Source organism: Sorex fumeus, unplaced genomic scaffold (assembly GCF_029834395.1).
Source record: "Sorex fumeus unplaced genomic scaffold, SorFum_2.1 ptg000050l, whole genome shotgun sequence".
In the NCBI taxonomy this organism is placed as follows: Eukaryota; Metazoa; Chordata; class Mammalia; order Eulipotyphla; family Soricidae; genus Sorex; species Sorex fumeus.
This window is the reverse complement of record NW_026606107.1, coordinates 1,452,391-1,524,479: the sequence shown is the minus strand read 5'-3', so window position 1 is coordinate 1,524,479 and position 72,089 is coordinate 1,452,391. Positions and strand designations below refer to the sequence as shown.

General features: G+C 40.3%; 2 protein-coding genes and 1 pseudogene across 8 annotated transcripts; 2 read left to right on the top strand and 1 right to left on the bottom strand.

Moving 5' to 3' along the window:
- Positions 1 to 26,062: 26,062 nt before the first annotated feature.
- On the top strand, positions 26,063 to 32,736 carry LOC130032578 (protein ARMCX6-like; annotated as a pseudogene).
- A 17,123-nt stretch (positions 32,737 to 49,859) lies between these two features.
- On the bottom strand, positions 49,860 to 58,765 carry ARMCX6 (armadillo repeat containing X-linked 6). 3 transcript variants are annotated; one of them, XM_056124167.1, is made up of 4 exons: positions 58,632 to 58,765; positions 52,238 to 52,321; positions 51,798 to 51,913; positions 49,860 to 51,500 (listed from the first exon to the last, which is right to left on the bottom strand). In XM_056124167.1, exon 4 carries the CDS (start codon positions 51,353 to 51,355, stop codon positions 50,450 to 50,452), a length of 906 nt encoding a protein of 301 aa, XP_055980142.1. In that variant the 5' UTR covers positions 51,356 to 51,500; positions 51,798 to 51,913; positions 52,238 to 52,321; positions 58,632 to 58,765; the 3' UTR covers positions 49,860 to 50,449. The 3 variants fall into 3 exon arrangements, with proteins under 3 accessions (XP_055980142.1, XP_055980141.1, XP_055980143.1); XM_056124166.1 differs by lacking the exon at positions 58,632 to 58,765 and adding an exon at positions 52,623 to 52,689; XM_056124168.1 differs by lacking the exon at positions 58,632 to 58,765 and having other exon boundaries at positions 51,798 to 51,868; positions 52,238 to 52,255.
- ARMCX3 (armadillo repeat containing X-linked 3) lies at positions 58,125 to 62,739 on the top strand. Of its 5 annotated transcripts, none has more exons than XM_056124162.1 (5): positions 58,125 to 58,256; positions 58,803 to 58,873; positions 59,167 to 59,231; positions 59,472 to 59,549; positions 59,784 to 62,739. In XM_056124162.1, the coding sequence occupies exon 5, from the start codon at positions 59,943 to 59,945 to the stop codon at positions 61,080 to 61,082; it is 1,140 nt and encodes a 379-aa protein (XP_055980137.1). In that variant the 5' UTR covers positions 58,125 to 58,256; positions 58,803 to 58,873; positions 59,167 to 59,231; positions 59,472 to 59,549; positions 59,784 to 59,942; the 3' UTR covers positions 61,083 to 62,739. The 5 variants fall into 5 exon arrangements, with proteins under 5 accessions (XP_055980137.1, XP_055980140.1, XP_055980138.1 ...); XM_056124163.1 differs by having other exon boundaries at positions 58,134 to 58,256; positions 58,762 to 58,873; XM_056124165.1 differs by lacking the exon at positions 59,472 to 59,549 and having other exon boundaries at positions 59,167 to 59,227.
- Positions 62,740 to 72,089: the final 9,350 nt, after the last annotated feature.

The window sequence follows — 72,089 nt, the reverse complement described above, 5'->3', positions numbered from 1 at the left end:
GCACTGCCAGGAGCAATTCCTGAGCGCAGAGCCAGGAGTAACCCCTGTGCATTGCCGGGTGTGACCCAAAAAGCAAAAAAATTAAGGATTTGTTACTTGTAAAGAACTTTATTATTAACTTGCATAAAACCTGAGCAAATAGTTTCAAGCCCTTCCTGTGCTGTAAACAGACATATATGTGTATGCATCATGTCATCTGCCAATATAACACCTGGGTCTGGCATTCTGCTGAATGTCAGTGTTTCTGAATATTGATGGTAATCAAGTTTTGCTTTAGAAGCATCAGGAAAGTTTTCTACTACATCCAAATCAGTACCAGTTATGGTTTTGTTTTTAATTTTTAAAATAGAATCATTGTGAATTGCACCAATTCAATTGAATTCCAACCAATCCCTTCAACAGTGCCCACATCCTTCCACCCATGCCCCTAGTTCCCCTCCCACCCCCCAGCCTGCCTTTTTGATGGGATTTTTTTTGCTCTTCTCCCACCACTGTCTTTTAGGCACTGTGCCTTACATTACTGTTACTGATAGAATGCCTTGCATGTCACTTTACCTCCTTTCAGAGCACAGCCCTCAACTGGTTACCTCTATCGTTGTTACAGTGTTCCCTTTCCTGACCTATTCTATCTTCCCCCACCCCTGTCCACCACAGTAAGCTTCCTATTAAGAAACAGCTTTCCTGCTTTTTGTTTCTATTGCCTTTGGGCTTTAATATTTACCCTCCTGTGTTTCTTTATGTCCCACATACGAGGGAGATCATTTTCTTTCTGATCACCTCCCTTTGATTCATTCATTTCACTCAACATGATACTCTCCAGATCCATCCATGTATCAGCAAATTGTATGACTTTATCTTTTCTTATGACCTAGTAGTATTCAATTGTGTATTAGTGCCATAGCTTGTTTTTAAAAACTTTATTTAAATGTCATACTTTACAAACTTGTTCATAATATAGTTGATACAAGCTTATACCAATCCCACGTTTGAGTCATCTTCCCTCCACCATTGTACCTCTTTTCCCAACCACCCACCCTTATGCCTGCCTCCGTAGCAGACACAAAATAATTTGTTTTATATTGCTTGTTACAACCAAATGGATAAAGGAATTATCAAAAATACTTCAGTAAAGGAAAATTTGTGAAAGTTGTTATATCTTACCAGAGGGTGTTAAGACTTTGAGGATTTATAATGCTGTTCTTTGCTAGTTGAGCCTTCTGTGTTACTGATTTTGTTTGTTGAATTTAGTTGATTTTTATGTAACTTTCTCATCTGATTTGGTGTTCTACTGGATTTTCAGTACATGACTGCACAGTTCAGAACCTTCATAATCTGTAGTACTGGAATGAGACTGCAGAGATTCTTAGTGAAGCCGTGGACTTAGGCCAGGCTATTGGCATGGTGGCAGCAGTGGGGTGTAGGCGCAGTTGCCAGGGCTTCAACAAGGCACGGATTCAGCCTGCTCCCCTCCCAAGGGTACCCCAGATTTTTCAGTTGGAAGGGACAAGCATGCCCATAAATTTCAGCTGTTTGGAATGCATCTAGTTGGAGATTTAGCTCACAAATCTAAAGAGCAGGGCTGATGGGTGAGTCGACATGATAGCAGCTATGGGAAGTGGGCCAGAGCTTTTTTATCCAGTCATCTGTTCTTGAGCACTTGAGATGTTTCCAAATTTTGGCTATTGTCAATAGTGCTGCAATGAGCATAGGAGTTCAGATGTCTTTTCTGCATTGTATTTTGGGTCCCTTGGGATATATATCCTTAAGAGTGGAATTGCTGAGTCATATGAAAGCTCAATTCTAGTTTTTTGAGGAATGTTTATATTGTATTTAAGAAAGGCTGGACCAGTCAACATTCCTATCAGCAGTGGAGGAGAGTCCCTTTGCCCCCGCATCCACACCAGTACTGTTTGCTATAGTTCTTTTTGTTGAACGCCAATCTCTGTGGTGTTAGATGATTCACTGTTGTATTGATTTGCATTTCCGAGATGAATAGTGACTGTCATTGTCACTGTCTTGTTCATTGATTTGCTCTAGCTGGCCCAGTAACGTCTCCATTGTGACAATTGTTACTGTGTTTGGCATATAGAATACGTCACAGGTAGCTTTCCAGGCTTTGCCGCCTGGGTGAGATACTCTTGGTAGCTTGCCAGGCTCTCTGAGAGGGGTGGAGGAATCAAACTCGGGTCGGCCATGTTGGCCGCTTGCAAGGCAAATGCCCTACCCACTGTATTTTTTCATATGCCTTTTGGACATTTTGATTTTTCTTTGGGGAAGTTTCTGTTCATCTCTTCTCCCCATTTTTTTAAAAAAAGTTCTACTAGTGCTTTGTATATCTTGGATATTAGCCCTTTATTGGATGAGTGGTGGGTAAAGAAGTTCTCTCAGTCCATAGAATATCTTTGTATTCTTTTCTTATTTCTTTTGAGATGCATGAGATTCTTAATTTAATGTAGTTCCATTTGTTTATTTTTGCTTCTGCTTGTCTGGTCAGTGGTGTTTCATCCTTAACCATGCCTCTTGCTTCAGTGTCATGGAGAATTTTGCCAATGTTTTCCTTTATGAATTTTATATATTCAGGTTTGATATAGAAACCTTTAATCCATTTAAATTTTACTTTTGTGCTTAGCTTTAGAACAAGGGTCTGAGTTCATTTTTTTGCATGTGGCTGACTAGTTTCCTAGCACCACTTGCTGAAGAGGTTTTCTTTCTTGCTCAACTTCATGGATTTTTCCTACTTTACCAAATATCGACTGACTGTATACTTGAAGGCCTGTCTTTGAATTTTCAGTTCTAGTTCAGTGACCTGAAGATCTGTCTTTTTTTCAGTACCATGCTGTTTTAATCACTACTGCTTTTTAGTACAGTTTAAAGTTGAGGAGAGTGATACCTTCTATCTTCTTTTTCCAGAGGATTTATTTGGCTATTTGGGAAGGTTTACTGTTCCATATGAACTTCAGGAATGTTTTATCTATTTATTGAAAAACATTATGATATCCTTATATAAATTGCATTGAATTTTTATAAGGTTTGGGGATATCAATATTTCCCTTTCCTCTTGTTCTCTTATATTTGTTTGAATAGTCCGGTTACTGTAAAGCCTTGAATAAAACATTCATGAAACTGAATATGGTTGAATCTACTTCTTTTGTATGGGTGTAACACCTGATTATGCTTAGGGGTCACTCCTGGCTCTGCACTCAGGGATGACTCCTGGCAATGTTTGAGATTCATTTGGGATGTTGGGGATAAAATCTAGGTCAGTCACATGCAAAGAAATTGCCCTACCCACTGTACTATCTCTCCCTGAATCTTCTTTTTTTTATGTTTTTGAAACTGGTCGGTTAGCATTGGCTTTTGCTACTTTTGTTTATTCTAAATATCTAAACACCTAAACTTACAGAAAAGAGAAAATAGGAAGAAATTTTGATGTGATAAGTACTGTGGCTAAGTTTTCTCTCGAGTTCAGTTTATTTTTTGAAGGTATATTTTACTTTTAAAGATTTTGCAAGGAAAATATTTGTACAGCCACAAGCTTCTTGAAATTCTCAACATACCAATGGTGCTTACTAAAGAATAATGAAGCAATTAAAATTTTTCATTACTGTCCTTTAGGCTATATTATCCTTATAATATATCAATGCTTATAATTTAGATATTAAAGTGATTGCAGCTCATTACCACCAAAGTGTCCAAGATCCTCCACCATTGTCCTTATGTTTTATTTAGTCTACCTCTTCATTTCCCCATACTCTCCCAACTTGTTTGGTAATCTCTCTCTCTCTTTTTTTTGCTTTTTTGGGTCACATCCGGCGATGCACAGGGGTAACTCTTGGCTCTTCACTCAGGAATTACTCCTGGCGTTGCTCGGGGGACCATATGGGATGCTGGCAATTGAACCCAGGTCGGCCGCGTGCAAGGCAAACGCCCTACCCGCTGTGCTATCGCTCCAGTCCCAGGTAATCTCTCTTTTATAGTCTAAGACAAAGTGTTTTTCAGCCCACCAAACTATGTCTCCTGTCCCCAAATGACATTTTTTATGTTAAGTTGATAACTTTACAGAAATCCACACTGCAGGGAGTTGAGGGAAAAATAAAGTCTTAGTAGTTGGCAACATGTGAGCTTAGACCAGAAAGGCTTAAACTTACAATTGTCTTACTGCTTCTATGAATAGGAAAGGATTCACAGTTTGGGTGTGGTGTAAGGAATAACATTTATATTGATGTTGAACTTGTGGTAACTTTCATACTTGTGGGGAAGATAAGATTAACTTGAGTAATAAAAAAATCACATGCAGCAGAGACTTGTGCCTTGCAGTCTCCTCACCTCCCCACCTTCCTTGCCATTCTGTTCCCCTTTCTTCCCTCCAATTTACCCAGATATTTATTCCTTCTAAAAGATAATTGAAGATGTTCTCTTGGTGTTTCTATCTTTTGGGATGACCTTTTAATTTCCATGACTCCAGGTCATGCAGTAGTGGACATTTAATACAGAATAGTAAATCATTGCCATGGTGATACATGGGCCCAGGTTGAGGTTGGATGACAAGATTTAGGAACCCCAACAGAATAGAGACTAAGAAGAAATTAGACTTAGTAAGACAAAGTCCTATATGTGCTCTGCAAGTATCATTGTTGTGCCTGACCTGGTGTTGTTGAGTCAAATTATCTGAACTATTGGAAGTGCTTGCAAGGCAGAGGTTTGATTGCTGGGTTCAGACAGGCCTGATGACCAAACCAGGCAGTTGCTGATTTCCTGAGGTTGTTCCACATATGAAGTGCCACTCTCAATAATTTGGGGCAAGATCAAAGTTCTAGGACCATGGCCATCTTTGTGGCAACTCATCACAATAGTGGGATAGTGCTCCCTCTATATAGAGGATTGCAGCTACTAGGAAACAGAGGAAATTTGAAAACCAGAAGCTTCTGCCATTTTTCTCTCCTCTCCTCTAAAGGTCGCTCTCCTCAGATGTGTTCAGAGGTGATTTTATGAAGGAGTGCAATTCTCATAAATTGTCACTGAAAGCATGCTATTTCAAGGCTTAGGAAACTAGTTTTCTTTTTCAATTAAAAAAATTACTTGCCTTGTTTCAAAAGAGAATCTAAGTGTAGGTTTAGAAAATTGATGTGGTTCAGGCAAATTTTGTGTTTTGTCTCTGGTTAATTTCTCTGCCAAGTTCCCTTGCAAATGGCATTTCCAAGAACGATTATGACTATTTTCAATGCTTCACTCTTGCTTTAATTTTATATCACTACTCAGACTAAATGGTTGTTCTGGGTTCTATTTAACCTCTGACTCTTCCTTGCTTTTCAGCTCTAACTGTCTTTCTGGCATTCATCTGGGTACACAAAAAGCTATAATAATGACCACTACCCTGAGGGTGTGGTATTAGCAGGCTAATGAATATTTACTTTTCTGAGTGGTATAGCTTCTCCATTGGATTTTGCCCTTCTCCATTGGGTCCTTCTCAATTTTTGTGTTATGGCTGAAGTAATTTGAGTGCTTGGCAGAGAGAAAGGAGGAAGGAGTAGGAAGCCTTATGGGAGAATAACTCTATCTTGACAGGTTCATGCAAGTGTAATTAATCAGCTCACTATTGAGAATGGGCTAGGTCTATGCAACTCACTGGTCCTGTTGACCATTCTCAGTTTAAATAGAGATATAGAGAGGACACATTCAGCATTTTTATTTAGGCATAGAATCTCCTGTTTACTGAATATTTTAAGGTCATAGGTGATATAGCACCACTTAGGAGAAATTTTCTGTGTAAAAATAAGAAGTCAGAATGATAATTTATGTTGCTGTAAGAAATGTAATTACCAAGTACATCAATCATATTCATAGTGTTTGCTGCTCAGTACATTCTTGCTTCACATTATCGTTGATCAGAAACCAAATTATCATGTTTGGTTCGTTCTTTGGGATCAGGACAAACTGACCTAGTTAGATGTTTGTGCAATCAACATAAGTGTATGCCTATTTTAGCATTCCTTATGGTTTCCACCTTTGTTGATGATCATTCATAGGTGATCAAACTAATGGTTTTCCTTCCCCGAATTTTAGGCTTTTGCTCATACTGAGAAATTTTCTTTCTCTTGATTTAAAATTTAGACTCATATTCTCACAATAATACATTTTACTGTTCTTTTTAAATTTTTCTCTTTGTGTGTTCTGTACATTGTGAAACAGAGGTCTATTTTCAGCACATACTATTCCTACTGACAGCATACTTTGTGGAAAACATTTTACATTCTATTTATCTATGTTACTTTAAAAGATATTCTTTTTATCCTTAAAATATTATCTTTTCTGATTTTGAGGAATGGTGAATATCCTTGTTATTAATAATGTACTATAGAACTCATTTTATTATAAACATAATTTATAGTTTAGGTGATTTTTTTCAGGTCAGGAATTAAAAAACAGAGCTTAAAGCAAAATTTATATTGTGGCACTTTATTGTTATATGCAACAAAATGAAAATAATGTCAGAAGGAAAAGATATTAAAGCAGTAAAAGCATGTACAATAATATGTTGTCCGTCTGAACTTAACTATATTGCATCGTGTGCTTTGTAAGAGTGTATAAAGATTACTGCATCTAAGAACATTCTAAGTGGAAGGAATGGAAAATAATTTGTCAGCTCTCTTGAGTAATCACTCTCCACTGATTGAAGAGTAACCCATGAGGCCTTCACCATATTAACATTTATTTATTTGGCCAAATTTGCAGTTGAAGTAGTCGCTTGTAAGGTGACACTAAGTTTATTCTTTAACGTGAGACTTGGGCAGCAGTGTCAGTGTCATGGAAGAAAAATTAATTTATTGTATTGATTTATTGCTTGCTTCCTTTGTCTAAGAAGTAAGGAATTTAACAAGGCCAGGATGGACGGGGGGCTCATACATGCAAGTATGCTCTCAGCCCATTAATCTGTCCCTCTGGACAAGCACCATTACTATTTCCCCTTCCTCCCTCCCTCAAACTCTCCGTCCCTCCCTCCCTCCTTCCCTCCCTCTTTCCTTCTGTGTTTTACAATGCTTCTAACAATGGTTTCTCATGCACATAATTCCAATGCTACAACCCATCTCCAGCGTAACCCTCCCTATTTCAAGGACCCTAATACCCCAACCTCCCATACCCCCCAATTGAATTGTGTGGGTCAATTCTCACCTTATCTTGCTTTAAGACCTTTGTTGCTACTTTGCTGTGCATATTTATGAGATCATTCTGTATCTATCCCTTTCCTTCTGACTTCACTCAGCTTTATATTCTCTAGTTGAATCCATGTAGTTGCACATTGCATAATTTTCTTATTTCTTATGGTTGCATAATATCCCGTTGTGAATATATGCCACAACTTCTTGATCCTGTCATATGTTGCCAGACTTTTGAATTGTTTCCATATATTGGTTATAATAGTAAGTCAGCATTATTTCTTAAGAAGTCTGTTCTTCTTATGACTGGTTAAAGAAACTTTGGTACATCTACTCAATGGAGTACTATGTAGCTGTTAGAAAAGATGAAGTCATGAAATTTACATACAAGTGATACTACATGGATATCATGCTAAGCGAAATGAGTCAGAAAGAGAGGGATAGACATAGAAAGATTGCATTCATCTGGGGAACATAACGAAACAAACAAAATAGGAGACTAACACCCAAGAATAGCCGAGATTAGTACCACGAGGTTTACTCCATGGCTTGGTGGCCAGTCACACATGCTAGGGGAAAAGGCAGCTCAGATAGAGAAGGGAGCACCAAATAAAGGGTGTTGGGAGGATCCTCCAAGGATGGGAGAAGCATGCTGAAAGTAGACTATAGACCGAACATGATTGCCAATGAATGCCTCTTTTGCAAACCACAACGCCCAAAAGGAGAGAGAGAACAAAAGGGAATGCCCTGTCACAGAGGCAGGGTGGGATGGGGGGGATGGGGGTGGGAGGGATACTGGGATTGGTGGTGGTGGGAAATGGGCACTGGTGGAGGGATGGGTTTTTGATCATTGTATAATCGAAACCCAAGCACAGAAATTTGTAAGTCTACAACTGTACCTCATGGTGTTTCACTAATAAAAATTAAAAAAAGAAGTCTGTTCTTTCTCTACTACACTGTATTGTCACCTTTGTGTTAAATTATGTTTTCATATGTTTCTGGATATATCACTGGGTTGTATGTTTTATATATTTGTCTATTTGTTTATCTTTTAACCAATGTCCTTGAACTATACAGAGGGTTCAATTATAAAAACTACATATTTTTTTAAGTTTTATAATATTTGATATTTGGTAGTGTAAATTTTATGTTCTTTTCAAGGTTGCCTTGGTTATTCTTGGCCCTTGGATTTCCATATACATTTTTAAAATAGGCATGCCAATTTTCATATGAATAAACACATATCACAAGTGACCTGATGGAATTTATCTGGAATTGTATTAAGTCCTGAATTTTAATTTCAGACCTGCACATAATTTGTTAGAATGATACCTAGGATTTGGTATTTTTTCAATGCTAGTCTGAAAAGACTTTTAATTTAAATTTTTTATTGGTTAACATTGATTTACTATATTATATAATTTCAAGAGCTCAGTTTCATCCCTCTCTGTGTCTATGATTCAGAATTCCTCTACCAAAAAGTCGTCTTTACCCACTCCTCCCACTCCTCCCTTTTCCTCTTATAGCCTTAGTTTTCACCCAGTCTAGGGGTGAGTTTTATGATATTTTTGGCAGTTTGTTTGCTTTAGCTATTCATATTCTACCAATAAATGAAACCACTGATGATTATCTTCTCACTTTTTTACTTATTTCACTTAACATAATCAAATAAAAATCCATATATTTAGAACCAAAGGGAAATATTTCTTTCTCTTTTTGCTTTTTGGGTCACACCTGGCAATGTTCGGGGGTTACTCCTGGCTCTGCACTCAGGAATTATTCCTGGCGGTGCTCAGGGGACCATATGGGATGCTGGGAATCAAACCTGGGTAGACCACGTGCAAGACAAACGCCCTACCTGCTGTGCTATTGCCCCAGCCACAAGGAAATATTTCTTTTTTAATGGCAGAGTAGTATTCCACTGAGTATATATACTACAGCTTTTTTTTTATCCAGTCATACGTTGATGAACATTTAGGTTTATTTCCTTTTTTATTGTTGTGAGCAATACTAGTACTAACATCGTGATGCAAATATACTTTTGAACTAGTGGTTCATATCCTCTGCATAAAGGCCTGAGAATGGTGTTGCTGAATCATACATGATTTCAATTCTTTTTTTAATTTCTTTAGGGTATGACACCTAGTTGATCTAGAGTCCTTCCCAGTTGAGTGCTTGGAGTCCACATTCAGAAATGGCTGGGGACCATGGAGGCCCATCTCATTCCAATGGGACCAGCCCTTGGAGCTGTCTCCCATACCTTCCATTTTAATTTTATAAGGACAGTGTCATACTGTTTCTAATAAGGGCTGCACTAACTTACAATACCAACAACAGTGGTTTTTCTCCACATCTATTTGATATATATGATTTCTACCAGAAATAGATATGTGACTGTGTTTTTTTTTAACTTTTTATTGAATATTTGTGAGGCAGACCATTACAAAGCCATTCATGACTGGATTTCAGTCATACAATGAATCAACACTCATTCCTCCACCAGTGTACATTCCCCACACCAATGTCCCCATTTCCCTCCCACCATCCCCCAACACACACACATACACACCACCCCTCCCCCCACACACACAGCCTGCCCCTATGGCAGGCACTTTTCTTTCTCTCTCTCCTTTTGTGTGTTATGATTTACAGTAAAGGTACTATGAAGTCATCTTGTTTGTTCAGGGTGTTAAGTATTTTTATCAGGAAGGTAAGGCTGGAGTAGCTTTTTGAAGTGGGTGGGAGCTTTGGGGTGTGGACATGACTGCCGAGGTTTCCAGAGGTCTAGGGAAAAGAGGGAAAGTAACCCCGAGAGAACCTGGATATTTCAGTCATAAAACCAACATACCCAAATTTTCAGCAGATTATATCTCAGTGAGGTCCGTTCCAAGACAGTGGAGTTTGGCTGGGGACATGGCAGTGATTTTGGATTGTGGAAGCAAGCGGCTGCCAGGAGTTCTGCTTGGGTGGACACCCATTCGATTTACCTCAGCCTTGCATGGTCCAAGATTAACTGTGACTTTTGATTTCTTTTGAAATTTATTTATGGGTCGTTGAAACAAGGCTGGTAGAAGAGCTTACGTGGTAGCACTGGAGTCGTTGCGTGGGACTGACTGCCATTGCTCAAAGAGTATAGGGAAGTGGGGAGTGGTAGCCTACTCCGACTCCAAGAAAGCCTGGAGACTTCAATCACAAGACCCCGATACCCAAAATTTTAACAAGTTATCTCGGTGAGGTCCATCCTGAGACAGTGGAGTCTGGCCAAGGGCATGGCAACGACTTTAGAATGTGGGAGCAAATGGCTACCAGGGGCTGACCTCTCCCCTCGGATTTAGCCTGGTCTTTTCAGCCTTATAAGGGGCAGATTTTAATCTGTTTTGAGATTTTTATGTGGGTCCTGAAGCAAGGCCAGAAAATGAGCTTGTATAGCTGAGCCATAGGTGGTTGTGGGTGTGGCCCCCACAAACTTAACTTTTGGCTGTTTTATTTCTTGGGAAACTTAGTCCCAAATTGTTGGGATTCAGCTATAGGCACAGTGTGGATTTTGGGGTATCAGGAAGCCTGAAGACACCATCAGTTTGTTGATTCACTTGCCCAGTGGATACAGGTTGATCTGCTGGCAGCACCACACCCAGTGTCATTATGGTTTTGATTTTCATGTACCTAATAGTAAATGACAAGGAAATTTCTTTATATCTCTGTGGTCCATTTATATGCGTTCTTTGTAGAAGAGTCTTGTCAAACTTTTTGTCCACTTTTTAGAAAACGGTTTTATTGATTGAGGTTTTGTGTTTTATAATACTGTTAATGATGGTTTCCCATGAACATAATTTCAACACTACACCCCTAACCAGTTACCCACCTTCTGCAACAAGAACTCCAACACCCCACTTTTTACACCCAGCCCCCTTAACCAATTAAATTTTGAGAATCAGTATTCTTGTTGTTTTGCTTTCAACCCTTTGGTGCTAGCTTGTTGTGATTTTTAAGTTCCACATATGAGACATATCATCCTTAACCAATTTAATTTTGTGGATCAGTTCTCCTGATGTTTGATTTTATCCCATTGTTGCTAGCTTGCAAGCAAGCAAGCAAGCCTGGTTCCGAAAAGGATTCAGCACCATCGACCATATCCATACAATAACCAAGCTTAATGAAGTTTCTCGGGAGTTCAAGATGCCTCTCTGTCTAACATTCATTGATTTAAAGAAGGCCTTTGATTCTGTTGAGATGGAAGTGGTCATTGAAGCCCTAGCCAATCAGGGCATTCAAACTCAATACATCAGGATCCTCCATGAGCTGTATTACGGATTCACTACCAGGATCTCGACATTCTACAAAGAAGTAATCATCAATGTCAAGAGAGGGTTTTGCCAAGAGCTGGTTCTTTGAGAAAATTAACAAGATCGATAAGCCTCTAGCAAAACTCACAAAGAAAGGGAGAGAGAAAACCCTAATAAACCGAATCAGAAATGAAAAGGGGGTCATTACAACAGAAACCACAGAAATTCAGAGGATCCTCAGGGAGTACTTTGAGAAGCTTTATGCCACGGAACATCAAAACCTCGAGGAAATGGATAAATTCCTAGACTCCTACAGACTCCCAAGGCTGAACCAAGAAGACCTGGAATACCTGAACAGACCTATCACCATCAAGGAAATTGAAATGGTAATAAAAAGTCTCCCCAAGCACAAAAGTCCTGGCCCGGATGGATTCACTAGTGAATTCTTCCAAATCTTTAAAGAGGACTTACTCCCAATACTCTTTAAGCTTTTCCACGAAATTGAAATATCAAAAACACTTCCAAACAGTTTCTACGAAGCAAATATCACACTGATACCAAAAGCAGACAGAGATACCACAAAGAAAGAGAATTACAGGCCGATATCCCTGATGAACACAGATGCAAAGATCCTCAACAAACTACTAGCAAATAGAATCCAACTACTCATCCAAAAGATCATACAGCATGACCAAGTAGGATTCATCCCAGGGATGCAAGGATGGTTCAACATTCGGAAATCAATCAACATAATCCACCATATCAACAAAAGAAAAGATAAAAAGCATATGATCATATCAATAGATGCAGAGAAAGCATTTGATAAGATCCAGCACCCCTTTATGATGAAAACCCTAGCCAAAATGGGTATAGAGGGGACCTTCCTCAACATAATTAAAGCCATCTACCACAAGCCTACAGCAAGCATCATCCTCAATGGGGAAAAACTGAGAGCCTTCCCTCTAAGATCAGGGACGAGACAGGGATGCCCACTCTCTCCACTGCTGTTCAATATAGTACTGGAAGTACTTGCAATAGCGATTAGGCAGGAAAAAGATATTAAGGGCATTCAGGTAGGAAAGGAAGAAATCAAGCTCTCACTATTCGCAGATGATATGATACTCTACTTAGAGAACCCAATAACTTCCACCAAAAAACTCTTAGAAACAATAGACTCGTATAGTAAAGTTGCAGGTTATAAAATCAATACGCAAAAGTCCATGGCTTTCCTATACGCAAACAGTGAGAGAGAAGAAAGCAACATGAAAAAAACAATCCCATTCACAATTGTGCCCCAGAAAATCAAGTACCTAGGAATCAGCTTAACTAAGGAAGTAAAGGACCTGTACAAAGAAAACTACAAAACGCTACTTCAGGAAATAAAAGAGGACATGAGGAAATGGAAAGATATCCCCTGCTCATGGGTCGGGAGACTTAACATTGTCAAAATGGCAATACTACCGAAAGCATTGTATAAATTCAATGCAATCCCTATAAGGATACCCATGACATTCTTCAAAGAAATGGAGCAAACACTCTTGAAATTTATATGGAACAATAAGCCCCCACGAATAGCTAAAGCAATTCTTGGGAAAAAGAAAATGGGAGGAATCAACCTCCCGAACTTCAAACTGTACTACAAAGCAGTAATAATTAAAACAGCATGGTACTGGAACAAAGGCAGAACTGCAGACCAATGGAACAGGGTTGAATACACTGACATCTCTCCTCAATCATATGCTCATCTAATCTTTGATAAAGGTGCAAGTAATGTGAAGTGGAGTAAGGAAAGCCTCTTTAATAAATTGTGTTGGCATCACTGGACGGCTACATGCAAAAAAATAGGCTCAGAACTCTGCCTAACACCATGTACAAAAGTAAGATCAAAATGGATTAAAGACCTCAACATCAGACCAGAAACCATAAGGTACATTGAAGATAAAGTTGGCAAAACCCTCCATGACATTGAAGCTAATGGTATCTTCAAAGATGCCACGCCACTGGCCGAGCAAGTGAAAACAGAGATAGATAAATGGGACTATCTTAAACTAAGAAGCTTCTGCACCTCCAAAGAAACAGTGTCCAAAATACAAAGACAGTCTACAGAATGGGAAAGGATATTCACCGAATACACATCTGACAAGGGGTTGATATCCAGGATATACAAAATACTGGTTAAACTCCACAAGAAGAAAACATCCAACCCCATCCAAAAATGGGGCAATGAAATGAACAGAAACTTTCTCAAAGAAGAAATCCGAATGGCAAAAAAGCACATGAGAAAATGCTCTACATCATTAATCATCAGGGAGATGCAGATCAAAACCACAATGAGATACCATCTCACACCTCAGAGACTGGCCCACATTCAAAAGAACAAAAGCAACCGATGCTGGCGTGGATGTGGCGAGAAAGGGACACTCCTTCACTGTTGGTGGGAATGTCCACTGGTTCAGCCCTTCTGGAAAACAGTATGGACGATTCTCAAAAAATTAGAAATTGAGCTCCCATTTGACCCAGCAATACCACTCCTGGGAATATATCCCAGAGAGGCAAAAATGTATAGTCGAAGTGACATCTGCACTTGTTTGTTCATTGCAGCCCTCTTTACAATAGCCAGAAACTGGAAGAAACCTGAATGCCCAAGAACAGATGACTGGTTAAAGAAACTTTGGTACATCTACACAATGGAGTACTATGTAGCTCTTAGAAAAGATGAAGTCATGAAATTTACATACAAGTGGTACAATATGGAAAGTATCATGCTAAGCGAAATGAGTCAGAAAGAGAGGGATAGACATAGAAAGATTGCATTCATCTGGGGGATATAAAGTAACAAAGTATGAGATTAATACCCAAGAATAGCTGAGATCAGCACCAGGAGCATTACTCCATAACTTAGAGGCCAGCCGGGTATCCTAGAGGAAAGGGCTATTCAGATAGAGAAGGGAGCACCAAATAAAGGATGTTTGGAGGATCCTCCCAGGAGGGGAGATGTATGTCGAAAGTAGACTATGGACTGAACATGTTTGCCACTCAATGCCTCTTTTGCAGACCACAACACCCAAAAGGAGAGAGAGAACACAGGGGATTGCCCTGCCACAGAGACGGGGGGATGGGGGGATGGGGGTGGGAGTGATACTATCCATGGTGGTGGAAAATGGGCACTGGTGGAGGGATGGGTATCTGATCATTGTATAATTGAAACCAAAGCACAAAAAATTGTAAATCTACAACTTTAAAAAAAATAAAATAAAATAAAGGGGGAAAAAAAAAAAAAAAAAAAAAAGAGAGGGTTTTGGCAGGGTGATACCATTTCACCAAAACACTTCAGTGCCACCCTCGAGAACATCATACGATGACTGGAATAGGAAGGAATGGGAGTGAAGATAGATGGTTGGCAACTACACCACCTTCGTTTTGCTGATGACACTGTTCTAATAACACCAAACATTAGCCAAGTGGCACAAATGCTGGCCGACTTTGACCCTGAGTGTGGAAAGGTCAGACTACAGCTGAATCTTACGAAGACAATATTTATGAGAAATGGTCTCGTCCCTGATGCCCCATTCGTTCTCAATGGAACAACCATCTCCGAATGCAAAAGTTATGTGTACCTAGGTCAAGAAGTCAACATGATGAATGACCTGGCACCTGAGTTGCGCAGGAGGAAGAGTGAGGCTTGGAACACCTTCAAGAGCGTCAAAGAAATATCTAAGAGGATGAAGAACCTCCAGCTCCGGGCACATTTCTTTGATTCCACTGTTTTTCTGCATTAACATACTCCTCAGAGACCTGGCCCTATGCAAACAGGATGAGAATGCTATTCAGGTATCCCAAAGAGGAATCAAAAGAGCTATGCTTGGAGTATCACGTTTAACTCAAATGAGAGAAAGAATTTGGAGTTCCGACCTCCGTAGACAATCAAGAATCAGGGACGCTGTCTCATTTGCCAAGGCATCAAAAATAAGATGGGCTGGACATGTAATGAGATTTGGAGACGACCGCTGGACTAGAGCTGTTACTGACTGGATTCCACGGGATATCAAAAGACCACATGGCCACCCACCTACCAGATGGTCAGATTTCTTCATCAAGATCCTGAACGATCAGTTTGAGGCTCTTCGTGTTCCTAGAACGAACAGACGCCATTGGGCTACACTAGCACACGACAGGGACAAATGGAGATGTTACTGGCGCCCACTTGAGCAAATCAACGATTAAACAGAAGTCAAGTGATCAAGTGATCAAGTTACTAGCTTGATGTGATTCTTTAATTTTGACATATGAGACAAATCATTCTGTATATCTCCCTTTCCTTTTGATTTATATCTATCAGCTTGATGTTTTCTAGCTCTATCCATGGTTGCCGTAAGTTACACAATTTTGTTCTTTCTTAGAGCTGCAGCATATGACATTGTGTGTATACACTAAAAATTCTTGATTCATTCATTTGTAGTTGGACACTTTGGTTGTTTCCATATATTGGTCATTGTGCTGTGATGATGAACATACATGTGTGTAAAAAACTATGCACGGAGAAGGTTGTGTGTTTGCAGGCTCTCAGGACAGCTCTATCTCACCGCCCACGTTCGGTGCCCTTGAGCCACTCTGTGTGGTCTGGATCGGAACGGCTGTTGGCCAAGGGCAGACGAAGGAAGAGACGAGGGCCAGGCCGGTTGATCTTAGTGGCAGTTTATTACAAGGAAGTTTATCCCATAGAAGAACTTATGTTATGGAGGGCCTAGGTTCTCTCAAGCACATGTTCCCCTTGCTAGTCTCTCGGTAGTTCATCTTTCAGCCCTGCTCTCTCCTTCTCCAGCTCCCTTCTAATCTGGGCTGACACTCCACCCAGTCAGGTAGCCAAATCAACATAAGAAAGCCCTTCCTGACTGCTCAAGGGCAAGATAGCTCTTAAGGTGTTTTTCTCTTTTCCTCAGTCCAATAAACTATCAACTATTCCTGAGGTTATGCAGGAAGGACAGAACAGTGTTATCCTACACAAGTGGATGTATATTTTTAATTAATATATTTATATCTTGGGAATAGATGCCAAGAGTGGTTTTGCTAGGTCATATTACTAGGTTCTATTTCTATTTTGGATAGATTTCCATATTGCGTTCCATAGAGGCTGAACCAGATGGCATTTCCACCAACAGTGAAACAGCAGATGGGTCTACTTTCTCACCACAATCTTGTCAACAATGGCGGTTTCCAGATTTTGTGATATGTGTCATTCAGGGTCGAAGAGATATTGCAGCAAGTAGAATGCTTACTTTACTTGATTCCTGAGTACAGTAAAGGTAAAGGTAAAGGTAAAGGCCCTCCCGTTGATCGTCGATTTGCTCGAGCGGGCCCAGTAACGTCTCCATTGGAGACTTTGTTGTTACTGTGTCTGGCATATCCAATACTCTCGGTAGCTTGCCGGGCTCTCCGAGAGGGGCGGAGGAATCGAACTCGGGTCGGCCATGTTGGCCGCGTGTAAGGCGAACGCCCTACCCGCTGTGCTATCGCTCCAGCTACTAGGAGTAACTCCTGAACATCACCAGGAGTGACTCCCCGCCAAAAAAAAAAATAGATATGTGCTATTCTCACTGGTGTGAAATGATATCTCAATGTTGTTTTGATTTGCATTTCCCTAATTAGTGTCGATAAGCACTTTAATATGCCTATTGGCTGTATGTCTTTTTTGGGAATCTGTTCATCCGCCCATTTATGGATGCAGTCGTTGACTTTTCTCTGTTGGATTTTTTTGTCAGCCCTTTATCTGATACATTGTGTGCAAATATTTTCTCCCATACAGGTGTCTTTTATTATAGCTTTATTTTCTGTTAGCACAGCGGTAGGGTGTTTGCCTTGAGCGCAGCCAGCCTGGCAGAGCCAGGTTCGATTCCTCCACCCCTCTCCGAGAGAGCCCGGCAAGCTACCGAGAGTATCTCGCTCAAAGCCTGGCAAGCTACCCGTGACGTATTCAATATGTCAAACACAGTAACAAGTCTCAAAAAATGGAGACGTTACTGGGCCCGCTTGAGCAAATCAATGAACAAGGGGAGGACAGTCTTTGTTTGACAGTGTTTTATTTTCTGTTGCTGTGAAGTAGCTCTTAAAATTTGATATAGTTCAATTTGTTTATTTTTGTTTTTGTTATCTATGCCACTGTGGCCTTCTCATTGAAGACATCTCTGTGATCAATTACCTAGAGAGTTTTTCCGATGAATTTTATAGGTTCTGAATTAATTTAACGAATTAATAAATTAATTCATTAATGAATTTAATGAAATTTATAGGTTCTGATCTACTCTGTAGATATTTAATCTACTTTAACATTTTTTTTGCTGAATGATGTGAGGTATGGTTCTAGTTTTACTTTTTTACATGTGATTTTCAGTTTTCAGTTACATGTGACATTCAGTTTTCCCATCACCATTTGTTGAAGAGATTTTCTTTGTTCTACTTCATATACTTGACTCCTTTGTCATAGATTAATTCTGACCCACTTCTACAGGAGCTTAATCCATCAAATTCTGGCTGTATCCAGGTATCCCTTAATCCTTAACCAAGAAAATGCTGAAAGTTGTACTCAGTTTTGTGTTGTTTAGAAGATTCTTTTGTAGACTTTCCACCCACATTGATAATGAATTCACAAATGTCTAAAGTAGATAATTGTCAAATCAGTTTCACTTCATCACTTCTTTGGTTTTTTTCTCTAGGATTTTAGTACCTCTAATTTTGGCAGTTTTAGTAGCTTTTCAATGGTTTTACATAATTTAACTTGTACCACTTTCCTGTTTTTCTTATCTTTCTTGTGAGAGAATTATTCTTTTATTAGTCTTTATACAAAAAACATTTTCTAGACAATTTTGTGTGTTTAGACAAAACACACAATTTTGATATGTAATATTTTATTTTATTTTAGTTAGTTTAAGTAAGATAGTTACAATACAGGTAAAGTTTATGCTATTGATGTATAAAATGATTGTACTCCAATACCACCAAAGTGCCTTTGACCCTCTAGCATTGTTCCTATGCACCTCTAGTTCAATATCTATTCTCCCCTGTCCCTCCTTTCTCTGCTTAAAAGGTTTTATAATTTAGGATCAAAAGCTTGTTATTGTTGATATTGTCTATTCTCTTGTCTCTGTATATTTTATAGGTGAGTGAAATTGTCCAGCATTTGACCTTCTCCTCTGACTTATTTTGCTTAACATAATAGCCTCCATATCCATATATCTTGCAACAAATGGCATGATTCCATCTTTTCTTACCACTTCATAGTATTCTCTTATATGTGTATCTATTTGTGTGTATATATGTATATATACATTACAAGTTCTATATTGTTTGTTTATACTCTATTTGTTGGGTGTATAGTCAGCTCTACTCAGGTCTCACTTATGGCTCTGTGCTCAATTATCACACCTGGTGATGCACAGAGGACTATATATCATGCCAGAGTTCAAACGAGGATTAAATGCATGCAAGGTGAGCATCTTACTTGGTGTAGTATCACTCTACAATTTTATCCGCGAATCTGTCATTGGACATTTAGTGATATTCAGTCTATTGTATTATTTTCTGCAATGGACAGAGGTGCATATGACATAATATTTTCATTACCATATCTTGCAAAATGTTTTCTAATTTTAATTATTATTCTTTGATTCTGGCAAGCTCCATGCGGCGTATTTTATATGCCAAAATTAGTAACACCCGGAGGTGGCGTTCATATTCTAAAACATGGGTACAGATTTGCAGGCATGGAGGAGCGTTTTTTACAGAATGATTTCCCCAGGTAATTCATTCATTCCATCACAAACCATTAAAGCTGATGAGCAGACAAGAAATGGTTTTCTAATAAACTGATCCATGCGGCTACATGCAAAAAAATGGGCTCAGATCTCTGCCTAAAACCATATACAGAGATCCAGCCCCTAGAAAGCCGGTTTTTAACCCCTGATCTGCGTGGGACGGGCACAGAGGCCCAGCTCTGGGCAACAAAGCTGAACGGCTCCAATTCCAAACAGGTACAGCCCGCCCCCAAGGGACTGGGACCCTCTCTGGGCATGCGCAGCTAGATCCAGCCCCTAGAAAGCCGGTTTTCAATCCCTGATCTGCATGGGACGGGCACAGAGGCCCAGCTCTGGGCAACAAAGCTGAACGGTTCCAATTCCAAACAGGAGGCGTTCCCTACTCCTCGCCCAGTGCCAGGGACTCTTTCCGGAGCCGCGGCCGCTGATGCGGCCGCGAAATATTTTCCCACTACATATGCCATAGGAACGATAAGCTACCTTCTTAGATGGAAACTTCTCTATTTTAGCTCAGCCACTAGAAACACAGTAGACAATAACTCATAAGCCTATCTTAACTCACACTGCATATCAAGCAGAATAGTAACAGTGAACGTGAAGGACTAAACCACACCTCTCACAAATGGTAAAGCAACGCAAAAGCCCACCAAACTTTCATATTGAAGAGTCTAGCCCAGATGACACCAACAGTACTGTAGTGTTAGACAACCTCTCTGACAAGGAATTCAGAAGGGATCTACTTAGGATGCTTAGGGAATTAAAAGAAACAATGGAAAGCAATGCCAATAGAAGACAAGAGGATCTGAAGGAAGAAATGAGGAAAATGCAATCAGAAATGTCAGACCTGAAAAATCTCCTAGGCAAATTGAAAAGCTCAGTGGAAGGCCTCAGCAGCAGAGTAACAGCTGCTGAGAACAGAATCAGTGAGCTCAAAGATGAAGTTCAGAGACTCTCCAGAAAAGAGCAGAAAATGGAAAAGAGACTCAGAATTTGGGAACAGATGGCAAGAGAAGATCGTGATGAAGCCAAGAGGGGTAACATAAGAATTATTGGAGTCCCAGAGGGACAGGAAGAAAACCTTGATGAAGAAGAAACTGTCAAAGACATCATTGCTACAACGTTTCCAGAGCTGAAGAAAACTTGTGACCACATTCAGGAGGCCCGAAGGGTACCAGCTAGAAGAAATCAGAATAAAAATACCCCAAGACACATTCTGATCAAAATGACCAAAACCTTAGACAGAGACAAAATTCTGAAAGCAGAAAGATCGAAGAAAGAAATCTCTTACAAAGGAGCATCCTTAAAATTCACAGCTGATTTTTCTGATGAAACCCTCATGGCCTGAAAACAGTGGTGGGACATAGTGAAAAAACTCAATGAAATAAATGCCTCCCCAAAAATACTTTTGCCAGCAAGACTCTCATTCATAATAGAAGGAACAACACACAGTTTCACAGACAAACAACAGCTCAGGAACTTCATAGACTCAAAACCATGGTTACAAGAACAACTAAATGGGCTACTTTAAGGCAAGAAAGGCCCCTCAAATACACCAAATTTTAACAGAACAATGGGACAAAATCCCATAACAATAATCTCTCTCAATGTCAATGGGCTAAACGCACCAATTAAAAGACATAGAGTGGCAGGATGGATTAGAAAATTGAACCCAACATTCTGCTGCCTGCAGGAAACGCATCTCAATAGTCAAAGCAAACACAGACTCAGAGTCAAAGGCTGGAAAACAATCCTACAGGCAAACAGCTCCCATAAAAAGCTGGGGTAGCCATCCTTATATCAGACCACATCGATTTCAGAGTGAGGAAGGTCATAAGAGACAGTGAAGGCCATTTCTTATTGATCAAAGGATCTGTACAACAGGAAGAACTTACAATAATAAATGTATATGCACCTAATGAGAGACCAGCAAAGTACTTAAAACAACTACTCATAGATTTGGAAAAAGACATCAATAGCAACACAATACTAGTGGGAGACTTCAACACTGCTTTGTCACCTCTTGATAGATCAACCAGACTCAAGCTTAGCAAGGACATACTTCATTTGAGGGAAACAATGGAAGAAAGGGACTTAGTAGATATATACAGGACACTTCATCCACAAAAAGCTGAATACACATTCTTCTCAAGCGTACATGGAACATTCTCCAAGATAGACCACATGCTGAGCCACAAAACATGCCTCCATAAAATTAAGAAGGTAGAGATTGTATCAACAATCTTCTCAGACCATAATGCGCTGAAATTAGAAGTAAATCACACACAAAAACAGAAAACTAAATCAAACACCTGGAAATTAAACAGTGCACTATTGAACAACGAGTGGATTAGACAGGAAATCAAAGAGGAAATCAAAAGATTCCTAGAAATGAATGAAAATGAGAACACGAGTTACCAAAACTTATGGACACAGCAAAGGCTGTGTTAAGAGGAAAGTTTATAGCTCTACAAGCATTCCTCAGGAAGGAGGAGAGAGCACACATAAGTAACCTAACCTCACAGCTTAAGAGCTTGGAGAAGGACCAAAAAAGGAGCACAACCCGAACAGGAGAAAGGAAATAATAAAACTCAGAGCAGAGATTAACGAGATGGAAACCCAAAAAAACAATCCGAAAGATCAATGAAACCAAAAGCTGGTTCTTTGAGAAAATTAACAAGATCGATAAGTCTCTAGCAAAACTCACAAAGAAAGGGAGAGAGAAAACCCTAATAAACCGAATCAGAAATGAAAAGGGGGTCATTACAACAGAAACCACAGAAATTCAGAGGATCCTCAGGGAATACTTTGAGAAGCTTTATGCCACGGAACATCAAAAGCTCGAGGAAATGGATAAATTCCTAGACTCCTACAGACTCCCAAGGCTGAACCAAGAAGACCTGGAATACCTGAACAGACCTATCACCATCAAGGAAATTGAAATGGTAATAAAAAGTCTCCCCAAGCACAAAAGTCCTGGCCCGGATGGATTCACTAGTGAATTCTTCCAAATCTTTAAAGAGGACTTACTCCCAATGCTCTTTAAGCTTTTCCACGAAATTGAAATATCAAAAACACTTCCGAACAGTTTCTACGAAGCAAATATCACACTGATACCAAAAGCAGACAGAGATACCACAAAGAAAGAGAATTACAGGCCTATATCCCTGATGAACACAGATGCAAAGATCCTCAACAAACTACTAGCAAATAGAATCCAACTACTCATCAAAAAGATCATATACCATGACCAAGTAGGATTCATCCCAGGGATGCAAGGATGGTTTAACATTCGGAAATCAATCAACATAATCCACCATATCAACAAAAGAAAAGATAAAAAGCATATGATCATATCAATAGATGCAGAGAAAGCATTTGATAAGATCCAGCACCCCTTTATGATGAAAACCCTAGCCAAAATGGGTATAGAGGGGACCTTCCTCAACATAATTAAAGCCATCTACCACAAGCCTACAGCAAGCATCATCCTCAATGGGGAAAAACTGAGAGCCTTCCCTCTAAGATCAGGGACGAGACAGGGATGCCCACTCTCTCCACTGCTGTTCAATATAGTACTGGAAGTACTTGCAATAGCGATTAGGCAGGAAAAAGATATTAAGGGCATTCAGGTAGGAAAGGAAGAAATCAAGCTCTCACTATTCGCAGATGATATGATACTCTACTTAGAGAACCCAATAACCTCCACCAAAAAACTCCTAGAAACAATAGACTCGTATAGTAAAGTTGCAGGTTATAAAATCAATACCCAAAAGTCCATGGCTTTCCTATACGCAAACAGTGAGAGAGAAGAAAGCAACATGAAAAAAACAATCCCGTTCACAATTGTGCCCCAGAAAATCAAGTACCTAGGAATCAGCTTAACTAAGGAATAAAGGACCTGTACAAAGAAAACTACAAAACGCTACTTCAGGAAATAAAAGAGGACATGAGGAAATGGAAAGATATCCCCTGCTCATGGGTCGGGAGACTTAACATTGTCAAAATGGCAATACTACCGAAAGCATTGTATAAATTCAATGCAATCCCTATAAGGATACCCATGACATTCTTCAAAGAAATGGAGCAAACACTCCTGAAATTTATATGGAACAATAAGCCCCCACGAATAGCTAAAGCAATTCTTGGGAAAAAGAAAATGGGAGGAATCAACCTCCCGAACTTCAAACTGTACTACAAAGCAGTAATAATTAAAACAGCATGGTACTGGAACAAAGGCAGAACTGCAGACCAATGGAACAGGGTTGAATACACTGACATCTCCCCTCAATCATATGCTCATCTAATCTTTGATAAAGGTGCAAGTAATGTGAAGTGGAGTAAGGAAAGCCTCTTTAATAAATTGTGTTGGCTTCACTGGATGGCTAAATGTAAAAAAATAGGCTCAGAACTCTGCCTAACACCATGTACAAAAGTAAGATCAAAATGGATTAAAGATCTCAACATCAGACCAGAAACCATAAGGTACATTGAAGATAAAGTTTGCAAAACCCTCCATGACATTGAAACTAATGGTATCTTCAAAGATGCCACGCCACTGGCTGAGCAAGTGAAAACAGAGATAGATAAATGGGACTATCTTAAACTAAGAAGCTTCTGCACCTCCAAAGAAACAGTGACCAAAATACAAAGACAGTCTACAGAATGGGAAAGGATATTCACCGAATACACATCTGACAAGGGGTTGATATCCAGGATATACAAAATACTGATTAAACTCCACAAGAAGAAAACATCCAACCCCATCCAAAAATGGGGCAATGAAATGAACAGAAACTTTCTCAAAGAAGAAATCCGAATGGCAAAAAAGCACATGAGAAAATGCTCTACATCATTAATCATCAGGGAGATGCAGATCAAAACCACAATGAGATACCTTCTCACACCTCAGAGACTGGCCCACATTCAAAAGAACAAAAGCAACCGATGCTGGCGTGGATGTGGCGAGAAAGGGACACTCCTTCACTGTTGGTGGGAATGTCCACTGGTTCAGCCCTTCTGGAAAACAGTATGGACGATTCTCAAAAAATTAGAATTTGAGCTCCCATTTGACCCAGCAATACCACTCCTGGGAATATATCCCAGAGAGGCAAAAATGTATAGTCGAAGTGACATCTGCACTTGTTTGTTCATTGCAGCACTCTTTAGAATAGCCAGAAACTGGAAGAAACCTGAATGCCCACGAACAGATGACTGGTTAAAGAAACTTTGGTACATCTACACAATGGAGTACTATGTAGCTGTTAGAAAAGATGAAGTCATGAAATTTACATACAAGTGGTACAATATGGAAAGTATCATGCTAAGCGAAATGAGTCAGAAAGAGAGGGATAGACATAGAAAGATTGCATTCATCTGGGGGATATAAAGTAACAAAGTATGAGATTAATACCCAAGAATAGCTGAGATCAGCACCAGGAGGATTACTCCATAACTTAGAGGCCAGCCGGGTATCCTAGAGGAAAGGGCAATTCAGATAGAGAAGGGAGCACCAAATAAAGGATGTTTGGAGGATCCTCCCAGGAGGGGAGATGCATGTCGAAAGTAGACTATGGACTGAACATGTTTGCCACTCAATGCCTCTTTTGCAGACCACAACACCCAAAAGGAGAGAGAGAACACAGGGGATTGCCCTGCCACAGAGTCAGGGGGGATGGGGGGATGGGGGTGGGAGGGATATTATCCATGGTGGGTGAAAATGGGCACTGGTGGAGGGATGGGTATCTGATCATTGTATAATTGAAACCAAAGCACAAAAAATTGTAAATCTACAACTGTAAAAAAAAATAAAATAAAATAAAGGGGAAAAACAAAAACAAAAAAAACCATATACAAAAGTAAGATCAAAATGGATTAAGGACCTCAACATCAGACCGGAATCCATAAGGTACATTGAAGACAAAGTTGGCAAAACCCTCCATGACATTGAAGCTAATGGTATCTTCAATGATGTCACACCACTGGCCAAGCAAGTGAAAACAGAGATAGACAAATGGGACTATCTTAAACTAAGAAGGTTCTGCACCTCCAAAGAAACAGTGACCAAAATACAAAAACAGTCTACAGAATGGGAAAGGATATTCGCCCAATACACACCGACAAGGGGTAAATATCAAGGATATACAAAGTACTGGTTGAACTCCACAAGAAGAAAACATCCAACCCCATCAAAAAATGAGGCGACGAAATGAAAAGAGAATTTCTCAAAGAAGAAATCCGAATGGCAAAAAGGCACATGAGAAAATGCTCTACATCATTAATCATCAGGGAGATGCAGACCAAAACAACAATGAGATATAATTTCACACCACAGAGACTGGCCCACATCCAAAAGAACAAAAGCAACTCTTGCTGGCAAGGATGTGAGGAGAAAGGGACCCTCATTCACTGCTGGTGGGAATGCCGACTGCTTCAGACTTTTGGAAAACAGTATGGGCGATTCTCAAAAAATTAGAAATTGAGCTCCTATTTGACCCAGAAATACCACTCCTGGGAATATATCCCAGAGAGGCAAAAAAGTACAGTCGAAGTGAAATCTGCACTTTCAGGTTTTTGGGTCTGACCTTGTCTGGACCAGGTGCTGTACACTTATTTACCATATAAACATAATATATATGTCTGTGTATCTATAAAAATATTTTTCTGTAAAATTGGTTGCCTTTAAACCACATCACTGTGGTGTAGTACTGTTGGAGTTTGGGTGGTGTGAGGTATGAGTTGCATTCGAGGCTGCGTGGTGCAAAAATCCGTTCACTTCTAGCTGAAGCTCGGCTGGAGCATGTGGATAGCAGCCGTGAGCATGGTGGTGGTTGTGTACTGGAAATTTTCAGCTGTTCGGGCTGGGTCCCTTGAGGTGGGGAGGGGTCTCACCTGCCCCCTCCAGGTCGCCCCGAATGAAATAGCCTGGCATGGTGTCCAACAGCATGGTTATGGCATGTGTTGTGTTACGCTCCCTTCTGGGAGAGAAGAACAATGCCTAATATGACATGTTTCAATTCATATTTTATTATTAATTTTGAGTTGATTGCAGCATGGTTAAAGAACATTCTGTATAGGATTTGAATATTTTGAAAATTGTTTAAAATGGCTTTATGGATCAGGATATGATTCAGTTTTACTATGTCTCATCATTGTCACTGTCACTGTCCTCCCATTGTTCATCGATTTGCTCAAGCGGGCCCAGTAACATTATGAGACTTGTTACTGTGTTTGGCATATCGAATACATCACGGGTAGCTTGCCAGGCTTTGCCATGAGGGCGAGATACTCTTGGTAGCTTGCCAGTCTCGTAGTTTTTTTTTTCTTTTTGGGTCACACCCAGCGATGCTCAGGGGTTACTCCTTGTTCTGCACTCAGGAATTACTCCTGGTGGTGCTCAGGAGTCCATATGGGATGCTGGGACTCGAACCCGGGTTGGCTGCATGCAAGGAAATGCCCTACTCGCTGTGCTATTGCTCCAGCCCCTGTCTCATAGGTTTTTCAAAAGAATTTATCTTTTGTATTTGGACTGCAGTGTTATACCAATCAAGCATTTATATAATTAGGTCAGGTTCACTAATCATGTTAAAACATTGTACTCAATACCTCTATTGCAGACCACAATACCCAAAAGGATAGAACAAAAGGGAATGCTCTGCCACAGAGGTGGGGTGGGGCAAGGGGGATGGGGTGGGGTGAGGGGGATGGGGTGGGGGTGGAGGGATAATTGGAACATTGGTAGTGGAGAATGGGCACTGGTGGAGGGATAGGTACTCGAGCATTGTATGACTGACACACAAGCACAAAAGTTTGTGAGTCTGTAACTTACCTCACGGTGATTCACCAATAAAAAATTAAACAAAAAATATTCTACTTAGTTATGAAGAGTCATGTTCAAATATCCCGTTATGAATTGGGGTGTGATTACTATTTTTATTGTTCTATTTATTTTTATTTTATATATTTTGAAGCTATATATTTAAGATGCAAACAGTCTTGGAACTGTTAAATGTCTCTCCAGTGAATGACATTTATTTGTTTTTCATAGAGTAGCACCAACCCACAGCCTCCCCACCTTGTTTTGACCACATCTGATGATGCTCAGAGCTTACTCTTCGCTCTGCACTCAGGGATCACTCATGGCATTGCTCAGGGGGGCATATGTGGTTCCAGGCATAAAACCCAGGTTGGCTACATGCAAGGGAGCACCTTATCAGGGGTCCTATCTCTCTGGCCTCTTATTGGAGTATCTCTTAACTCTAGCAATACTTTTTAACTTAAAGTCCATTTATTGATGTTAATATATTTGATAATGTTAATATATCTTCACAAACTTTCTTTTGATTAGTATTTTCCAATACATCTTCTATCTTCATAACTTCAAAAATATTGACAGTTCAAGTTTTATAGGTATTTTTTAAAAAATTTTTTATCAGTGAAACACCATGAGGTACAGTTGTAGACCTACAAATTTTTGTGCTTGGCTTTCAATTATACAATGATCAAGCACCCATCCCTCCACCAGTGCCCATTTTCCACCACCAATGGTCCCAGTTTCCCTCCCACCCCCCATCCCCCCATCCCCCCTGCCTCTGTGGCAGGGAATTCCCTTTACTTCTCTCTCCTTTTGAGTGTTGTGGTTTGCAAAAGAGGCATTTAGTGGCAATCATGTTTGGTCTATAGTCTACTTTCAGCATTATAGGTATTGTTTTTGATCAGCGATAGCACAGTGGTAGGGCATTTGCCTTGCACGCAGCCAGCCTGGCCGAGCAGGGTTCGATTCCTCTGCCCCTCTCGGAGAGCCCGGCAAGCTACCGAGAGTATCTCACCCACGTGGCAAAGCCTGTCATGCTACCTGTGATGTATTCGATATGCCAAACAGAGTAACAACAAATCTCAAAATGGAGACATTACTGGGCCTGCTCTAGCAAATCGATGATCAATGGGAGGACAGTGTTTTTTGTTTGTTTTTGATCAGCATTAGCTGGACTTTTCTACATTTATTCAATTTTGTAATCTTTATCTTTGCATTGGAAAGTCTTTTTTTGTCCAATATCATTTCTGATAACTTAGGGTGTAATCTCAGGGTTCAGGGGTCACTCTCAGTGATATTTGGTCTGAGCATGAGGACCCTCTGATTGTAAGGCATTTGCTCTAAACTTTTGAGCTAACATATTGACTCCTATAGTTTATTTCCTTCTGTTATTAAAAACCTTTTAAAAAACTTATGTTTTTGCGATTTTTGTACATTTTATTTTTATAAAATAGTTCACAATTGTTCATTACAGATAATATTCAAACACCCACCAAACCTGCAAGCATCTTTCCACCCCAATAAGAGGGAAGTGTGTAAAGGTTGTTTTTATTCTGGGGCTCTTTAAGCCTGTATATAAGAGAATACAAGCGAGTATGTTAAAACCAAACACAACTGTGCTGCTTTAGGTACATTAGTGGGCTACAGTATAAAACATTGCGTGGACGCGAATGCAGCTGCACACTCCATGAAAAACTGCATTGCTTGCTTCTTGGAGCTTTGTTTTACAGTCTCTGATCTTGGCCGTTGGTGAGATTACATGGTGCCAGGGGCAGTTTGTGGGTGTGACTGCCGAGCTACTGGAAAACTGGGGATCTGGGTGGAAGAGGCCCAGTCCCAATCGGAGCAGACTTGGAGATCTCAGGCACGGGTCCTGCATACCTGGGTTCCTCTGTCGGTTCCTTCATGGGTGAGGCTCGTCTGAGTGTGTGGAGAGTGGCCTTGAGCATGGCTGTGGCTAGGTTCTGGAGGTTTTCGGCTGCCAGGGCTCTGCTTGGGGCGGGGAAGGAAACTCAACCCGCCACCTTCTGAGGGGAACCCCAGTGAAGACAGCCTCGAGTGGAAGCAAGAGATTCTGCCTAAATACTTCTTATTTGAATACTCTACTGTGTATCACGTTCTTCCTCTTTTATCTACTTAGGCTTAATTGAGCCTTCTTAAATATGTGGCTTTATATGAAAAATTTAGAAAATTATCAGCCATTATTTCTTCAGATAATATTTTTCCAATTATTCTCCCATCTCTTCCTAAAGTTTGAGCACATGCATATTAATTCTCTTTATATTCCTTCCTCTTACCCATTCTTAATGAAGTAATCTGTTTTAACAGTGTTCCAGTCAGTAACACTACATGGTGGTTCCAATAGGCTATAACAGTGTTTCTTAAACTTTTCAGTCTAGGGACCCCTTCTGAAAATTGTTTCCTTCTTGTGGCCCCTATGTCTAACCAGGTAGCTACCAATCTCATGCTGGGACCCCAAAATATATTTTATTTTCACTTGATTCCCCATGGAATATGATAGGGAACTCTCAGGAGGGCATATGACCCTTGATTGTGAAATACTGGATAGCCAAGTTTTGTGTAAATATATACTAGGATGTTTTCACTACGATAAAACACACCACGATAAAACACACCATGATAAAACACACCAAGATAAAATTTCCTAATGATGTGTTTTCCAGAATGTACCTTCCTCACTTAGTGATACATGTTTATATTTTATCCTTTTATGACATTGAGACTTATTCAACATAGTTTTCCAACATAACTTCCTGCTCAATAATTTCCTCTTCATCTATGTGTACTCAGCCATTATAACTCACTTAAGTCCTAACTTAGATAATTCTATTTTAATTCTAGAAACAAAAAACGTTTTTTTGATTTCTATTTCTCTGCAGAAATTTTCTATATTGTATTTTTTCTCCTTAAGAATTATAAAAATATCAAATTAAACCTGTGTCTGATAACTCTAACATCTAAGGCCCACTGTATCATTTGTGGTGGCCTTTGTTAGTTTTACCTTGTATTCATGTGTAATACAAAACTGTTGAATTTAAAAAATGCAAAAGATGAATTCTGCCTGACAGAGACGAATTTGAAAAGTCAGATGATGTTGCCCAGGAGACAGATCTATTCATCTCTATGTTTCATTGACCTTAATATTTGACACCACAGTCAGAATATGTTTTGCCTTAAATGCCATTCTCAGAAATAACTGGTGGTGACATTCTGGTAAACGTCATTTTAGAAAACTCCCTATGCATATCAAATCCGGAGGAAATCTTTTTAAAAAGTCATTATTTTCAAGGAAAGTAACTGAGCCAATAAATAAATATTTAACTATTCTCACCATGCCTTATTTAATGAAATTTGTTTTGTCTGGGTCTGTCTATGAAACATGATAGTTATTAGTGACTGAGAGGAAGGTAAGAGAAGAGATTGTTGCTGTATATTCTAGGAAAAGATAATGAGATATAAGTGTTACTTCAGGAGACATTATATTCCTATTGTGTCAGGATACAGTATGTTCCTTTCTTGAAAAACAGAGAAAGGTAAATTCCAAGAAAGTAAAAAAAATTTTTTTGCTTCTATGTTTGGCAAGGACAAAGAGTTATGGGTCTGGTATGCTGGGGTAGAAGGACAGTGCTGGAGAGGGAAACTTGAGAATTTTGATTCATTGATAACATAAGTCTTAGGTAACCAAGAATTATCGAAAGTGGGTTTTTTGGCCCAGCTATCAGCTTCCTGTTCAACTTAGAGGGCCATGCTTATAGCCAAGTGAAGAACGAAGACATTTTTCTAGTTGTGTGCAGATTGGTGTGAGAGTGAGCATTGCCTGGGAAGTCTTACATGTGGAGGCATGTTGAGATGTGGGGGAAGAGATCTTAACAGACAGAGTCAGCACTTTTCTTTACACCTCCACACAGCTCACAGGCTAATTTAAGTACTATAAGTGGTGAATAGAGTGATGGCATGGAACCAATATTTATCTGTTGATTTCCTTGTCTGTCTGTTGGGGGCAGCACGACCTCAGGGAAAAAAATCAGGAAGAAACAGCATATTTCTTAGAAAACCTCCAAGCTACATTAGATCTGATTTAGTCACAAAACTGTGGTAGCAGCAAACAAGAAGCCACTATTGCACTTTGATCCTACATTCAGGAAGAATTATGTTGTTTTCACTCGTTTTGGCCCCTAAGGATCAGGTTCTTTATTGAGGCAGAAATGATGGTGGAGAGGAGAAGAGAAGGCTTTGAGGGAAAAGAGAAAAAGAAAAGCAGAGTTGCAGGGGGAAGGCAAAGAGGGTAAAAGAAAGAATAGAAAAAAGACATTTGAAGGACAAAGATTGGTGATTGAAGTATTTAAAAGCTTTGGTGGAAGATGCACTTGAGAATTAAATGGGAGACATTTGAATTCCAGAATTTTTACACTGGACACAGGGCAAACACATCTGCAAATCTCCTCTCCTGTGTGGCTACTGTAGAAAATGAAACGAGAGGAGGCCAGAAGATTAAGAAAATGTAAAATCAAGGGAAGATAGAAGTTGGGGAGAAAGAGATAAAACTTAGACAATTGTCATTCAGGGAAAACTGTTGTTTGCTCAGCCCAGGAGGCCAGGTTTTCATTCAACCACAATATCAATAGTCATTTGGCCAGACTCTCCATTGTTGGAAACACAATCCCCACCCCCAAGCCCGCTCTTAAGGAGAAGGCTTTATGTGCCCTGGGTACCTTGAATGTGAGTGCTGAAAGTCAAGCACAGATGAAGATGTACATCAATGAAGGGTGTCAGGAAACAGTGTCACATTGCTGCAACTCGCTTCTGCAGCAGGCCGGCTTAAATTTGTTAATAAGCATGACAGTTATTAATAACGTGCTTGCCAAGTGCGTTTCAGACTTGAAGTTTCCTGTGATAACAGAGGGAAGGGGATGTGCTGAGGTTCAGCTTTTGAAACCGTTGATGGGTTTGTCGCCAAAGCCAGTGATGGCAGGGGAACTGCTGGGTGCTCAGACTCTACTCTCATTCGTGTCCCCCTTTGTCAGGACCGGAAGCACTGGGATCCTCCCAGACACTCTGGTCTCTTAAGTGGCCATCTCCAACCAGAATGGGCCCGAATCCACTTGAACCCCCTTTGGTGAACAGGCACTTGTGTTCTCATTCAGAAACTCTGCGGTGAGTGTGACCGAAGAGCCAACATTAGCCAATCATGAGGTGAAAGTGAAGGTGGGTAAATCCAGGGTGGCACTCTGATTGGCCAAGCAGGGGTTCCCGTGGAGCTTTGTGTAACTTCTTGGTTTTGCAGTCTGTAGGCAAAGTGCACTGTAAATTATGCCTTGCAGCTTTCTTCTTGTGGGAAAGGGATCATTTCAGTGGGCAGCTGTGGATAAAGACCATCACATTAGAGAGTCATGAAGCATGCCTTGCCTGTGGTGGTCTCAACTGTCTATGGTGGGCTACTTTGTGGAGACCAGACCCATCCCGGAGCTTGTGTGGCAAATGCAATTGTTGCTGTGCAGGTCAAATTCCCGATGACTCTTTCCTCCATGGGAGCTAATGGATGGTGAATCTGTTTATCCCTCCATAGCAGTACACTCCCTTTGTCTGTCTTGTTCCGACTGAACCTCACCCAGCTGAGCCTATGCTTGTGTGTATCATCAATAAAGTGTGTGCTTTGATTGGAAAAATGAGCCATGGTCTTTTTCCTTGAATTGACCTCCCGCTTGCAGAGACAGATAGACATGCCTGATCAGTGCTAAGCAGGCAGTTTGCCGCCTGACACGCGCAGGCTGGGCGGTGCTCCCAAAAACAGAGGTAGAGATGGGCTGCAAGTGTTCTGGATGAGCCTGGAGAAGGGGGCTGGTGCTGGGCGATGCTCATCGGGTGCTACTTATGGGTGCTGTGTGAGCCCTAAAGGGGGGTTGGAGGATGTAGGGGGGGTTGCGGACAGGGCTCAACACACATCTAACACAGCCAGCACAGCGTCTCCTGCTTGCCACAGAGAAAGCCCTTGGTGAAGGCATCTCCTGGGGGCTGCATCCTAGAGAGGAAGAAGGTCAATGTCCAGGTATGTGCCTGCACATCCTTGGTGGCCACGCAGCCACCCACTCATCTGTGCACATCTGATGCACAGTGAGGACACGAAAGGTGGCCACATTCCATGTGTCCTGTTTGTGAAGCTTTCCTTCCTGTCCTGTGGTATCCTTTCAGCCACAACCCCTTCATGGGGTCTCAGCCCCAATTCTGGCAAGGTGAAGGAGCTTTCATCCCTACTTTTCTAGGCACAACCCCCTTCTGCCCTATGCTTTGTACCTTCAGTGACATTTAGGAAGGGCGTGGTGGTGCCCTTCAAGGACTTCCAGTAGGGGATGCTGCAGCAAATTCCTAGGGTGCTGGACATGGCTGTGGCCAGTCTATCCGTGGGGAGATGCCTCCATACCATCCACCCAAGTTATTGGCAGCCATGATGGGGAAAGAAGTGCCCAGTCCAACCTCAGTTAAGGCAGTCTGTGGATCCGGACACTTTTGCCACCTCCCCAGTATCCTCCAGTCCCTCTCCAGAAGCCTTAGCCTGTACATCACTAATGCCTGGAACCCTACACATTTTTGATAAGAAAAGCAATGGTCCTCTTCCACAAAGGTCCTGTCTGCACATCTGGCAAGATTGCCTCCTCTGGACAGTGCCTCCTCTGGCATTATGTGAGTCATGATGTGCCACCCCCCCCCCACCGCCCTGCCTCCCCACCTCCCCATCCGCCTCCCTCCTGCTCTCCCTGTGATACACTGGGTCACTGTGCCCCAGGCAGCAAGGCTCTTCAAGTTCTTGCTTTTTTGCCTCTGGCTCTCCCTTCCTTACTGAGAATAACAATTTTATGTTCTACCTCCCTTCCCCTGGAGTTGGAGCTGTGTGTGAGTTACTCTTTTCCTGTCTGTACCACCCACCTCATGCTTCTGGATGAGGATCTGGCATGGGCACCTGCTGAGCCCTAGGACCAATTCCAGGCAGTCCTCCAACAAGGATGGGGACACTGCCTCTTCCCAGGCTTGGGTGCTTGAACGGCAGGCACTTAACTCACAGCTGTTCCTACCCCCCCTCCCCAGTAAGGCTCACCTGATGGCTCTAGGGTCCTGTCTTACTCCCCAAGAGCTGCTAAGGCCACCACCCCTTTTTCTCAAGCAAACCTCAGGCAGGATGGGCCTCTGTTTCCTAAGCACGATTACCCTGCAGATGGCTCCTAAGTTTGCTGGTCCCAGTGGTGCCTGCTTAGTCAACACTGTCTTTAGTGACGCCTTGTTGCACAGCTTCTTGAATCTCAACACATAGGCAGAGTATATAAGCCTTGTGCCTGGATCCTGGGTCCAACTAACCTGAGCCTCCCTCTGCTGCAGGCTGCAGAATCCCCATTTGGGTCCTGTTGCAAACATTCGTCCCCATGTACTAAGGTGGGCAGGTCCTCGGGGATTCCTCCCTATCTCCTGAGCACCTCTGAGCACCTCTGTCCCGGGGAAGCTCAAGGACATCAAGGTGTCTACAGAGGATGAGCCAAGCCCTTGTCTGCCACACCTGCTGCATGCACCTCACTCTACCACTTTCCTCCTCAGAGGGGGAGGTAGTGACCCACCTTTCACTCTTTTCCCAAAAGGACAACCAATTAACCCCGCACCACCCTGTGTCCCAGTCCCTTCTGATGCTTCTGTGTGTCATGTTCTGGGATTATCATGTAACCTGAGGTGGCCCGAGGCAGGTGTGTCGTGTTTCTGATATGGAGGGCAGAGGAGCTCGTTGGCACTTGTCATCAGGCCTTTCACCCAGGGATTTATTTGTTCAGGACACACAGCAGTCCATGGGAAATTGCTTTAGCAAACCTTTTGGAACTGAGGGCGAATTTTCCTACTTCACCAAAATGGCTTGATGTTTAGGACACAAAAGAAAATCGGAACACACTGAGTTGTGTGTGTAGATAGATAAGAGTATAGGTAGGTAAGGTATACCCATGTAGGTATTATCACAAATACTTCGTTTCAGCATTTTATACTGTCATATGTCTTAAGCATGCCAATTCAGTCTAGATAATTTTGTTTGATATTTTAGTCACACCTGGCAATGCACAGGGGTTATTCTTGGCTCTGCACTCAGGAGTTACTCCTGGCAGTACTCAGGAGACCATATGGTATGCCGGGAATCGAACCCGTGTCAGCCGCATGCAAAGCAAACGGTCTACCAGCTTTGCTATCTCTCCAACCCCTCAGTCTACATAAGTTTGTATGATTCTTCTGAGTGTCTAGCTTATAGCACATTTTCTTCTTGCCAGTTATATTGCATTTGCATGCATAAAGGTCAATGGGAGATTCATTTTTATCTTTCCTTTTTGTTTTATTGAGTGGGTCTGTGCACGTACACATACAGATATAGTTCATGAAAATAAATATAATAACACATAATTTTTGCTTGTTTGAGTTAAAAAAACATTTCGTAGAGCACTCCTTTCTGCAGTCACTATGTTGTGGTCAACTCTTTTATTAATTTAAATTTTTTACCTGTTTTTCTCTTTTTTTCTCTTTGTCTCTTTTTTTTTATCAGAAACACCCTTAGATACAGAGTTGCAATTTTTTTCACGATTGAGTTTCATTTATATAATTTTCCAACACCTTTCCCTTCACCAGTATACATTTCCTACCATGAATGTTCCCAGTTTCCCTCCCAACAGCACCCCTTACCCCCACAGCCTGCCTTTGTGCAAGCACTTTTCTTCTACTTGTTTTTTTCTTGAGTCTTTAAAAAGTTGCTGTCTATAAATCATGACAGTTTTATTTCTTCCTGTTCAGTATTTTATAGCTCCTTTCTTTTTCTTATCTCATTGCACTCTCAAGGACCCTAGAACAATAGTATCGATTATACAGGTTTTAATGATATATCTTTAAGCAACATGGCTATTGTTTATGTAGGCTTTAAGAATATTTCAAATATTTGTCAAATGGAATTTGTAAGGCTGTAAAAATGAGAGTAATAGATTTCTATATTATCATTCTATTCAGTTCTCCAAATCCTAATATTTAGTGAAATACATATAAACAATATATGTGAAGATACAAGATACAATGTATAGTCACCTGTATAATTTTCACTGTATCACTGTATCACTGTCATCCCGTTGATCATCAAATTATTGAGTGGGCGCCAATAACGGCTCTCTTTTTTCCAGCCCGGAGATTTTAGCAGTGTCTTCTTACTCGTCTTTTCCCAACGATTGGAGGCTCTTTCAAGGTCAGGAGAATGAGATCTATTTTCACTACTGTATTTTGCATATTGAATATGCCACGAGGAGCTCTCCAGGCTCTGCCCATGTGGGTGGGATACTCTCGGTAGCTTACTGGGCTCTCGGAGAGGCATAAATGGGTAGAAAGTGTCTTATAATGTGTCACATGGCCGCTTTGCGGCTGCGCGGTCCAGAGAGCGGACTGGAGCATGGCAGTGGTTGGGCAGTGGAGGTTGGCTGCTGGGGCTGGCTCTCACCCGCCCCATAGCCTGGTGTGGAGTCCGGTGGCATGGTTCTGGGAGACTCCTTTTTTACTCCTGTCTAGGAGGAGTATCCGTGAATTCTGGACGGTGGCCGATGAGGAGATTATATGGTGCCAGTAGGGTGTGGCTTATGAGTGTGATCCCTGAGTCACCAGAGACTGGGAAAAGCAGGCTGAGGATCCTCTTCCTGTATAATTTTATGCATGAAAAATATGTAAAATTTTTTAAAAGGATATGGAAAATATGTATCAATTCTATAATATCAGTTATCACTGGAAATGAATTGAGTTACATGTGAGCAGCAATCTATATAGTTTATTTTTATTCATTATTTTAAAGATTATAAACAACTCCAAAAAAGCGTTGACATTTGTTTTTGATATGCATGATCTATACATACTGTTTTACTCTATGTTCCTCTTATTTTTCAACTCAAAAGTGCTTTGTTTTGGCCAATATATTTGGTAAAAATTACCCTTACCTATATTTAGCTTTAAATATATTAATAAGTATTAAAAGAAGATCTTACAAGGTTTCAGAAGAAAGTTATTTACAAATCAGATCAACTGCATACTCAGTTTAATGGATGTTAAATATCAATATATAAAGTTAAATATCTTCAAATTTTTAGAATATCTGCTTTTCTCTAATATTATATCTCTAAACACGACCTCAAGTAATGATGTGATCACAAAACTGAAAGGATTCAATGGTTACCCCCTGTGAATCTTCTCTCAGTGATCTATTTCAACATACACTCTCCCAAATAAGGTAGTAATCAAGTCAGAGGTAAAGGGAAAATCAATTAAATGGTCATTTAAACCCAGAAAAGCAATGGATATATTTTTTTTATAATATCTGATTGACCAGACCAAAGTGGATCAACATGACAGAGAATTTGGAAAGTCATTAACAAAAAGTGACTTGCTAAAATCAGTTGAGTGATTAAAAAATAGAGAACATGATAGGTGTAGACAAGGAAAGAAAATAAGTTAGAAGAATCTCTGAGGAAATTGTATATATAATAATGGTACCCAATGAACCATGCCTTCTTGTTTCCATATTATTGTGCAAACTCCTTTCAAATTTGCTCTGGGCCTGGTCATGTGATTGATTTGCCTGTATTATTAACAAACATGATGAGGAAGAGTTTGAGGAGCTAGACCAAACATGCAGTAGGTAGGGTGCTTACTTGCATGTAGCAGATGTGGGTTTGAACCCAGACATTTCATATGGTTACCTAAGCACCCCCAGGATATGATTATTTGAAAACAGTAATTACTGAGTGCAGAGTCAGGAGTATCATCTGAGCTCTGAAGGATGTGACCCCCAAACAAAAAGAAAACAAAACAACAAATTTTAATACTGCATTTTCAGTGGAACAAAGACTCTTCCTGCTATGAAACTGCCATGTATCAAAGCCCAGGCTAGGTTAATTGTAGTATGAGAATATCTGGAATAGGCATAAACTGTGGACTGAATCTTAGAAAGAGCTGTCGGTAAAAGATACCCCATTAAATCTGAATTCCAAGTAAAACATTTTGATAAGCAAGTCTCAAATAATGTATGGGGCATGGTTATGTGAAAACAATTACAAAGTCTTTTAAATTCAAATTTAACTGGATATCCTGTATTTTTGTTATAGCTGGATAACCTAACTATACAAAAAATAGCTCCCAAATATTTTAGTTAATCTTTGCCACTTAAATGGTCTCAAGCAAGATGAAAAAGAACCAAATATGTAAGCCAAGTGCAAATTTGTGATCCAAAAAACAATGAACAAATAAGATGCCTATTTTGAATTAATTCAAAAAGATGTATGCACACCTGTGTTCACTGTAATATTTGGGACAATAGTCAGGATATGGAAGCAACTTAAATATCTGACAACAGATTGATGGGTAAAGAATCTCTTTCAGAGACTGGAGAGATAGTACATGGGTTAAATCATTTGCTTTGCATTCACTTAACCAGAGTTTGAATTCCTGACACCTCATGTGAATTCCTGAGCATCATCAAGGGGAGTACTGAACACAGAGACAGGAATTGCCCCTGGCCACTGGTGTGGACCTAAATTTCCCCAACCCCCAAAGAATCTGTAGCATATACACAATGAAATACTACATAGCTGTATGAAAAGATGAAATATTGAAGTTTGCTTCAACTTGAATCAGACTGGATAGTATCATGTTAAGTGAAAAAAAGAGAGAAAACAAGTAATGAATGTTATCATTCATTTGTGGTATATGAAGAAACAGAACAATGGAATAGACTGTAAGAGTGACAGATTCTTAGCCCTAGGTCAAAAACCTGAAGTTACCAAACAAGGGTGGGAGGGAAGGAGCAGAAATGAAAACTAGAAGAAATTAATTTTGAAGAAGTGGGTAAGAAGTAACATAAGTACGAAGGTAGAGAGAATTATTTAACATGAAGAACATAAGCGTTAACACTATGTAAACTTTAATTTGTAAACCTTAACCTCAGAAACAATAAAATATTTCTAAAAATTGTTTTAAGTCACAGAATTTTGGAGTGATTTATTATACAGCAATAGACAACAGATACACAGAACAAAGGAAAATGTTCATTTTCTACAAGTACATAGAAAATTATGAGAACGAGTTCAGCATTTGGTGGGGTATAAGGTATAGAATCCACTGGACTTTAAATGTAAGAACAATATTTCTAGATAATTTTTGATTGGATTAAGAGTTAATCCTAGTGGTCACTGACATCTGGACATTTCACATAAAACAGGGAAAGCTTGATGTAGTTATTAAAAGTAAATATTGCTTGGATACTTAGGAAAGAGAGAGAGACCCCAAGATTTGAGAATTTTTTGTTATGGAAAGGCAGAATATTCTTTTTTCAAGTAGCATAGATTGGGTGACTTAGAGAATTTTTTTTCTCACAGTTCTGGAAGTTCTGATTTCAAGTTGTCAGAAGGTTTGGTTTCTTCTGACACATCACTTCTGGACTGTAGATGGCCATCGTCTTTTTGTGTGTCTCCTTATGTGATTTCTCCACTTTGTGTTTGTATGTCCTAATATCCTTTTGTCATACAAGTATCTGTCACATTAGACTAGGGGTTACTCCTATAATCTCATTTAACTTCAGCTGCTCTTTAAAGATCTTTTCTCAAAAAAAGTAAATATTCCCAGGGTACAATGCATTCATATGCTTATAAAGTTTATTTATAACTTACATGTATCTCTCCCACACCAGAAGACAGATAATCCCCAAGAGTTACAAAGGCAACTCTCCCACATACCAAGAAAATTCTACACTATACTTGAGAAAGCATTTGAAATATTTGAACAGTAGGTAGGTGGTTTTGTGGTCAAGGGGGCACCTTTGTAGGCCTTGAAAGCAAGGGAAACTTGCCATTCTAATGGAAAGAATGCTGCTATGCTGGGCTGGGGAAAGAACTCTGAAGACTACTGCTTATGCTTTGGATGTGGGAGGCCTGGATTCACCCCTTACACCATAGAGTGCTCTGGGCAATACTGGGAGCTATTCCTAGGCACCATGCCTGGAGTAGCCCTGAGAACTGCAAAAAGTAGCCCCATCCATCCCTATTTCCCCAAATACAGTTAAAATTTCTGATAGTATATATGTATGTAAATATATGCAGATATATGAACACAATCCATAATTACTTTTGTATTGTATTCTATAACAATCAACTATCCATTAAGGATTTTTATTTTCAGTTTTCTATGTTGAAGTTGGGCTGGAGTGATAGCACAGCGGGTAGGGTGTTTGCCTTCCATGTGGTTGACCTGGGTTCAATTCCTCTGTGCCTCTCGGAGAGCCCAGCAAGCTACTGAGAGTATCCCACCAGCATGGCAGAGCCTGGAAAGCTCCCCGTGGTGTATTCAATATGCCAAAAACAGTAACAAGTCTCATAATGGAGACGTCACTGGTGCCCACTTGAGCAAATCGATGAACAACAGGAGAACAGTGCTATGTTGAAGTTCATAAATAATATTTAGGTAATTGTGAGTATATAGGTACTGCTTATTGCTGAAGAAATCAGGGTCTTAGCGTTTGAGTTTATGTTATTTTTATTTTAAATTTTTACTAAAAACACCGGGCTGGAGCGATAGCACAGCGGGTAGGGCATCTGCCTTACAAGCGGCCAACATGGCCGACCCGAGTTCGATTCCTCCGCCCCTCTCGGAGAGCCCGGCAAGCTACCGAGAGTATCTCGCCTGCACGGCAGAGCCTGGCAAGCCACCCGTGACGTATTCGATATGCCAAACACAGTAAAAAGTCTCACGAAGGAGACGTTACTGGGCTCGCTCGAGCAAATTGATGAACAATGGGAGGACTCTGACTGACTGTGATTGACTGACTAAAAATACCACAATTTACAAAGTTCTTCATTAAGCAGTTGTTTCAAGCATTTAGTGTTCTAACACCACCAATGTGATTTTACCTTCACCAGTCTCCTCGGTTTCCCTCTCAGTCCCAACCTGCTGCCTTAGGCACATAATAAATTTATTTATGTGGCTTGTTTCAACAAAAACTTAAGAAATGGCAAATAAAATAATAAGAAAATAAACCAGTAAAAGCCAATTTGTGATTATGATTGGATTTTAATCTATATAAATGATGAAATTAAAACCATTTAATAAAATATAATAAAATGTCTATTCTCATTTACATAAGTAAATTTTCAACTCTGAAATCTAAAGTATATTGCATTACATTTTATTTTATACTTGAATCCCATTATGGTAATGATCATGTCTTACCTGTTATTGATAAAACCTTTTTAAAAATTATGTGCTAATATATTTTGGAGTTTACATGAAATAGGTAAGTCTTGAGTTTAACTTGTATAGTTTTAGAAAATGATTCATATGATAAGTAGGCATTAAACTGAATAAATATAGCTTAAAGTATGTGAAAATAGATGATGATAAAACATAGAAGAAAGATAGACTCTCAGACAAATAGAATGTTTTGAATGTCCAGACATAGAACTTCAGGTACTAAGTCAGCTAATTTTCAACAAAGAACAAAAAACATGAAATGGAGCAAAAAATGCTCTTTTTAATAAGTGGTGCTGGGAAAATTTATCAGTCATATGTAAAAAGTGAACTCAGATCCCTATCTCACACCATAAACAAAAAAATAATTGAGAAAGGCTTAAAAACCTTGAAATTATAACTGACTCCATAAACTATATTGAGGAAAAACTACATAGGCAGAATCATTCATGACACTGAATCCAAAGGCATCTTCAATGACTCAATGCCTTAGGCCAAGCAAACAGAGAAAAGATAAACAAATGAGACCACATCAAATTAAAAAGCTTCTGCACCACAAAAGAATTGATGACTTGAATAAAAAGACAACCCACAGACTGGGACAAAATATTTCACCACAACCCATCAGACAGTTAATTTCCGAGATATAGAAAGCATTGGTAAATCTTGGAGGAGAAAAGCGCAACTAACCCCATCAAAACATGGGAAGAAGAGATGAACAGAAAATTCTTCAAAGAACAAATACAAATGGCCAAAAGACATATGAAAAAATTCTGTCACTAAATATTAGGGAAATGTAAACCAAAACAACAATTAGAGATACCAGTGAAACTTGCACACATCACAAAAAATAAAAACAACCAATGTTGGAGTGAATTTGGGGGGAAAAAGGTATTTTCATCCACTGCTGGTAGAAAAGTCAACTAGTTCAACCTTTTGTGGAAACAATATGGGTATTTTTTTAAAAACTAAGAATTGAACTTCCATATGACCCAGCAATTCCACTGCATCAGAAAGACTAAAATATGAAAAGGTGCCTCTGGACTCTGAAAAGTGACACTGAGTCTAGGGAAGAGCAGGAGAAGCAAATGTTATTTTTTACTATAAACTTTGTGCTGATTGTTTTGTTCTCAAGCGTATGCATTTTAATGATAAATATTAATATTTATTAAAATTAATGACAAGAAATCAATGGCACTTGTGACAAGCATGACAGAGTGAGGGAGAGTGAGAGAGTTGATAATGACTAGGTTTCTAACAAATTCAACTGAGTGTTTGCATTCACTGAGAGACAGAAAATACAGGAAAGGTTTTAGTGTCGGCATAGAGGATGACGACTCCAATTTCAAAAATGTTTAGCAAAAAATCTGTCTTGCATGTATAATATGTAGTTATAAAACAAATTAATCTTGAACTAAGGATATGTACACTAGTGAGTCACTAATATATAGCTGATAATTGAAACCATGACAATGGAAGAAATTCCTAGAAAGGAAAGAAAACAGAATAGAAAGAACATCATGGGACAGAAAAGAATTTAACATTCTGGTTGATTTCCTTCATCTGCACTTTTTATTGACTAGGATTATATTACAAATGTTGCTCTTAAACTCATCTTAAATAAAATTTTCTGTTAAAAAATACAGCACCTCTATTGAAGACATTGCAAATAGATATATAGATAAACACAAATTCCTGTCTAAAATCAGAATTTCAGCCTGAATACTGCACAATTAAATTGAGTAGGCACTGAGCACTAAATAAGTGTGAGAGATAGGAAGATTGAATGCTAAACAAAACAGCCACTGTTCTTGTGTGCATAGAGCTTATCATCTAGTGGGGGATATCAGCAAAGGAAATGGGAAATATAATAGAGTATGATGATTGCTAAGAAAATTAATCATGAAAGCCTCTTCAACTAAAGATGTAACAGGCTATAATTAAAAAAATTTTGTTATCCATTTGTCTCTAAATATGTTCAGTTTCTAGGGCAGAAAGAACCTGTTTTATGTTTTTTTCTCCTGTGCTTTATAAGAAAACTCAGAAAGGCATACAGAGAACAAACAGTTATTTGCCTTTCTGGACCTGAGAGTCTCTGTCCAAGCCAAGCCATTATGTGCTGAGCTCTAACTCCTTCATAGAGAGCATCTCCACGAACTTGTAAATTGCTTTTATGCTTGACAGTCTGCTCAGTCAATTTTCTAGAAACTCTGTGATTCCACATTCTCAAGTCAGACAGTAAACAACAACATCTCCAGAGACTGAAAATTTCTTTCTCTCTCTCTCTCTCTCTTTTTCAATTTTTGTAAGAACACTTAACATGAGAACTACGCTCTTTAAAAGTTTTATATTTCTTAAAATAGGAAGCACGCACAATTTCACAGCAGAAATCTCCACCAAGCAGGAGCTCTATAACAAGAAGCAAAAAAGATCAGGCTAAATAAGAATCCACAGGGACAGGTCATATTTACGGGAAAGTCTTAAGGTAGTACTGGAGATGAGTCTGCCCCCGGCAGGAAAAGAGGAGAAACTGTACTTGCAATAGTCCCACAGTTGCCTCTATTTAATAATAACTTGAATCATCAGGAAAATTCTTGGTATCAGGGAAAGTAATCTTGGCCTTAATCCAAGACGAGTCTTTTGCAAATAAATCAATCAATAAAGCCTGATATTTCTTAAAGATGAGGTTCAAAACTTAACTAACACAAGAGATAAGTACAGGTAATATACACAAAATATAAAAGGGACATGAGAAATGGATAGCAGATAAGGAAAATTGATTTGTTAAAAAAGTATATAGGGATCAGAGTGATAATACTGTGGTAGAGCACTTACCTTGCACACAGCAGACACGGGTTCGATCCCTGACATTCCTTATGATCCCTGGAGCCCTTCCAGGAATGATTCCTGAATTCAGAGCCATGAGTAAACCCTGAAAACCACCTTTGTGGTCCCAATGGCAAACTAACTAAATAAATGAATTTAAAAATGGATAAAATTGCTGAAGAGATAATATAGCAGGCAGGGAGCTAGCTTTGCATGCAGCTGACCAGGGTTTGATCCCCGAACAGCATATGGTTCTCCAAGCCCCACCAGGAATGATCCCTGAGTGCAGACTCTGGAATACTTCCCCACAAAAAATAACAACAAAACAAAACAAAAAAGAATATATCATCTAAATAAACAAATTTACCAATACGGGTCTAAATATTTTGTGTACCTGGATAAAAAAGACAAAAATGGAATAGAGAGAACTATTTATCTATTTATCGATAGATATCGAATCATTAATTTGTATTGTCAAAAAAATAAGGAAAGAACTAAATATGCACACATGGGGGACTGATAGTAATAATTGTGCAATAAACCACTAGTTGAAAACTAAATGGCAGGGTTTTTTAAATTTGTTTTACAGCCACACCCAGCAACGCTCGGGGGTTACTGCTGGCTCTGCACTCAGTAATTTCTCTTGAAGGGGCTCAGGGGACCATATGGGGTTTCAGAAATGAAATCTAGGTTGGCCACATGCAATGTCAGCACCCTACCCACTGTACTATCGCTCTAGCCCCTTAAAGGCAGTTTTTATGTGGTGATATAAAATTTAATGATTCTTACGTTTGTGACTATAGAGTAATTCTATATATACTGTCTACATGGTATATATGCATATGTATATGTCAATCTAAGTTTCATTATATATCAGGTAGAATGCTTGGGAGACTCTGATCTTTTCTATAAGCTGTAGACAGTAAGAATTCAGGACCTGAAGAAACTACCCTTTAGAGAACAATTTTGCGGTGGTATAGAGTAAAGAAGAAGGCAAGGAGACCACCACATATCCTTCAGTTCAAATTAATGGGTAAGCCCAAACACTAGAGAAGGAAGGGTATTAGGAATAAGCAGACCAGTTATTGGAAAATATCTAGTATTAGTTTCTCACTTGATCAGGTATAAAAATTTTGGGTCCTACTGAGGCAACCCAGGTGGCAGAGTAGAAAAGGCAGAAAAAGAAGGCTATTTGGAATACCCCCAATCACTTATTTACCCCTACATGCTCCAGCCCAGTAGAGAAAGTCACCAAATTCATCGATTATTCAACTTAAGAGACAAAACTACATTTACACATAGAAAACTGGTCTTCGTGAAGTGCAAATATTTATTCACACAGGAGTTTGTGATTATTTGGAGTATATATTTGTGGTAAAAAGTTGAGCCATCAAAACTACTTCTTCTTTCTTCAAAATTATCCCATATGCAGATTTATAAGAGCAAAGAGCAATGGAATACTGGTGGCTAGACTTAATGGAGACCTTGCCTGGGGTTAAAGAAACATGATTGAATAAACCAGAAGAACCAGTCTGAACCACTCCACTGCCACAGGAAAGAGAGAAAGAAAACATAAAATTAAAATGAAAGAAATGAAAGGGTCTATAGGGAATTGTGGGGGAAAAGTATTAGTAGAGCATCAGTGCTTAATATCTATTTCTTTCCCCTTAACTTCTCTTTAAGAGCAATGCACTTGATACTCCATCTCCATATTTACTGCTGCTCCAAAAGCTGTAGAAATCACAGACATGTTCAGTGTGCTGAAATATCAGATAAGGTCAGTGGATTCAATTAGCGGCACAGTCGAAGAAGGGAGAGAAAATGTCATTCACAAAAGGAACAAAATCTAACAAATAAATGGAAACCAAGAACAAACGAATGTGAAAGATCATTATAAAGAGAATATGAAGAGAGATAGTACAGAGGGTAAAGTGCTTGCCTTGCACGTGGCTGACCGGGTTTTGATCCTAGCAACATATATTTTCCCCTGAGCCCCACCAGGAGTGATTCCCTAAGGGCAGAGCCAGGAGTAAGCTCTGAGCAGCACTGGATGTGACTCAGAAACCAAAATTAAGAAAGAAAGAAAGAAAGAAAGAAAGAAAGAAAGAAAGAAAGAAAGAAAGAAAGAGTCACTAAGTGAACAAAATATGTTTAAGTGGGAAAATAGTAATTTTGCTAACCTTTGCCAATAAGCAATGGAATATTAATCAACATACAAAATATTGATTATCATAAATGATATTAATAAAATTACTCTAAAAATTGAACTAGCAAAAGCCTAAAATTGAACTAGCAAAAACCTACATTGTACACATTCAGGAAGACACAAACAATACTGCCTTGCTAACAAAAGAGCAAATTCTAAAGAGGAAATTATTTCTATTAAAGGATATACATATATGCAGATGTTACTTTACAAAAAACTTGGGTAGTTAAATGCTTTCCTAAGTAAAATGGAAATATAAAAGTCTAACAAAAAAGTGAAATAAACAAAGATTTAAAAGTTATTTTGTGCCCTGCCACAGAAGCAGGGGTCATGGGGGCATGGGAGGTGGGAGGGATACTGGGACCCTTGGTGGTGGAAAATGGCCACTGGTGGAGAGATAGGTGCTTGATCATTGTATAACTGAAACCCAAGCACAAAAATTTTAAGTCTACAACTGTACCTCATGGTGTTTCACTAATAAAAATAAATAAATAAATAAATAAATAAATAAATTGGAAAAAAAGTTATTTTGGGGGATCACACCCAGTAATGCTAAGGAATTACTACTCAATCTTCCTGAGAAGAACTTGTGGTGTTATTTGGGAAATATTATGAGGTTCCAGGGATTCAAACTAGCTTTGGTGGAATTCAAGGCAAGCATCACTGGACTATTTATAAAGTTCAAAAATTTAATTCTTAATTGATCTACAAAAACTTATAAGGAAAATGCTAAAGTAGCCTTTGCAATAAATAATAACAACAATAAAAATTTGACTAGGATGATTATTGACTACACATTGATCAGTGCACTAAGTCCAACCAAAAAAGGATAATCATTACAAGAGACCAACTGTTGAATGAAAATGCAGCACTGAGGACAATTGTTTCACAAAAGCAATAGTTTTCACTGTAACGTATATATTTCAGTGGAAAAATGTATGTGTATCTGTACAGAAAACCCTGAAAAAAAAGGAAAGATAAAAATGAAACTCCAATTGACATTTTTGCATACAAATGCAATACATCTGGCAAGAAGAAAATGTGCTATGACCTAGTTACTCAGAGGAATCAAACAAAATTACCTAGACTGAATTGGCATGCTTAAGACATATGACAGTATAAAATGCTGAAACGAAGTATTTGTGATAATACCTACATGGGTATACCTTACCTACCTATACTCTTATCTATCTACACACACAACTCAGTGTGTTCCGATTTTCTTTTGTGTCCTAAACATCAAGCCATTTTGGTGAAGTAGGAAAATTCGCCCTCAGTTCCAAAAGGTTTGCTAAAGCAATTTCCCATGGACTGCTGTGTGTCCTGAACAAATAAATCCCTGGGTGAAAGGCCTGATGACAAGTGCCAACGAGCTCCTCTGCCCTCCATATCAGAAACACGACACACCTGCCTCGGGCCACCTCAGGTTACATGATAATCCCAGAACATGACACACAGAAGCATCAGAAGGGACTGGGACACAGGGTGGTGCGGGGTTAATTGGTTGTCCTTTTGGGAAAAGAGTGAAAGCTGGGTCACTACCTCCCCCTCTGAGGAGGAAAGTGGTAGAGTGAGGTGCATGCAGCAGGTGTGGCAGACAAGGGCTTGGCTCATCCTCTGTAGACACCTTGATGTCCTTGAGCTTCCCCGGGACAGAGGTGCTCAGAGGTGCTCAGGAGATAGGGAGGAATCCCCGAGGACCTGCCCACCTTAGTACATGGGGACGAATGTTTGCAACAGGACCCAAATGGGGATTCTGCAGCCTGCAGCAGAGGGAGGCTCAGGTTAGTTGGACCCAGGATCCAGGCACAAGGCTTATATACTCTGCCTATGTGTTGAGATTCAAGAAGCTGTGCAACAAGGCGTCACTAAAGACAGTGTTGACTAAGCAGGCACCACTGGGACCAGCAAACTTAGGAGCCATCTGCAGGGTAATCGTGCTTAGGAAACAGAGGCCCATCCTGCCTGAGGTTTGCTTGAGAAAAAGGGGTGGTGGCCTTAGCAGCTCTTGGGGAGTAAGACAGGACCCTAGAGCCATCAGGTGAGCCTTACTGGGGAGGGGGGGTAGGAACAGCTGTGAGTTAAGTGCCTGCCGTTCAAGCACCCAAGCCTGGGAAGAGGCAGTGTCCCCATCCTTGTTGGAGGACTGCCTGGAATTGGTCCTAGGGCTCAGCAGGTGCCCATGCCAGATCCTCATCCAGAAGCATGAGGTGGGTGGTACAGACAGGAAAAGAGTAACTCACACACAGCTCCAACTCCAGGGGAAGGGAGGTAGAACATAAAATTGTTATTCTCAGTAAGGAAGGGAGAGCCAGAGGCAAAAAAGCAAGAACTTGAAGAGCCTTGCTGCCTGGGGCACAGTGACCCAGTGTATCACAGGGAGAGCAGGAGGGAGGCGGATGGGGAGGTGGGGAGGCAGGGCGGTGGGGGGGGGGTGGCACATCATGACTCACATAATGCCAGAGGAGGCACTGTCCAGAGGAGGCAATCTTGCCAGATGTGCAGACAGGACCTTTGTGGAAGAGGACCATTGCTTTTCTTATCAAAAATGTGTAGGGTTCCAGGCATTAGTGATGTACAGGCTAAGGCTTCTGGAGAGGGACTGGAGGATACTGGGGAGGTGGCAAAAGTGTCCGGATCCACAGACTGCCTTAACTGAGGTTGGACTGGGCACTTCTTTCCCCGTCATGGCTGCCAATAACTTGGGTGGATGGTATGGAGGCATCTCCCCACGGATAGACTGGCCACAGCCATGTCCAGCACCCTAGGAATTTGCTGCAGCATCCCCTACTGGAAGTCCTTGAAGGGCACCACCACGCCCTTCCTAAATGTCACTGAAGGTACAAAGCATAGGGCAGAAGGGGGTTGTGCCTAGAAAAGTAGGGATGAAAGCTCCTTCACCTTGCCAGAATTGGGGCTGAGACCCCATGAAGGGGTTGTGGCTGAAAGGATACCACAGGACAGGAAGGAAAGCTTCACAAACAGGACACATGGAATGTGGCCACCTTTCATGTCCTCACTGTGCATCAGATGTGCACAGATGAGTGGGTGGCTGCGTGGCCACCAAGGATGTGCAGGCACATACCTGGACATTGACCTTCTTCCTCTCTAGGATGCAGCCCCCAGGAGATGCCTTCACCAAGGGCTTTCTCTGTGGCAAGCAGGAGACGCTGTGCTGGCTGTGTTAGATGTGTGTTGAGCCCTGTCCGCAACCCCCCCTACATCCTCCAACCCCCCTTTAGGGCTCACACAGCACCCATAAGTAGCACCCGATGAGCATCGCCCAGCACCAGCCCCCTTCTCCAGGCTCATCCAGAACACTTGCAGCCCATCTCTACCTCTGTTTTTGGGAGCACCGCCCAGCCTGCGCGTGTCAGGCGGCAAACTGCCTGCTTAGCACTGATCAGGCATGTCTATCTGTCTCTGCAAGCGGGAGGTCAATTCAAGGAAAAAGACCATGGCTCATTTTTCCAATCAAAGCACACACTTTATTGATGATACACACAAGCATAGGCTCAGCTGGGTGAGGTTCAGTCGGAACAAGACAGACAAAGAGAGTGTACTGCTATGGAGGGATAAACAGATTCACCATCCATTAGCTCCCATGGAGGAAAGAGTCATCGGGAATTTGACCTGCACAGCAACAATTGCATTTGCCACACAAGCTCCGGGATGGGTCTGGTCTCCACAAAGTAGCCCACCATAGACAGTTGAGACCACCACAGGCAAGGCATGCTTCATGACTCTCTAATGTGATGGTCTTTATCCACAGCTGCCCACTGAAATGATCCCTTTCCCACAAGAAGAAAGCTGCAAGGCATAATTTACAGTGCACTTTGCCTACAGACTGCAAAACCAAGAAGTTACACAAAGCTCCACGGGAACCCCTGCTTGGCCAATCAGAGTGCCACCCTGGATTTACCCACCTTCACTTTCACCTCATGATTGGCTAATGTTGGCTCTTCGGTCACACTCACCGCAGAGTTTCTGAATGAGAACACAAGTGCCTGTTCACCAAAGGGGGTTCAAGTGGATTCGGGCCCATTCTGGTTGGAGATGGCCACTTAAGAGACCAGAGTGTCTGGGAGGATCCCAGTGCTTCCGGTCCTGACAAAGGGGGACACGAATGAGAGTAGAGTCTGAGCACCCAGCAGTTCCCTTGCCATCACTGGCTTTGGCGACAAACCCATCAACGGTTTCAAAAGCTGAACCTCAGCACATCCCCTTCCCTCTGTTATCACAGGAAACTTCAAGTCTGAAACGCACTTGGCAAGCACGTTATTAATAACTGTCATGCTTATTAACAAATTTAAGCCGGCCTGCTGCAGAAGCGAGTTGCAGCAATGTGACACTGTTTCCTGACACCCTTCATTGATGTACATCTTCATCTGTGCTTGACTTTCAGCACTCACATTCAAGGTACCCAGGGCACATAAAGCCTTCTCCTTAAGAGCGGGCTTGGGGGTGGGGATTGTGTTTCCAACAATGGAGAGTCTGGCCAAATGACTATTGATATTGTGGTTGAATGAAAACCTGGCCTCCGTGGGCTGAGCAAACAACAGTTTTCCCTGAATGATAGGACACTTGGAGAGGCCTAGAGCATATGTGACATTTTTAAAGCTTTGAAAACTCCAAGTACTTTTATGCTCATAGGGGAACGGACGCTGTTTTACTGGGTGTGCTCTAGTAGCCTTGCCCCCACCTGAGGACCTGTCCTCTATGCCACCTGGGGCCCCAGGTTCATTCCAATCCCCGTCATCATTCCATGGTCGAGCCATAGAGGTTAAATCAAACCAAATCTCTGGTTCCTCTTCATCCAGCTCCTGATCATCATCCCATTCCTCTTCCTCCTCCTCCTCCAACTTTTCTTCATCCTCTCTTCCTATGGTTAGTTTGTAAACACAATAGCAGGCCCCTGCCCCAATCATCAGTCCTGCTGCCACCCAACCCACTTCCCGAGCCCTTCCCATTTTCAAGTCTTTGCCAGACGTGGGAAGGTCAGCAGAGGACCTTGCTCCAACTGAATGAAGAGGATTCTGAGGGCCTCTGTGAACAGCCGTAGAAGGTAGTTCTTCTTCAGCCTCTTCCAGGCTTCTTCAGCTCTATCTGATGAATCTATGGATGAAAAATAATATTAAATTTTAAAGGTATGCCAGAGTTAATGTCTCACCAGACAGACTGGAGTTTGGGTTCTGGGTTAGAAAATTGGAATAAGAAGCAATTTCTTTGTTCTTTTTGTCCCTCTATATCTCTTCTCAGGATCCACCATTTCTCTCCTAGATTCTATAGAATAGGGACGGTGGGACTGGATTCTAATTGGTGACCTGGAGAGTTAACCCCGGGGAGTCTTGTCCTCCTCTCCACCCCCAGCTAGGACCCCACAAAGATTCACAGGCAGTTTTTCCCACCGACCTCAAAGTCTCGAAAATTCTGTCCCTTGTCTTCTGTTGTTAAAGCTTCCTCCACAGTGACTGATGGACAGTCTGGCAGAGGGACAGACGGAAAAGCAGATAACCGGCAGTGAAGAACTGAAAAGTATAGTGGGTGTATGAGCACTAAGAATACAGTCCCAATAGCATTTTGCGGAATTTTCAACCTTCCCGTTTCAATTATTTTTCACACCCTTCAGACTTTCCTAATGCGGGCTTCCCCCGCCCCCACCCCCTCGTCCGCCATTTCCCCAGCAAAGGCCGCCACACCCCTTTCCCTGCACTGAAATGGGAGGGGGTGTGGAGAAAGAAGGGGCCGGGAGAGGGCGACTCGGTCTTGGCCCAAGCGGATCTTGGCTTCCCACTCCCCCTCATTTATTAACCCCAAACAGGATCCAGGTCTCATTCCACCTTCATACTGACCTGATCTGGAAGATCCCAAGACAGTTTTGCTCTTGCCCTCGTTGCGACTTTGTCCGCTGCCTACGGGCCACCAGATCTACAAAGCTGCAGACAGACAGTGGAGCGAAGGGACAGTCTTTGGTGGACGGTGCAGCATTCGGGACGCAAATGCCTTAGTACCGGAATCTTTCCTTCCCCGGAGTCTCTGTAACTGCCACCCGCTTCCCTCACCCCCACCCCAAGCACACCAGTTCTTTCTAGAAAAGGGGACCTGGGGTGGGGGCGTATTTAGAAAGTAAGCAAGACGGGGACACAGCCCGCATCAGCACGAACCTGAATTCGTGGCGCTCCTCGCCCGTTCCCACCCCCCACCTCCCTCCAAGCAGAACCCGAGCTCAGCACCGACCTGCACGGTCCTGGCTAGTTTCTTCCTTCTCGCGCCTGCAGAGTAATAGAGGGCTGGTACCCAGACGGAGGCGACTAGCAGGACTTCTGTTCTAGGCAGCTCTTGGTCACGTGACGTCCACGTCACCACTGAGCCCTGGCCCCCAATTTCCACTCCCACAAGCAGTGCGGCAGGCGCCAGCCTGCCCCGTACCTCCCCCCTCCACACTGGGCCCCGTCACTCTTTTCCTCTGTAACAATACCAGAAATCCCAAGTGGCCATTGCTTTCTGCTCTGTGAATTTGCCCTTCTCTAATTACTGCATCTACTGTTCATTTACGCGTCTTGGAGTAATTGTTTCATCCTTTTCTTGCTTTGAAACTCCGTCTTCCCCTCTATAATTTCTATCCCTTTCCATATCTAATCTGCATCAAAATTAGAGGTGAGGGCTAAAAAGGAGCCCAAGTAATAATAATGTTTTTCATTGATGTTTTCAATATGTTAATGCTTGATTTCATCCGTCCTTTTGATTGATTAGAGTCACATTCTTTTGTAATTAGAAAATACAATAAAGCTATCTCACTTGAAGGAAACGAATCCAAGTCTTTAAATATATATTACTATATTGAACCTCAGATTTCCCAGTTGTATGAGGGAGTCTCCTTGATTTGATTAATTTATACCACACAAATTACCTATGTGAACTGTACAGAAAACAAAATAACAGCTTTCAAACAGCATATTAAAAATTGAAAACGAATCCTTAACAAAAGCAGTGTGTTTTCTATATAATTTAAGATGGATAAAATAAATTTGTAGTAAGGGGGTTAGTGTTGTAATAGTGACCTTTTGGGATAAGTGAACTATTACCCCTTTCCTCCACAGGGCTCATCTAACAGTATTTGGTGTAAAATCACTGAGATCTTCTTAAAGGACGTCTGGGTAGTTTTTGCTTTTGGCTTTAGCATCAGGAGGTATGCTGACTCCAGCTTCACGTGAAGATTGCATCTTCAGGTGAACTCTACAAATTAGTGAAATTTACCTTGCTTACATTTGAAGATACTTAAAAATCTTTTCTGAACCTTCATGGTGTAACCCATATACCCCCTCAAAATTAGATAATTCCTTGTTATATCACTGATGAAAATAAGTGCTAATGAGCGTTAGCATATTAAGTTTTCATTCCATGATGATTTGTGAGATGTTTCCCTGTAGTTGCCATTCATGTCTCCATACTTTGTCTTCATAGCAGAGGCTAGCAGTCAGCATCTTTCAGTGGGAGAGAGGAGTGGGGGATCTGTGGGTGACTGAATTACTGCAATATCCCTGAGGTTCTTGTCATTTTCCTCTCATAAAATGGACAGTTTACAGGACACCAAGCAGTTAGTAGGAAGAGAGAGGTCTTATCATTCCCTTTTTTCTGTTAACATTTCACTGCACCATTCCTACAACCCCTTTGAACAATTCCAGAATTCAGGGACAAACTATACTGAAGTTAGTCCCCAGACATTAAGCTGTCTGGGCTAGGGAGTCAGACCCTAAATATAGACCCTAGGCCAGCCTCTTTCTTAGAACATTGAAATATGATACCCTAGCAGGAAGCTCCCTGGTGAGAGGCCCCTAAAGGGGGGGGGGGCTTCCTGGAGGTGAGCCTGGGAGCCTCCAGTGTTGAGCCACTGAATATTCAAAAGTCAGAAGACGTTAGAATTTTCCGCTCTTTCTCAAATTTTTATAGTCCAAATTCACTCACCAATAACATACTGAATCCCTCTAATTGCCTACCTTGTTTCATCATCCGTCTCCTAACTCTGCTCTTTTGTTTTCACTCTGTTCTTTTTTGTCACTGTTTACTTCTAGATGAAAGAATTCTATTTATGAAGTCGTACTTTCACAGAACTTGCACATTCAACTGCCTAACATTTCATTCATTTTTTGCGGTTAAGTTCATATATAAGTGGCATTTGTTTTAAGTATGCACATTGAAAAGAACTAAGGAGTATGTGAAGTTTGTTACAACTGTTCTGGTGTCAAAGGCACAGCTCTACAATAAGGATTAATTTTCACACTCTTAGCCCGTTTTCAAGAGGGAAAACTCCATTTTTAACTCTCCTCACTAATATACTCTACCTTTCCCCTTTGATATATTTTCCACTTATTTCAATGTACAACCTCTGACACCATTCTCCCAGTCTGTCAGCCCTTTCCTGTTGGGATCTACTCCCTCATTAAAACTTTCTAAATGCCACAGGAATGATAAACATCTTATTTCTTTGTTATTTTGACCCACAATTCCTTCCAAGGAAACTGGTGACTACCACCTAACTCTACTTTGCTCTATATTATTCACCCACCAACAAAAATATGTTAGAGGCATATTATTTGCCTGACATAAAATTTTAAAAGAAAAAAATTCCATAATCCATTCTTTGACTAAGCCTGTTATAAGTTCCTGAGCCTGAAAAAGACTACGTGAAGACACTGCCAAATGGAGATTTTCTGGCTTAACTCAGTATGTGATCACATGTGGTATGCAACTTATAAAGTACCAGAAAACAAAAAAAGCATCATTGAGGGGCCTGAGCAATAGTGAAGTAGGTAGGGCATTTGCCTTGCACGTACCAGACCTCGATTTAATCTCCAGCATCCCATATGGTCCCCTGAGCACCTCCAAGAGTAACCCTTGAGCATCACCAGGTGTGACCCTCAGTGAATGGTAGCATGAGAAGGACTGTAGAGATATAGAGATTGAGAACAAAATAAATTATAGAAAGTTTAATCTTTAAAACTGATGCTTTTTTAAAACTTGTGAACATAAGGTTCTTATTGAGTACAAATTCCTTTTTATTTTTTGATATCCATAGACACAACTCCTGGATAATATAGTCACACCCTTTTGCACTGATAGTGTAACGTTTTAATTTGGCCTTCTTTGTTGGACTTTGTCTACCGAGACAATATGCCAACATTGATGCTTTTTAAAGTATTATGTTGGGGCTGAAGAGATAGCACAGCGAGTAGGGCGTTTGCCTTGCACGAGGCCGACCAGGGTTCGATTCCCAGCATCTCGTATGGTCCCCTGAGCACCGCCAGGAATAATTCCTGAGTGCATGAGCCAGGAGTAACCCCTGTGCAAAGCCGGGTATGACCCAAAAAGCAATAAATAAATAAATAAATAAAATAAAGTATTGTGTTATTTGGTTTTATATTGTAGAGGAGTTAATTTTACAGTAATCTGCAGAATTCACCAAATCAAACCTGACTACCTTAACGTGAAAACATTGAATAGGTACCCTGAGGATAAGAAAAATTGATAGGTGGCCTCTTCACTTTTTAACTTTTACCTTGATCCAGATTAAATTTTGTTGAGACTATTGAATAGATCTCTTATGAGCACAGTGTCTACCTTTTTGCTGGAGAAAATAATGATATTAAAATGTAAGACAGATCTTTTCCCAGAAAGAAATCTTAACTGTTTCCAATGTTGTGGTCATACATTTGCAAGGGTTTTAAACTGTTTTGGATATTAAACCTTTTTCAGATGCCATTGAGGTATTGTGAGATTATTTGTGAACATCAGAGAGGTAGCATTCTGAAATAGAGATGCACAAGTGTGTCTTTTGAGACAAAGTTAACTGGTTTCATTGGCAGGATTCTCTGTAAGGTTGCATCTGTTGTTTAGGGTCTTGTTCTCAGCATTGCATGATCAATTCCTGATTTAGTCTGTATGCTAAGAGCAGATGCCTCTGCCAAAGAAGGACTCTCATTTGTATAGACAAATCTAACTCTAGGTCTAAGTTTGAAAGCCTGTAGATCTCTATCTTCTTTACCTGTAAGCTGGATACAAGGGAAGCTAAGTTTTAATAGGGGTGATGACTGAGTCACACCAGAAATAAAAATGTCAAGGGTACTGGAAATCTCCCTGTAGGTTAGGTACTGTTTAGGAAGCCAAAACCTTAGGAGGTTGTTTGGTGAGCTTGTAATCAGAGTCAGGGCATTGGTTCACCTTTAGAAGCGGCTTTCAGCTAAGGCAGTGTGAAGTACTCTTACACAGGGGGATGGCTTGCCAAGGAAAGCTAAATGTTTCATTCATCTTAGCCAAGACTCTCCTAGAGAAGGTGCTTGACTGGGAACTACCAACACTTTCCTCTGACTCTCCTTTTCATATATTCTTAATTCTGAATAAGCCCCTTTCTCTGCACATAATCATTCTCTAAATACAGAACCACACAGTTGATTTGCTTCTGTTTTTGAAACTGCCTCTGCTACTTTGATATTAATTTCCTTGGATTTACCTGTCTCTAAAGTTCCTAGTCTCTTTATTTCCATATTATCTGTGAATCTAAAATTTTATGCCTAGATAATAGTTTTATATCCAAATATTAGAATTCTGCTCTAACATTTATTACCTTGCCCATTATATAAATAATGGAGGAAAGTTGACACTGGCAGTGGGACTAGTGTTGAAACGTATCTTAAAACACTACTATGAAAAACTTTGTTAATCAAGGTGACTTAAAAAAAGAAAATTACAAAAGAATAATGTCATTACTGATAGGTGAATCATCGAATTAATGAAAACAGTGGGTTAAATGGCTTCACAATAATTGTTGGATAGTGCATTGAGTCAGTGTTTTCTTGGTCTCACTTCTCTAATATTTAAAGATAAAATTTGTCTATTTGGGTCCACACATATCTTAAAACATGCTCATATGGCATTTTTCTTTCACTGTTCATACCTTTTTATCTTACAGATAGCTACTACTTGTGATTTCTACCCAAGCCTTTCTGTTTTACTTACTTCTGAGGATTTCACATCTCCTTGATAATCAGTGCAAGTGCTTCTGCTTAGAATACTGACCTAATAAGAACATGTAGGTATTCTCAGACACGCTGATTACTTCATTGCATGTTGTGTTACATACAAAGCCCTAGAAGACATTGAGATCTCTTATAGTGAAGCGAGTAATGTTCTCCACAAGTGGGAAAATATGGGACTTTGCAGGACATCACTCAACATCAATATCCAATTCCCACTCTTTTTTTCTCCAATAAAATAAGTTTCACAGTAAACTGTGTCTCATAAAAAATGCAGCAGGTCGGGGGGGGGGGAGTGGGAGCGAGAAGAACAATTAAGTATTAAGAAGGTGAAAACCACACTCTCACTACAAGACTCCTTTTCTGATAGCTCATATGTTTCAGATCTGGGATTAGGTTTCAGAGGAAACAGTAGACGTTAATAACTAGGGAGAAGGGAGGTGGTAGGAGAAGTTGCAGTCCCGGGAGCCTACGGGAGGAAGAGGCAAATTTTCCAAAAAGTTCAAGTGGCCAGTGATCCCAGAGGAAGATGCTAAACCTTTCTGGTAATTGGAGGAAGACAAACACAACTACAGGGAGATTAGCAAAGAAAGGATTTGGGGTGGGGAAGGGAATGAGGGGGGGCGGGTCTTCTTCTGCCGCACTGCTGGTGGGAGGGGAAATAGGGGACCCGAGTTGGTGAATGACGTCGCTCTCACGTGACTGAGAGCTGACGTGTGCAGAAGTCCTTCTTGTTCTGGTCGTTGTTCCCGTCTGAGTACCGGCTCCCTATTGCCCTGAGGGCAAGCGGGCTGCGGCAAAGGGAAGGAGGAGGGGAGGGAATTGTCCAGGATCCCTGCAGGTCAGTGCCTGGGAGATTCCATAAAGTAGGGGGTGACTGAGGCTTAGTAGGAAAACCGTCGCGGGTTCTGAGGCACCTCCGTCCACTAGCCACTAGCTTTCTAGGACATCTGTCCCGCTTGCAGCTCTTCCCGATGCTGGGAAGTGGTGAGGGGAGGGTGTTTGGGGAGGTGCCCAGGAATCTGGAGGTGGAAATCTGCAGGAACCTGGGGCCCTTTAGTTCGGAAAGGGAGCTGTGGACTGGGTGCTGGCACCTGGTCCTCCAGGACAGTGCCAGTGGGGACAACCTGGACATTGCGGAATTGGGGGGTAGGGAGGGGAGCTGCAAGACAATGTGTCAGCAGAACCCTGAGAGGGGCAATAAGGGGTGCGGTACCTTTGACAGCCAGGTGTCCGAATTCGGAAAGAGTTTGGTGTGCTGGGCACTGGTCCGTCCACCAAGCGCTCAGTCGCGGCAGTTTCCCGTCTTTCTTCTTTCTGCCCGTAATTGTATCTTCCTGACCAAGCCTCCGTGTCTAGTGTGTCCTATTCTCTCCCGGATTGCCAGTGTTTCGGTGAATTTCCGCACAATGCCCGGGGAAGGAAATTAACCCCCTGTCGGTGAAGGTCGATTTGAAGGTAAGACCATCGAGGGATTCTAAGAAGAGCGCTGGCGTGGAGGTGGGGAGAAACCAGAGACAGCAATAATCTAGGTAAGGATTGAGCCTGTGTTTCATACACTCCCAGCACTGTGCTGAAATGGCGTGCGTTGTGTGTGTGTGCGTGTGTGTGTGTGTGTGTGTGTGTGTGTGTGTGTGTCGCGGGGAGGTGGGACTGGAGGGGAGGGAGAAAGAAGAGAGGGAAACCAATCACACAGTTGGTTCATAATCCTCTCTCAACAGCACTCTTGTTTTCTATCTGTCATCTTGCAGGTCTGCTGTAGCAGGTGGCATCATTTGAAGCAAGGGAGGAAGTTTCCACAGATCAGTAAAGGTCGGTGTGGGTATGGGGGCTGTCTGCAGTGGGGGGAGGGTTTTGAAATCAATGCGGGTTGGACAGGCTCATCCAATCCTACTTTATTTCCTTAACATCCCTCCCATTTCAGGCTAGGGAAAGGCAAGTATGTGCCTGTAGAAAGGTTAAAAAATTAGACAACCTGGAAGATGAATTAGAAATGGATGAATGAGAAACCTGTCAAAATCTCAGTTCGCTCAGGCTCAGGTGTCTCCGCAGATAGCAGATCAAAAGGGGGTTTGGGCGGGGCAAGGAAGACCTCCTGGGAAAGGAAGACATGGTAATAGCCTTTCTTGAGGAGGTTAGTGCAAGAGTGCTGCTCCATGGGGACCCATGGGGGTTGGGTAATTGGGCTACAATTACCTTTTATGGATTTGGAGAGGGAGTGGGCTGGGAGAGTGAAATAAAGGATATGAGTTTGTAACCAATCTGCATTCGGATCAAGTACTCTTTACTGTTCTCCTGTCTCTGTGCAGCTCCTGCAGGGAGCAACACAGAGAGAAACTCAAATGCCATTTCCTTTCTCCACCCCTAGGTCCACTTCCAGCATCAGCTACTGGACACAGCCCAGGTCCACCTCCAGCATCAGCCTTGAAGTGGTCAAGAGCATCATTCTCCACAAACCCTAAAACATCTTTCCAAGCCTGAGTGACTACACTATTCCTTGGTCCCTGCTGTTGTCAGGGACGATTGCATGGGCTACGCCAGGAAAGTAGGCTGGGTGACTGCAGGTCTAGTGATTGGGGCTGGTGCCTGCTATTGCATTTATAGACTGACTAGGGGAAGAAAGCAGAGCAAAGAAAAAATGGCTGATGGGGGATCTGGGGATAAGGATGATGCTGGGGACTGTCCTGGAGTCAGGTACAATGATTGGTCTGACGATGATGATGACAATAGTGAGAACAAAGATGTAGTGTGGTACCCACCTTGGGCCAGAATTGGGACTGAGGCTGGAACCAGAGCTAGGGCCAGGGCCAGGGCCAGGGCTACTCGGGCTCGTAGGGCCGTCCAGAAACGGGCTTCCCCCAATTCAGATGATACTATTTTGTCCCCTCAAGAGCTTCAAAAAGTTCTTTGCTTGGTTGAGATGTCTGAAAAACCTTATATTCTTGAAGCAGCTTTAATTGCGCTGGGCAACAATGCTGCATATGCTTTTAACAGAGATGTTATTCGTGATCTGGGTGGTCTTCCAATTGTTGCGAAAATTCTCAATACTAGGGATCCTATAGTTAAGGAAAAGGCTCTAATTGTGCTGAATAACTTGAGTGTGAATTCTGAAAACCAGCGTAAGCTTAAGATATACATGAATCAAGTATGTGATGACACAATCACTTCTCGTTTGAACTCATCTGTGCAACTGGCTGGACTGAGATTGCTTACGAATATGACTGTTACAAACGAGTATCAGCACATGTTGGCTAATTCCATTTCAGATTTTTTTCGTTTATTTTCCACAGGAAATGAAGAAACCAAATTTCAGGTTTTAAAACTCCTTTTGAACTTGGCTGAAAATCCAGCTATGCCTAGAGAACTGCTTAGAGCCCAAGTGCCATCTTCATTGGGTTCCCTTTTTAATAAGAAGGAGAACAAAGAGATTATTCTTAAACTTCTGGTCATATTTGAGAACATAATTGATCATTTTAAATGGGAAGAAAATGAACTTACTCAGAATCAGTTCAGTGAAGGCTCACTTTTTTTCTTTTTAAAAGAATTTCAAGTATGTGCTGATAAGGTTCTGGGGATAGAAAGTCACCATGATTTTTTGGTAAAAGTAAAAATTGGAAAATTTATGACCAAAGTGGCTGAACAAATGATCACAAAGAACCAGGAATAACTTCTTTAGTGTGTAGTTTTAGTGTGTGTAATACACATTGTAAATGTTCTTTTCTTTACTTTGTTTAGGAAGGAATCCTTTCAGGCACCAATTTTGAATAGTGAGTGTCACAATGTGTCATCAGTGCAGATATTTATCGGGAGTTGGTCTTCAGGTTTAAGCTGGGTGAAAGACTCTTAACTTGTACTGAAAACTTCTGTGTTGCATTTTTTGCTACCTATATCCAAATATTTTTACTGTTTCCTCTGCATAAGTGACAGTAAACCAATTCTTCATAAGTTTCCTCCTGTCATTTGCATTGACTTCACTTGTGTATCATTACTAAAATTGTGTGTTAGAACTGAAAAGAAAAAAAAGAAGAAAGAAATTACCCTCATTTGTAATATAGATGGGAGAGATAAGAAACATACAAACAAAATATAATATATGGAGCATAGACTCATTGTGAAATATGCATTCTCTGAGTACAAGGAAAGCAAAGGCTTCTGTGGGTTAGGTAGTCCAAAAAAGATACAGGCAGGAATCAACTATTTAAAATGATCCAAGAATGGTGTAAGTAGTTAGGGCATCCTGTGAGATGTGAGTGAAAACGGGATAATATGAGAAAGGCATAAAAATAGAACTCTTTAGGACAGGGAAAATTTGGAAAGAGAAGTGAATCCAGATTGTAGAGAGCTGTCTGAATGTTATCCCACGGAACATGGAAAGCCACTACGTATTTCTGACTTGGAAAAATAATAGTGATTCATATAAATTGGTTCTCCTATTGTGCAGTACACACAAGGGTGTCACAAAGTAAACTTTTTTGAACTCTGGTGCTAGGGATTAGTTTACACTTACACACAATTTGTAAAGGGTCATTTGGTAATATGCATTAGAAAGTTAAAAATATCTAAACCCTTAACCCTAAGGAAATAATTGACCAAAGACTGTGTATAAAGCAATTCATCTCAGCACTATACAAGATAGTAAAAGTTAAAAAAAAGTTAAGTGACTAGTGTACTGGATGGGTTGAATAGACTAAGGAATGTCCATATGGTGTATAATACATATGCTGATGAAAATCTGTATTGCCAGGAAATGATATTCATCATGCATTGTAAGTGAGAGGTAGGTTAGACAAGCAGTATTCATGGAATGATTGCATTTTTAGAGTAATTAAACATATTTACATAGGCATTAAAATCTCTAGAATTACAGACACCCAAATACTAAGTGTTTACTTAATTTTGGGTGGAGGGAATGTAATGAATGATCTTTACATTTTTACTTTTTATTCTTTTTTATGTTTTATTTATATTAACTGAATATTGATGTTTAGGAAGCTTTTGAAGAAGAAACTGTTGAGAATGAAGCAGGTGCTTAATTGGATAGTGTATTGAATGGAATCTGTAGGTTAAAAATGAGATGTGGTGAAGTTTCCTTTTTGAAATGTGCATAAGGGGTGAAAATCTAGCTTGTCATGAGAATGAAACTAAATAGTACATTCAAAATGCATAGAATATTCTGGCACATAGCAATTAATTCAGAAAAAGTGACTCTTTATTCTCCAGAAAGAAGAAGTGATATTTTTGGTTGAACTTTGTTGTTCTGGGACCTTCTGCCATGTGTCAGTGTCATTTAATAATCAGTAACAATAAAGGTTAGCATTTATTGAGTACTGTGTAGAGTTCTGTCATTCCTGCAAGTCAACTTGTAAAATAATTTCTCAAAGGAATAGGATTATAATATTTCTAAAGACTCAATGTGTGTCCTCAGACATGATCTCTCCAGGGCTCACAAGCCTATTTCTACTCATTTGGAGGCCATTATCTTATTTATAATATAAGACCATGATGGGTTAATTACCACTGTTCTGTTATAATCTCTGTCGTTTTAGCCCTGGGATTCCAGATACTCTAGTGTTATCTATTCTAATCAAAAGAATCAGGCACAGATTGTCTTAAAGTTGTTGAGTGTAGCGCCACACAGGTACATGTGGGACTCATTGGCTTCCATTTTAAAGGTGGAGATCAGGAAAGTGGAGCAAAATTTGTTCTTGTGGTATTTTTAGGTGACAAAAAGATCTGGGAAGGAAAGACAAACCCACTTAGATAAATGGAGGAGCTCGAGAGATAATTCAGGAAGCAGGCTGTTTGCCTAGCATGCGTCCAATGCCAGTTCCATTCCAGGCACCACATGTGGTATCCCAAACGTTACCAAGGGTTACATCTGAACACCTCTATGTGTGACTCTCCCCCCCCAAAAAAAACCCAAATTACATAATTTGAGTTTGGGGTATATGTGTGATATCCAGATGGAAATAACCCATTGCCATTTTAATGTATTGATTTAGCACTCAGAAAAGTCTGGGCTGTACATATGAACAAGAAAATCACTAGAGGATAATTGAGAATGTAGACACAGGATAGATAAAATGAGTGAGGGCTAAAAAAGAACTGTGTAAGAATGTGACTGGTAAGGAAAGAATCCTATAATTCAAAGAAAGAGTGTATCTTTCCATAAACTTTTAATATCAATGTGATTATATATTTATAAACATAAAATGAATGATTCTGTAACTCATCAGTGTAATTTTAAAAGTTTGGATTGTTATCTTCAAAAACATGCATTAGAAATGCTGGAGAAGGGGCTGGAGCAATAGCACAACGGGTACGGCGTTTGCCTTGCATGTGGCCGACCAGGGTTTCATTCCCAGCATCTCATATGGTCCCCTGAGCACCGCCAGGAGTAATTCCTGAGTGCATGAACCAGGAGTAACTCCTGTGCATCGCCGGGTATGACCCAAAAGGCAAAATAATAATAATAATAATAATAATATTAATAATAATAATTAAAAAAAAAGAAATGCTGGAGAAAATGAAAAAAAAAAAAACCTTGTCTCCTAACTCGGGTATGTTACTTATGCATCTTTTAAAAATGCACAGATTGAGGCCAGGGATGTGAGTCAATGGTAGAGCACTAGTCTTGCCAAAGTGAGGCCCTGGGTTTGCTTCTTGGCATCACATGGTCTTCCAAGTATCACTAGTGATCTTTGAGCACTAAGGCTGGAGTAGCCCCCAAAGCACTGCTAGGTGTGGCCCCAAACAGAAGAAAAAAGAAGTTAAAATCAAACCATATTGAACTTGTGGTAACTTTCATACATGTGGGGAAGATGAGAGTAACTTGAGTAATAAACAGCTATATATATCAGGGACTTGGGCCTTGAAGTCTCCTCATCTCTCTGACTTCCTTCCCATTTGTTCGCCTTTCTTCCCTCCAACTTATACATTCATTCCCTCTTTCTGAAAGAGAATGGACAATGGTCTCTTGGTGTTTCTGTTTTTTGAGATCACCTTTTCATCCCCATAACACCAGGCCATGTAGAAACAGGCATTTAATACAGAATAGTAACGGTCATTGCCAGGGACCCAGGGTGAGGTTGCATGACAAGCTTTAGGGACTCCAACTGAAGGGAGACTGAGAAGGAAGTAGACTTGGTAAGATAAGGTCCTACATGTGCTTTGCACATATCTTTGTTGTGCCACACCTAGTGTTGTTGAGAGTCAAATTATCCAGACTCTAGGAAGGGATGTGTGAGATAGACATTTGAGTTCTGGGTTCAGGCAAGTCTGATAGTCATACCATGCACTTACTGACTGCCAGAGGGTTTTCCACATATGAGGTGTCACTATCAATCATTTCATTCAGTGCATAGATCTAGGTCTGTGGCCATCTGTGGGCCATCCTTGTGGTGACACATCACAATAGTGGTGTAGGTAGGAGGCAGTGCTCTCTCTTTAGAGAGGATGGCAACTACTAGGAAACTGAGGATATTAGAAACCCAGAGCTACTGACACTTGCATTTTCCTCTCCTCTAAAGGTCACCTGGGATGTGTTCAAAGGCAATTTTATGAAGATGGAGTGCAATTCTCATAAATTGTCATCGAAAGTATGCTATTTCCAGGCTCAGGAAACTAGCTTTCTTTTTCAATTTTTTAAAAAAAATTTACTTGCCTTGTTTCAAAAGAGACTCTAAGTGTAGGTTTAGAAAATTGATGTGGTTCAGGGAAATTTTGTGTTATGTCTCTGGTTAATTTCTCTGCCAAGATCCCTTGAAAATTGCATTTCTAAGAATGACTACAACTATTTTCAATGCTATCTTTTTGGTTTTATTTTACATCACATCTCAGACTAAAGGTTTGTTCTGAGTTCAATTTAATCTATGGCTCGCTCTTCCTTGCTTTTCAGCACAAATTTTCTTGCTGCCATCCATCTGGGGGTGTAAAAAACTAGAATAATGATCCCTGCCCTGTTCGTATGGCATTAAGAAGGCTAATGAATACTTTTCAGAGTGGTATAGCTTCTCCATTGGTCTTGCCCCTCTCCACAGGGTCCCTCTCAGGTTTTGTGTTAAAACTGGAGCAACATGCATTTTTGTCAGAGAGAGGAGTTAGGAGTAAGAATTCTTATGGGAGGTTAACTTTGTCTTGACAGGTTCATCAAGAGTAATTTATCAGCTCACTTTTGAGAATGGGCTATATCTATGCAACTCACTGGTCCTGTTGACCATTCTCAGTTTAAAAAGGGATATAGAGAGGACATTATCAAGTATCTTTATCTAGGCATAGAATCTCCTGTTTACTGAGCATTTTAAGGTCAAAGAGGTTATAGCACCAGAAAGGAGAAATTTCTGTCTAAAAATAAAAAGACAGAATGATAATTTACATTACTATGAGAAATATAATTTCCAAGTAGATCTTATTGTTAGTGTCTGCTGCTCAGAATGTTCTCTCCTTCAGATCAACTTTTATTAGAAACCAAAAACTCATGTTTATATAGTTCTCAGGTAATTTCAGAACAAACTAATTTTTCTATTTGTTGGTACTTTAAACATAGAAAAACCTTGTCCATTCATGTCTACTATGGGAACTGACTTGTTATTCAAATAAAATACTTATATTTAAGAAATTTAGCATATATTTTCTGAACACCTCTTTTGTTTTAAAGATTTATTTGAAAATATATTATTTTTAAAAACTTTTCATTTTACACTTTCAATTTTTTTTTCTTTTTGGGTCACACCCGACGATGCACAGGGGTTACTCCTGGTTCACACACTCAGGTATTACTCCTGGCAGTGCTCAGGAGACCATATGGGATGCTGGGAATTGAATCCTGGTTGGCCACATGCAAGGCAAATATGCCCTACCCGATGTGCTATCACTCCAGCCCCTCAATCAAATTTTTAAAAATTAAAAACAAATTTTTATTTTCTTTTATAAATTTATTTCTTTTTGGGTCACACCTGGCGATGCGAAGCACAGGGGTTACTCCTGGCTCTGCACTCAGGAATTACCCCTGGTGATGCTCAGGGGACCATATGGGGTGCTGGGAATTGAACTCCAGTCGGCTGCCTGCAAGGTAAACACCCTACCAGCAGTGCTATTGTTCCAGCCCCTAAAAACAAATTTTTGAAACACAGTGAGATACACAGTTACAAGGTGTTCATGATTGGATTTCAGTCATGTATTTCCTAATCAAATTTTATTGACCATCAATTTAAAATGTTGTATAAGTGGAGGGATACAATTTCTCACTTAAATACTTGGATGTATGCATATGCTTCATCCATTCAATACCAAAGTTCCAGTGCCATCACAGTACTGACTTTACATCCTTGACCCATTTCTCCCACCCTGATTCCTCTCTTGTCATCACCATACATTTTACAATTCAAGAGGTATTGTTGTTGATCATGAAATAAAACACTTATTTTTTATTTTCTTTCATCATTTAACACACTTTACATTTTTATATGACATTTCTGACACTAGAAGAGACAAGAATCTAGATAATGCTACTTAAAACAAATAATATTTAAAATATTTTATGAATCTATTTTTGGTTGTTTTTGGACCACACCCAACAGTACTCTGGGCTTGTTCTTGGTTCTCTGCTCAAGGATCACTTCTGGTGGGGCTTGGGTGTCCATATGCAGTGGTAGGTATTCAAATCTTAAAAGGCAAATATATCCACTGTACTATCTCTCCATCCACAAGTTTATAAATCTTAAATACATTCAAACTGATATGCAGAAAAATTATTTGTAGTCAGTTATTATCTCTTACTAAGCTTGTCCATGTATATATAGCAAAACAGTAGATATCCTAAAGTATACCATGCAACTAAAGTAATTTCTGGTATATTTTCTTTTGATATAAAAATAAAATTTTTGAATGCCTTAAAGTGTGAATGTCTATATATTTATTGTATACATAACCACATGTTTAGGTAAACATAATAATAATTGGTAAAGCTTAAGATATTAGTAAAATCCTGAAATAGTTTGTCAGCTATTTTTATTGATTTTGTTTTAAGGCCACATCCAGTAGTGCTCCAGGGCTACTGCTGGCTCAGTAGTCTGAGGTTACTCCCAGCAGTGCTTGGTGATGCATGTGGTGTTGGGGATCAAATCCATGGGTCCTGCATGTAAAATATGTGCTATATCCTTTTGAACCATTTCCCTGGTTCTTCAGCTAGTAGGGCCACACACAAAAGTGCTCAGGGGTTATTCCCTGTCTCTCTGCTTAGGAGTGGCTTTCATCAGTGCTCAGAGGACCAGATGTGGTGCTAGAGATTTGAACCAGGGTTGAAGCCACTGCAGTTCTTTGCAAGGCAAAAAATGCCTTACATCCTGCATAATCTCTCTGGCCCTTCTCTCAGCTATTGGTAAAGTCTCAAGTATGTGTGTTTCGACTTAAAAAAGGGAAATGTTAGCATTTGGGGAAGAAATCCATATTATAATGTCTTCACTGAGGAAATAGATTTTATATCCAATTGAACTTGATCACCACTCTGAGACAGATTTGGAGGTTTCCAACTCTCTGAGTTCACTTTCCACAGCGAACTCCACTTTCATTTTCTTTCTTGTGTTTTCTTAAACCTTGAAAATAATGCCTATTTACTAAAAATTAAAACCAATAAAATGTGTAAAGTCTAAAAGTATCTCTTTCTCACCCATCATTTTTTATCTGAAATTTATTTATTTATTTACTTATTTATTTTTCGGGGGGGGGGTCATGCTGATTTTTTAAAATATTTATTTATTTATTTATTTTAGTGAATAATCATGAGATACAGTTACAGACTTACAGACTTGCATGATTACTTTTTTTTTTTTTTTTGCTTTTTGGGTCATACCCGGCATTGCACAGGGTTTACTCCTGGCTCATGCACTCAGGAATTACTTCTGGCTGAGCTCGGGGGACCATATGGGATGCTGGGAATCGAACCTGGGTTGGCCGTGTGCAAGGCAAACGCCCTACCCACTGTGCTATTGCTCTAGCCCCGCATGATTACGTTTCAGTCATACAATGCTCAAGTACCCATCCCTCCACCCATGCCCATTCTCCATCACCAATGTTTCCAGTCACGGGCATGGTCCTCCCGTTGTTCATCGATTTGCTCGAGCAGGCCCAGTAATGTCTCCATCATGAGACTTGTTGTTACTGTGTTTGGCATATCGAATACGTCACAGGGAGCTTGCCAGTATCCCTCACATAATCCCCATTGCCCCCATGCCTCTGAGGCAGGCACATTCCCTCTTACTCTCTCCTTCTGGGTCTCACCCATCTTTATAGTTCCCTCTTATTTCCATTCTAATATGCTTTATGTATCTGAAACATGTTATTCAATATAAGTATGAATTACATTTTTGATTGAAGAATGAATTCATTCACATAATGTTTTATTTCACAATATTTATTTTACTTGACAAGTATCATGTGTCTATTTACAATCATATAATATTTGATTTAACTTTGTTAGTGATATCCTTTATCCAAAGATGAACTTAGTTTTTAGGTAGATCACGTCAATCACTCAGCCTTTTATTTTATAGTTTCCAAGTTTGATGTTATTCTAAGTTAAGCTTATCCTACCCTGCATATGCCTGGAAGAAGCTTCATAAACGGAAAATGTACAGAATAAGTAAAGGCCTTATATGAGGAGATAATGCCATTAAATTTTCAACAAAATTCAAATATGACATTAATCTTTATGTTGAACACACTGAATCTTGAGTAGACAATATACGAACAAAACTTTCACTAGACACATATTAGTTTATCAACTATATTACCATTGTTTTCTCATGCATTTAGATTTTGAGAAATCTAAAAGCTTCTACATATATATTTCCTAAAGAAAGGAATGGAGGAAATAGAAAAGTAAGCAACAATGTCAGAGAAAAACAAATCTGAACAGAAATTGTGTCTGAAGCATAATAGGCTATTATACATACGTATTATAAATATATGTATTTTAGTAATCCCTTGAGCAATATTTAACCTATATTTTAAAAATAATAAGAACCCAATTTCAAGAAAAGAATGCCACTCACTCTACAGAAATCCACTGAAAGAGTAATGCGACAACACCCTAAAGGAAAGAGAGAGAAAAAGGGAATGTCCTGCCACAGAGGCGGGGCGGGATGGGGGGGATAAAGTGTGGGGGGTGGGAGGGCTACTAGGATCACTGGTGGTAGAGAATGGGCACTGGTGGAGGGATGGGTATCCGATCATTGTATAACTGAAACCCAAGCATGAAAGTTTGTAAGTCTACAACTGTACCTCACGGTGTTTCACTAAAAAAAGAAGAGTAAGTGCGAATGTTGTCCATTAGATATTTTAAATTGTCTCATATATTAGCAAAATAATGACAGTGCTAAATTATATAGAATAATGATACTAAAATCACATAGCTTTCCAACAGATCTAAGTTACTACATAAACATTTTAAACTTATACACGTCATGTCAACCACTCTCCCTTCTGAAATGAGAAATTATAAATATTGCTATAGAATATAAAGTTTGGATGTTTTGAACAATTCTGTTGATGGATTGAGATTTATTCTAACTACACATTAATACACACAGATATATAGTAAAACAGAAGGATATACCAAATGTATTAAACTTGACACTATTATAGCAGGATTATAAGACATATATTGTCCTTTTTGTCTCACTAACTTTATCCTTCAATTTTGATAAAAATCACACTTCCTTAGAGAAAATTTTTCTATCTTTACCAATCTGCTCAGTGTGTGCTTATCTTTTGCTATATACTCTGATATTCCTGCATTCCATTCTTTCTTTGTGCTCATGTGGATTATGATTACACATATAATTGTGTGATTATTTGATCAATGTATACACCACTTTAGTATGTAAGCTTCATGAATGCAAAGACCTATTCTGTTTTTCTTACAATTGTATTCCAGTGTCTTGTGTAATCACTCAATAAAGTGTTAAATAAATGGAAACATTTTTTCAGTTTTGAATTTTTACAACTAGGAGCGACAGCACAGCGGTAGGGCATTTGCCTTGTGCATGGCCCAGCCGGGTTCAATTCCTCTGCCCCTCTGGAGAGCCTGGCAAGCTACGGAGAGTATCTTGCCCGCATGGCAAAGCCTGGCAAGCTATCGGTGACGTATTCAATATGCCAAACATATTAACAACAAGTCTCACGATGGAGACATTACTGGGCCCGCTCGAGCAAATTGATGAACAACGGGAGGACAGTACACAGTGCACAATTTTTATTAAGAGAAAATAAAAGTCATCTCAATATAAACATAAACCTCTGTTCCAGTGATCCTAATCTTTTTGTGTATTTTGTGTATTTGTGTACATTGCAGACCTAAGGCTGAGTTTGGTTTCTGGCACTATCCACATGGCAAGAGCTATCCTGGAGACACTGAGTCTGTTTGGTATCTGGTGTTCACAAGAAAGTGTTACCCTCAGTGAATATTGCAACTACTATGTGCAATTATGGGCAAGTATCACAACTAAAATGTGTGAACACCACAACCAAGTGTTTGATCTCTGATGTAGAGCACACTCCAAAACCAAGTGTGTGAGCACCTGAGCACAACCATTGTGGAGTGCCACAACTAAATACTCAAGCACTGCCTCCAAGCATATAAATCCCAAATCATCACAAAATAAAAGAAAGTAAAAGGGGAATTTTAAAAAATGGGTAGGTCACTGGAACTTTGTAATGTGCCTGTAAAATTGATGGTTGGGGTGGAGCGAGATTTTGGAATCTGGGAAAACTGGTGGAGGGAAGTTGACACTGGGGATTTGTGTTGAATTCTCGTATGCCTAAAACTCATCTATCAACAACTTTGTCAATAATGGCTCTTTAATTAAAAATAAGTTGGTAAGTACAGCCTTTCTCTCCTGAAAATTTCATCTATAACCGTCTTTCACTCCTAACATACAGTCTTAAACATAGTTTTCAAGGATTTATGGACTTGACCAGTTGAGAGTAACTGTTCTAAGTTGATCATTATAGTCAGTAAGTTGGAGTTTAGGGACACTCAGTCTTTTTAAAAAAAATTTTATTAGTGAATTACCATGAGGTACAGTTGTAGACTTACAAATTTTTGTGCTTGGGTTTCAGTTATACAATGGTCGAGTACCCTAAGTCTTGAAAAGAACCACCAAGTAGGAGGTAGATTGGCAGGCAGCAATCTAGCCTAAAGATGTGGGCTACTTGGAGTTTTGGGGTCATAGGTCAAATCTAGGTGGAGGCAGCAGATAGTGTTTAGGAAGGCTTCTATTCAGGCACCATAAATAAAGTCAGGGAGCAAGAAAATACGGGGGGTTCACTTCTCCATTACTTCTCCAGACTTCAACAATTCAGTGCTGTTGAACAGTGATTACATACTTTACTAGACTGGGTTATCTCCAGGGTGATAGGTGAGGTGGGATGGAGGTGTCACAGGCAATGTATTAGATAATCTCTTTGGTATCCTGCCCATGTATATTTATGGAGTGATTAAGAGGATCAGGTGCCTGAATCGTGCCTTAGACCCTCAGTTGCTTCAGTTTCACAGTTCTTTCACACTCTTGAACAGTGAGTTGTTTCTCACTGTTTAGGAGAAATCAGTCTAAGACTATTATGTGAGTAATATCACCTCTTGCCATTTATTCTAAACCACAAAAACATTAATTCA

Coding starts and splice junctions, on each gene's coding strand:
- ARMCX6 (XM_056124167.1), bottom strand. CDS start 51,355: ATGGGAAGGGCTCGGGAAGTGGGTTGGGTGGCAGCAGGACTGATGATT.
- ARMCX3 (XM_056124165.1), top strand. CDS start 59,943: ATGGGCTACGCCAGGAAAGTAGGCTGGGTGACTGCAGGTCTAGTGATT.